General features: G+C 40.7%; 3 protein-coding genes across 6 annotated transcripts; 1 reads left to right on the plus strand and 2 right to left on the minus strand.

Annotated features, from left to right (window-relative positions):
• Positions 1-3,162: 3,162 nt before the first annotated feature.
• On the minus strand, positions 3,163-7,693 carry aldh8a1 (aldehyde dehydrogenase 8 family, member A1). Its single transcript, XM_005745632.1, has 7 exons — positions 7,547-7,693; positions 6,562-6,709; positions 6,213-6,368; positions 5,973-6,122; positions 5,044-5,300; positions 4,167-4,328; positions 3,163-4,075 (listed from the first exon to the last, which is right to left on the minus strand). Exons 1-7 carry the CDS (start codon positions 7,691-7,693, stop codon positions 3,623-3,625), a joined length of 1,473 nt encoding a protein of 490 aa, XP_005745689.1. The 3' UTR covers positions 3,163-3,622.
• Positions 7,694-12,722: 5,029 nt separating this feature from the next.
• On the minus strand, positions 12,723-37,438 carry hbs1l (HBS1-like translational GTPase). 4 transcript variants are annotated; one of them, XM_005745569.1, is made up of 18 exons: positions 37,140-37,425; positions 36,435-36,503; positions 36,076-36,207; positions 35,630-35,881; positions 24,066-24,174; positions 23,639-23,844; positions 22,638-22,803; positions 21,765-21,882; positions 19,458-19,604; positions 18,399-18,473; positions 18,173-18,290; positions 16,568-16,636; positions 16,367-16,471; positions 15,792-15,882; positions 15,450-15,558; positions 15,201-15,301; positions 13,319-13,463; positions 12,723-13,231 (listed from the first exon to the last, which is right to left on the minus strand). In XM_005745569.1, the coding sequence occupies exons 1-18, from the start codon at positions 37,180-37,182 to the stop codon at positions 13,220-13,222; spliced, it is 2,067 nt and encodes a 688-aa protein (XP_005745626.1). In that variant the 5' UTR covers positions 37,183-37,425; the 3' UTR covers positions 12,723-13,219. The 4 variants fall into 4 exon arrangements, with proteins under 4 accessions (XP_005745626.1, XP_005745628.1, XP_005745629.1 ...); XM_005745571.1 differs by lacking the exon at positions 37,140-37,425 and adding an exon at positions 36,962-37,072; XM_005745572.1 differs by lacking the exon at positions 37,140-37,425 and adding an exon at positions 36,873-36,891.
• Positions 37,439-46,597: 9,159 nt separating this feature from the next.
• Positions 46,598-53,680, plus strand: myb (v-myb avian myeloblastosis viral oncogene homolog). The gene is made up of 15 exons (XM_005745573.1): positions 46,598-46,689; positions 48,384-48,501; positions 48,614-48,685; positions 48,783-48,875; positions 49,572-49,792; positions 50,235-50,463; positions 50,550-50,603; positions 50,697-50,801; positions 51,210-51,464; positions 51,921-52,009; positions 52,116-52,230; positions 52,345-52,440; positions 52,763-52,861; positions 53,023-53,106; positions 53,191-53,680. Exons 1-15 carry the CDS (start codon positions 46,667-46,669, stop codon positions 53,302-53,304), a joined length of 1,767 nt encoding a protein of 588 aa, XP_005745630.1. The 5' UTR covers positions 46,598-46,666; the 3' UTR covers positions 53,305-53,680.
• Positions 53,681-69,333: the final 15,653 nt, after the last annotated feature.

Here is a 69,333-nt window from a genome sequence, read left to right on the forward strand (position 1 = left end):
ACCCTCCCTCCCACTGTCTCCACATACACATGAGGTTTGCTGGCTGAGTTTGCTTAACCTGCTTGAACTGCAGCATTTTCTCAGGACTCGGCTTCATCTCGGGGCTTTATCTACCACAAAACCCAAGCCGACCAGGCGATGGAAAATTCCCAAAACCCAAACGTGACAGAAGGCTTTTATCGACAGGGTGTGAAACATGGCAATCAAAGAAAAAAGGAAAACCAAAAGCTTTTAATCTGCAAAATCTGGGACATGCAATAATCCCAGGTCAGTCTCTCTTGCTATAGGTCTCTGATTTTTGTCATGCACACACATTCACATTCTGCTCTTCAAATGGGAACTTGAATTACTTTTGTGTGTGTGTCTGTGTTTTAATTACTAAGAGAGAAGCTAAGAGAAGTTTTCACAGATTTATTGTGCTGGGTTTGAGCCAGAATAGGTGAGAGAACTGCTGCTGGCTGTTACTGTTCTCAGCACATACATATGAGTGCGAAGCCCCTCTGCAGGAGGCCTCTCACATCCCTGCAGCCAGCATGAAAACAGATTGTTTATATATTCTGCTAAATATTGCAGAAAACTTGTGGATATAAAATGGAAGGACGCCACCGTCGTTCCTTCAAGTGCCCAGTAACTAAAGTGAAAGTTAAAGGCTCCCTATAAAAGTAAAAATGTATCGATAACATCTTAAACAATGATTTACTCATGAACCAAGCCCCTTTTTGCTATTTTTTCTCATGTAATATAATTATAATGTTTAAGTATCAATCAATCAACACAGACATTAACATTTCCTTTGTTTTGGTTTTTTTTTTTTTTTTTTTCAAATGGGCATTGGCAGCGTTCTCAAAGTCACGTACGGCGGGGCGAGTCCTTCTACAGCGGGGCCTTTCCTTCTCAATGAAACCTTCACAAAAGGCAAGATGAAAGATAAATCCAGCAAAAAGGGCGGAAACGGAGCAAAATGAAATAAATGCTGACTTACTGCGTTCCCATTCTGTTTCACACATCACGCCCGTTTGGTGGGAGTGTGTGCCAGTGGAAAGCAAGTAGCCTCTGACATCTTAGCCTTACTTTTGGAAGGCATCCACTTTGACACTATGTTCTAGGAAGGCATCAGAGTGTGTGTGTGCAGGCATACAGCGTGACACAGCACAATACCCGGTCCCTAGCCAAAACACAGAGGGTGGGACCCACACCCTGGCTCTGTGCTAAGTGTCACATAGAGCTCTCCAGGGGACGTGATTGTACACACTTGCTAAAAGGATAGGGCCCCCCGCCTCCCCTCCTCCAGCGTGCCCACTTTTCCTATACTGGCACCACTCCTGAATTGAAAGGAAATGCAACATCACACGTAATTATCTGCATATACGCTGCACCACTGATCAGATGATTAGCATGGAAAGATATTATTATATAATCCTAATTGTAGTGAAGGTCACATCACTCATGTTTAGTTACCTGCTATGTAAAGTTTCTGGTACCCAGAATTTACCTTTCTAAGTTTCTATTAGTATTATTTTATATATCAAAGAGAAAGCATGGATTAGATGTCATAGATGGAGCTTTGGTGGTTCTGTCTCTCCTCTTTTGCTCCTACCTGGCAGCTCCATAGTCAACATGCTTTGCCCAATACTATCCCTCCTCTGAAGATGTCAAAACCAACACTGTCTCTCTAACTTTGTGTCCAAAACTTCCCTTTGAATGGTTGAACACCAGGTATTTAAACTTATTCACCATCATTGCCTCTACTCTTTGCAGCCTCTCCTTTCCACCTACCTCACTCCCATTCACACACACATCTATTCTGCCTTGCCTCTACTTACTTTCAGACTCTTATTTCAGGATGTTTTACATTTTGGATGTACTGCTGTGGAACTTTAAAATTTAACCAGTGCTGATCATCTCTCTTTTGCTGATTTGATCACCCTCAGTTGTACTACAGTTGGGTCTATATAGTGAATTAATAGATGTAAGCACAATGACATGAGTGAACACGATAAACTATATTGCCAAAAGTATTCGCTTTGCTGCTTTCACACATACATGAACTTGGGTGACATCTCATTCCATAGGGTTTAATATAATGTTGGCCCACCTTTTGCAGCTTCAACTCTTCTGGGAAGACTTTCATGTCCTCTAATTAATGGCAGAGGTTGCGGTCAGGACTCATCCATGTCTTTATGGACCTTTATGGAAACCCATTACATGACGTGTTCTACACACTGTTCTTGAGCTAATCTTAAGGCCACAGTAAGTTTAGAGCTCTGCAGCAATTGACTCTGCAGAAAGTTTAGACCTCTGTGCACCACTGACCCCACTCTGTGATTTGTACTCTCCTGAAAGCAGCCACAAAAGTGTTTGGAACACCTGAATTTAATGATTTGCATGGGTGACTGAATACTTCTGGCAGTATATTGTATATTTTGATACCTTTCCAGAGGTATTTGTAGCTTTGGAGAACCACCTGTGCCAGCAGAAGCAACCGGGATCATTTCCATAAAAGCAAACCATGCAAAACAGAACGTTTGGGGTTTATCTGACAATCATTAGTGAGATGCTTGCAGTAGCCTCGCCCATATTCAACTGACGTCAGTGCCTCCAACTTTGGACCCAGCAGTTTCGTGGTGCACAGTAGATAAACTGAAATACATTTGCCATGTGACATGCAGCAGCCAGTTAAATATTTAGTGTAGTATAATATTTCACATTCTCTTCACTGTAAAAGAGTATCAGTATTCATCTTTGTCTCATAATCCTTTAAAAAATGTAAAAACACACACACACACACTACAGGTAGAGCACCAGAAAGCAATCGTCTCCACCAGCCCAGTTCTATCTTCAAACACGTTGTCCAATAACCACACAGGAGAGTCTATTCGTCATTTACTCACCTCTCCTACGTCAGCAGCTGAGAGATAAAAACACGTCTGTGTCAAACAGTTACTTATGAGTATGTTTGCAGACCTTGCGGTTTGAACGGTTTAGAAAAATAAAGACAAATGATGTCACAAATGTACAAGAGACAACAAGTTTGTTAGTAAAACTGTTTCTAACAGTTCGATCAGACCAGAAATGCAGCATTTTTTACAGACCGTGTTACAGATTTTATTAAGACAATGACATCATTGAAAGTAAAGATTAAAAACAAACTGAACTCCACAACCTGCCATCATAACACACTGTTCTGACGAGATTCAGCTACACGTATTCAGTCACTGGGTTTTTCAGCCTGAAGCGCATGGATATCTAAATGTGAATAACAAGATGACAGCATTTTTCCCCTTCTTTTTAAATATCTTTATGTCATCATGCAGGAAGCATGAAAAACTGTCTTTGGGGAAATGGCGGTTCCTATATTTACAAATTGTACTGTTAAGTTTTGGTTGGCTATAGCGCACACAGATACAGATTATTTCTGAAGCTCAAGAGCAGTTTTTGTTGTTTTCATTTGCAAATTTAGGCTTGTTGACAATTCATCCATAAATAGTGAACATAAACTGCAATTTCAGCAACTTTATTGGCAAATGGTGGCAAATTTATATTGGATTTGATTGTTTTCTTATATTTGTCGCTCCAGACATTTTTGACTTTTGTATTCTACAAATAAACAAACTTTCCTCTCTCAGTGCTTGATAGTGATACTCTTCACCTCTGTGAAAAAGTGATAGGAATCTTTTCCTCCCTCCCTTCCCACACCAGAGTTCTTCATTCCTCCAAATGGGAGGTTCAGATCTCTCACCAGCCAGCAGTTGGTCCACACCAGACCTGCTTGTAACTGCTGGGCCACCCTGTGAACCTTCCCCACATCCTTGGACCACACTGTGGCTGACAGACCGTAACGTACACCATTGCCCCTGGCAACAGCTTCATCCTCAGTATCAAAGGGGCTGATGCAGGTGACGGGACCAAAGATCTCCTCCTGCATGACACGGGAGCTATCAGATATGCCTGTGATGACCGTTGTCGGCATGAAGTATCCAGACTTGTTGCGCTGCGGGAGGTCCAGCTTGTCGAGCCCCTCACCGCAGTGAATTATGCCACCTTCTGATTTGGCCAGGGCTATATAGCTACGAACCTTTGGATTTGAAAGGAGACATTTCAAACTATAGCACATCAGAAATCGAAACAACAAGTGTTCAGTCACATTCTGCATTACATGTAAGCACCTTCTCCAGGTGTTCTTTACTGATGAGCGCTCCATTTTTGCTGCTGGGGTCAGAGGGGACACCAGTCTTCCACTTCTTAGCCGCAGCCACAAACCTTTCCAGGAACGCCGAGTAAATACTCCTCTCTACATAAATCCTGCTGGTACACAGGCAGACTTCACCCTAAGAGGAGAAGAAATTGAGAAGATAAAAATGGAGGACTTCAGAAAGTTGTTTTTTGACAACCCACCTTAAGACAAAAAGTTGGGCTGTGATTGCCCCCTTGTGGACAAACTATGTTATTACACCCTCAACACATACAGAAGCTCCTGTTACAGATAATCACCGTCATTTCATTTGCATTAAGAAGTTCAATGAAAGAAAATTTGAAAAAAAAAAATCCTGTTAAGTATGTATTAAAAATGGACCTTCTGGGCTTTGTTTTACAGTTTTTTTGCACACCGGCAATTTATACATATCAAATCAAACTCATCAAGTTAGGTTGTGACGGATTCTGCAGTCTAACGTATATTTAAAACACCCACCGTCACATTTCAGTACAAAAAAAAGATTAACTTTAACACTTCTAAACTGACAACAAACATTTCCAGCTATGATCTGGAGAGCATGAGATTAATAACCTTGTAATAAAGAAATGATTTCTTGAACTTTTCGTTCTGTAAAAATGTGCTTCACTGCTGCACATTCCCCAACAAATTTCCAGTTAAAATAACAATCTGTGGACACAGAAGCTCAAAAGACTCTCGGGCAGCTGTCCTGTCAATTGAGTTTATAATATATAAAAGCCAAAACTAAAAGTGATGGTACCCATAAATAAAATTAATAAAGCTAAACAGTCCTAAAGAAAAAAATATCCTCAGTCACATTTTGTCTTCACCTGATTGAGAAAGCTGGATCGGACGGTGGTCTCGATGCACTGGTCTAAGTCTGCGTCAGCAAAAATAATAGCTGGGTTTTTGCCTCCCAGCTCCAGTGAGAGCTTCTTACAGTAGGGGGCGCTCCGCTCGGTAATGCGCTGGGCAGTGGCTGTGGACCCAGTGAAGGAGATTAAAGGGACCTCAGGGTGACTAACAAGCGCGTCACCGGCTCTTGGACCACTGCCAAATACGACGTTGACGACACCGGGAGGAACACCTAAAGAGATGAAGACGATTGCAGACCACTAATTAATTTCGCACTACAGTGGTCCCTCGCTGTAACGCGGTTCACCTTTCGCAGCCTCGCTGTTTTTTGTGTATTTTTCCTTTTTTTTAAACAGCGCATTATGTTCTGCGTCCTGATTGGCTGAAGACAATTTCAATCAATCTCGTGCCGTGTGTCCTGCGCAGTACAGAATGCGTTCAGCTTGTCAAATTTACATAAATCTTCGTTCGCTAGCATGTATGCATAGTATGTTTGTAAGTTTTCTCCCCAACAAACACAAAAATGTCGACGAAACGTTTTGCGCGGTTTCATTCTATAATACTGGTTATATTTTTCTACGAAGGTCTGAACTTTGAGTGTTTAAACGAGAGCAAAGTGTGAAAATGTTCGTGCCTGTCTGAGAAAAGTGTATAAAGTGTGTAGTGAGGGGTTTTACAGCCTCAAAGCATCTATAATAATTGTAAAAAAATTAAGTTGGCTCCTTCGCGGATTTCACCTACTGCGGGTTATTTTTGGAACGTAACTCCCGCAAGTAACGAGGGACCACTGTACTCATATCTGTTCATTATTTGCAGATTTAAAAAAATACCTTAATGAGTTATGTTTTTTGCTTTGCTTTAACTCCATCTGCATGACATTGCACTGTGGGTCCTGTAGTCCTACCTGCTTGCTGCATCAACTTGCACAGCATCCAGGCGGTCACAGAGGTCATCTCGCTGGGTTTGGCCACCACTGTGTTGCCTGCAGCGATTGCAGGTGCAATCTTCCAGGTCAGAAGGTACAGGGGCAGATTCCAGGGACTGATCAAACCAGCTAAAAAACACACCAAAGGCCATTTAAGAGCACATACACAGGACAAATGGGTCATCTGAAGGTTTCACTGCAAGCAGCCTAAGTGCTCACCCACTCCCACGGGGCAGCGGACAGTGTAGTTCAGGCAGCCCATGTGGTCCATTGGGCTGCAGTCGGTGGTGTGGTGAAGCATGGATGTCGAAAAGAAGCGGAAGTTGTACGCTGCCCGGGGAATATCCACAGTCCGTGCAGCTGTTATCGTTTTACCTACAAAGATTCTGAAGTGAGCATCAAAGGGCAAATGAAGCAGTTGCCTACACATTTTTGAGACAGAGTACAAGATTAGACATTCATGAATCAGTATTTGATTAATAAAAAGGGATTTCTGAGCCACTCGTTTCTATTCCTGCATTAGTGACCTGATTTCTAAGGTGGCAACATATAAGACAGTCTAAGCAACCTTGGTCTTTGGACTCAGCTTGTGCAAACTCCTCAAGGTTGGCCTCAATCAGGTCAGCCAGTTTGTGGAGGATCTTCGCTCGCTGCTCTGGGCTGCATGCGGACCATTCGGGGAATGCTTCTTTAGCTGCTGCCACTGCTGCATCCACCTGCAGGCATGAGATGACATATAAGCAAACTGCACAATTAAGCACGATCACGTCCAAGAATAGAGCTTGATTCCACTTTGAGAGAATACGCAGGATTGTTTAAGTGACATTTTATTGATACACTCTTAAAATCTTAAAAAGCTGATCCTTTATATTAATTTCTAAGGAGTTCAGAGGACTTAAGAATATTGTTAACTACAATAATATGTACACGGATGCATTTCAACAAAACACTACATTTTTGAAGAAGGTCAAACATGAACAGCTGAAGTTAACTGATGTGTTTAATGATTACTTGATTGCTTGCTCTGCAAAGCTCAAAGGTGGCTTTTTCTGAAACCACATTTTATGCAACGCACTAACCTGAAACCTCAAACCTCATTCAGAAAGTTTGTTCTGTTCATCTCTTAAGTCCCTGACACGGAAGAAGTCCCTCGGATGAGTGACAAAAATTTCTCCCAGTGATAATGCAATGTCTAGATGAACACAATAGACTTTCTGGGACTTTCCTACCTGGATGATTAAGCATGCATCAAAACACATACACTAAAATGTACTAATATTGCTGAGTCAAAGGCCTTTAAATCTGACAACAGGATTTGTAATAACAAGCAATCCAACTCGATGCAAAAAATATTCTTGTGCAAATGTTGTGATATTGCAGCTTAGTACAGAAAAAAGAAATTGTATTTAAATAAGACAGCTCTGCAGAAAGCTGTCAGTCCAGCCTAATGCAAACACACAGCAGGACTTATACAAACATGTCTAAACATATGCAAGGATTCATTCAAATCTCAACCTCTTGGTTTTGCAGATGGTTTTAACTTGATCCCCCACCTCCTCCTTGCCACTGTCCGGCACTTTGCAGTAGACCTCGCCAGTTGACGGGTCGTAGGAGTCGATGTAACTCCGACAAGAGACGAACTTTCCTCCGATGTAGTTCTCCAGAACCAAAAGTGAGCGCTCTTCTGACGTTTTCGACATGCTTGTTAATTACAGGCGCCAAAGTAACACCAGTTCACTTCCCAGAGGAAACGATGACTGCACGTACTGCTAACCTGACAAACACTGGACCTCCAAAGGAGGGGCTTACTCTCTGATGATCCTATTGCCTAACTCTTTATCAGACCTTATTCACACAGATCTTTGAGCCTGAAAGAATAAACACTTTTTCTACACACAGTATCTTAAAGAGAACCTTAATTAATATCATGGCAAAATGTCTGCTCAACACAAAGTTCAGATAGTTAAGATAAATGTGGCTTTCCAGTGTTCATAGACAATATTCAAGCATCTGAGTGACTTTAGGTGTGTTTAGAAAAACTGCAGAGGTCTGAAAAGTTTGTTTATTCTCACAGGCTGCTTCATATATCATAAAACTGGGTGATCTACTCCTGCTGGTGGTTAAATGAATGAGGTGAAGCCGTTTTGTTTCAGAAAGACGGACACAAAATGTCAGGTATATGTCGCATGACACTATTTACTTGTCTATAAGTTTAAATGGACATTGCATGCATGGCCTCACAATCTTGGATGGGTCTTGGAGGTCTAGGGCAGCCGAGGGATGTCACTGTACCCCCTTAGTTGAATTCTACTGATATACTTCAAATTATAACTATAAATTACACTAATTCATACTTTTTAGTCATAAAAAAAACTTAAACATCCACACCCCTCATAAGTTTTTGCAGCGCTAGCTCAATTTGATCATTCAGTTCACAGTTTAGTGCATAGGGCTTCTGAGGCAATCATGTAACCGGTATGACTGAGGAGGAGACCAAGAGGATGGATCTATGCAGGTCAGGCTTTGGGAAATACCCTTCATGTCTCTTTGAAACTAAAAAGAGGTCATTCATCAGCTTGCGTAGCTCTAAAGCATGACCCTACTCGCAAATAGCAAAGCAAAAGGAAATGTGTTGGTTCACAGTCAGCCGCCAAGTCCAAACGGTGAGTTTAGTGATACCTGGAGAAGAGATGTCTCTGCTATTTTGCCTTACAGACGGACATTTTTGCACCTTTATAACTGGCTATATTTATGTGACTGTACAATGTGTACATGGTTGTAATCCAACACTGCTAATATCTGAACCTCAATGAAAAGATATAACTATGTGTTTTTTTAAACAAAAACAAAAAACATTAACATAATTTACAGCACCTAAAGTGCTTTCAACTGTATTTGTGTACACAACTCCTTGAGGAAGTGCTGATTCAAAGGTGACTGCCCACGAAGCCATCACATTACTCATCCACTTACAGAGAACGTGATTCACTATTATGATATGAGCCAAAAAACTCATACCAATAACCAAAGTTCTCATCGTTTTCCTACTCCTGGTTTTTTTTTTTTTGTTGGTTTTTTTTGCAGCACATATATTTTCCTGTAAGGTGAGTAGCGTGTCTGCGTAATGACCACTAACATCCTGTGGCAACTAAGCAACTTTCACGCTGAGTTGCTCGCTAGTGCAGGATTTCTTCCTGAGGCCTGTGAATGACTTAAAGATCACTTACTGACATGGACACCAGCTCCATGAAGTTAAATCCCAAAGCATACATATACAGTTTACACCTATGTAGTTCATTATAATATTTATGTACATTCATTTACAGTGGGGCAAAAAAGTATTTAGTCAGCCACCGATTGTGCAAGTTCCCCCACCTAAAATGATGACAGAGGTCAGTAATTTGCACCAGAGGTACACTTCAACTGTGAGAGACAGAATGTGGAAAAAAAATCCATGAATTCACATGGTAGGATTTGTAAAGAATTTATTCGTAAATCAGGGTGGAAAATAAGTATTTGGTCACCTCAAACAAGGAAAATCTCTGGCTCTCACAGACCTGTAACGTCTTCTGTAAGAAGCTTTTCTGTCCCCCACTCGTTACCTGTATGAATGGCACCTGTTTGAACTCATCATCTGTATAAAAGACACCTGTCCACAGCCTCAAACAGTCAGACTCCAAACTCCGCCATGGCCAAGACCAAAGAGCTTTCGAAGGACACCAGGAAAAGTATTGTAGACCTGCACCAGACTGGGAAGAGTGAATCTACAATAGGCAAGCAGCTTGGTGTGAAAAAATCAACTGTGGGAGCAATCATCAGAAAATGGAAGACATACAAGACCACTGATAATCTCCCTCGATCTGGGGCTCCACGCAAGATCTCATCCCGTGGGGTCAAAATGATCATGAGAACGGTGAGCAAAGATCCCAGAACCACACGGGGGGACCTGGTGAATGACCTGCAGAGAGCTGGGACCAAAGTAACAAAGGTCACCATCAGTAACACACTACAACGGCAGGGAATCAAATCCCGCAGTGCCAGACGTGTTCCGCTGCTGAAGCCAGTGCATGTCCAGGCCCGTCTGAAGTTTGCCAGAGAGCACATGGATGATACAGCAGAGGATTGGGAGAATGTCATGTGGTCAGATGAAACCAAAGTCGAACTTTTTGGTATAAACTCAACTCGTCGTGTTTGGAGGAGGAAGAATACTGAGATGCATCCCAAGAACACCGTACCTACTGTGAAGCATGGGGGTGGAAACATCATGCTATGGGGCTGTTTTTCTGCCAAGGGGACAGGACGACTGATCCGTGTTAAGGACAGAATGAATGGGGCCATGTATCGTGAGATTTTGAGCCAAAACCTCCTTCCATCAGTGAGAACTTTGAAGATGAAACGAGGCTGGGTCTTCCAACATGACAATGATCCAAAACACACCGCCCGGGCAACAAAGGAGTGGCTTCGTAAGAAGCATTTGAAAGTCCTGGAGTGGCCTAGCCAGTCTCCAGACCTCAACCCCATAGAAAATCTGTGGCGGGAGTTGAAAGTCCGTGTTGCTCGGCGACAGCCCCAAAACATCACTGCTCTCGAGAAGATCTGCATGGAGGAATGGGCCAAAATACCAGCTACTGTGTGTGCAAACCTGGTAAAGACCTATAGTAAACGTTTGACCTCTGTTATTGCCAACAAAGGTTATGTTACAAAGTATTGAGTTGTATTTTTGTTATTGACCAAATACTTATTTTCCACCCTGATTTACGAATAAATTCTTTACAAATCCTACCATGTGGATTCATGGATTTTTTTTTCACATTCTGTCTCTCACAGTTGAAGTGTACCTCTGGTGCAAATTACTGACCTCTGTCATCATTTTAAGTGGGGGAACTTGCACAATCGGTGGCTGACTAAATACTTTTTTTGCCCCACTGTATATTAATGTAAGTATCCAATCATCCAGTGGCATCACCTTGTACAGTTACTCATGTAGACATGATCAAAACAATCTGCTGAAGTTAACTGAGCATCAGGATGGGGAAGAAAAGGGATTTAAGTGACTTTAAATAGGGCATGATTGTTGGTGCCAGACATGCTGGTTTTGAGTATTCCAGAAACTGCTGATCTCCAGGGTTTACAAAGGATGGCCTGATGGAGAAAATATCCAAAGCAGCAGCTCTTTGGGTGAAAATGTCTTGTTGATGTTTATCACAATAACTCTACTTGTTACAATCAAAGTCTGCAGAAAAGAATCTCTGAACTTGCACACTGAACCTTGAAGCAGATGGGCTGCAGCAGCAGACCACACTGGGTTCTAATCCTGACAGCATTGTTTAAAACCCCACAGCCTATCCCAGAATTGTTGCTGATCGTGTCCATCTCTTTAGAATCACAACGTACACATCTTGTGCTGGCTGCTTCAAGCAAGATAACAACTAACAGGTTTTGCAATAGAGCGTCTTTGGGATGTGGAGGAATGGGATTTGCATTACAGATTTGCAACTGATAAATCTGCAACAACTGTGTGATGCTATCATGTCATTGCGGTCTATAAGCTGGCAACAATCACAAGAAAATGTAACAGAATGGACTAAAAGAAGATACTAAGAAGTTACATGGTCATGGCCCGCATGCATTTGTTAACAGTGACAAAAACTGCTGAACATATCGTTCAGCAGTTTTTGAATGAATCATTGTGTTTGTGTTTGGAGAATTCTTGTATACTCGCTCTACAGGACACGTTCGTCCTTTCATATTTCATCTCTTCAGCCGTTTTACCTCAGGGAACGTCACATTAGCACCTACGCAAAAAAACAACCACTATATTTCTGTTTTTTCCAAAGAGAAAAGCGAATGGAAACTCAACTCTCATTGAACTCTCACCCTAAATTGTGCGCAATTAGAGGTGACAATGAGTAGGTTGTTCGTCAACATGCGTCAGAGCTTAAAAAAAAAAGTGTGTGGGGGTCACAATTGTGAGCATTTTGTAAAATTATTTCACATTATTAAGCCAGCATTTACATTCTAGCTGTGAGACTGTCAGGACAAAAGCCAAGCTTTGTTCAACTTCACATGCAACACTTTTACTGAACCTTCCAGAAAGGTTTGTTTTTCTTGGCTTATGGGATTATAATAACGAAGAGTCACTAGATGAAAGGATTTTCTCAGATGCAGAAATCAAAACTCAAACCACAAGTTGCTGATGTCATGTTCATTTTTTCTTCTTTCTTTTTTTGCACAGAAATGATACAACTCTTTGAACCCCAAACTGCACTCAGATGAGCCTTTGTTTAAAAAAAGAAAAAGAAATAAAGAGGGAAATCAAACCAGGTCTTCAAACAACATCTTTCTGCTGATTTGCAGAAGAAAATCAGTAATAACTCTATTATTGTTTCACCATAAATGAGAAATGCCTTCTCCAAGTAGAAATGATAATTTTCACTCTTTTGTTCTTAAACTACTCCACCCTGGTTAGAGTAAACATTTGAATGCATTAAACTTCATCCCTTCGGTTATTGAAATTAAAATAAAAAAAAAATAGTTCTAGTTTTTAAAAAAAGATACTATTTTGCCCTTTAGAGTCCCACATAACGTAACATTAGTTACAATAGTTAATTTTAGTTTTGATTAGAAAAGCCTCATCAAGGAAAACGGGGCAGTGTAAACCCAGTGCTGACCCCTCATGCATAGAAGCAGAGAGGGGAAAAACATGGACTTGTTCTTTCACTCCTTAAATAAAAGTCAGTGTTATCCGATTTATTACAGCTCCTTCAAAAAGAACATAGTTAAACACATCACTGTGAGATGCTCTGCAGGGTAGGATCGGTCTTTCAGAGTCTAAAGAAAACATTGGTTTAATCAAGTGGAATCAATTTAAGAGCAACAGGCTTTACTGACAGATAAAGGTGGAGTGAGCAGGAGCTGGGTAGTGCGCCTGTATGACTGAGGAGGACGCTCAGCAATACTGAGTTGAGATGTGAGAGCTGGCGGATGCATTGGGAGTTTATTTTGTGACATCTTGCCACACACTTGGTATCTGTGCAGTTAGTGATGTTCAGGGCAGACAGGTGGAGCAGCTGCTACACTGATTGGATAAATGGATGGATGAATAAAACGCTCTGACTCCATGAGCGGCGTTTCTTTGATCTCTCTGAAATGCACTTTGTCTCTGGCTGCATGCAGTCTCCAGAGCAAAGTCAGGCTAGCTGGCTCTGTGTCGGCAGAAATGGTCTTCATTCTTTGATCTGCAGGAAAGAAAAATTAAATGGCGTAAGAGTACTTTATTAAACGGGGGAAGTGGGACTATTTTGCCACAGGATCCAACTGATTACCTCAGTGACAACCCCCGCGGCGATGGTGGAGCCAACATATCGCAGCATGAAGCGGCCCAGCTCCTTATAGTCTTTGTACAGCTCTAATGACACGGGCCTCTGGGTCTGGATCTCCACGATGGCATTCATGCCCTTACTCAAACACCTCAACAGAAGAGACACGCAAGAAGCAGCATGACATGAATTTGAATATTCTAACAAGAAGTTGACTTTATGGCGAAAAGGGGGTTAATATGATGCCATCTTGTGGTGGCATTTTCAGTGGAGAAATGTTTTGTCACTCATCTGACTGACTTCTTCAGTCTCGGCTGACTTCAGGTTTCCCAACATCATAAACAGCATATTTGCATAATGACTGAAAGTAGAACTACTGACTAATAATGACTAACAATGGGCCATGAGGTCAGTTTCATGATCATTAATATGCAAATTGTCATGACCACTGACCAATAGCCACCGGTATTAATCACAGAGAGTTGGGGAATGGCTGCGATCACAGCATTGTAAGATGGTGAAATATGTACCCTTAGGCCGCCTCCTCGATTCAGAGATGGCTCCTTTTCACGTAAATGGCCTCTTTGACTCCCTGCTCAAACCAGCGTTCCCCCCATGTGTACATGCTCATCATCATTGATATATATATATATACACACAGCAATCCTCCTGGCAGTTAACAGCGTACACTATATTCCTCAGTTTGCAGCTGGGAGCCTGATCCTTGTGGTGGGATTTGAAAGCCTTTCCCAGTTTTGTCAAATGTCCAGCTGGGATAACCACATTTACTCTGGGCTTTTTGATATGATGTTCGTCTGCTTCGCTTTGCACAGTGTCTCTGGGGATTGTGTTCGCTCTGTGTAGTAGCATCCTGATAACACCCAGTTTGTGCTCCAGTGGATGATGAGAATCAAACCTTAAATACTGATTTATATGTGATGGCTTGTGGTACAAGTCGACTTAATAAAGTTGGGGAAACCTGCAGTCAGCTGAGACAAAAGAAGTCACTTGGATGATTGGTGAAATGTTTCTCGCACTGAAAACTCAACGTCCAGATGTTAGGAAGCATAAACCATTTTGCATCAATTCCATCTGCTCTGGCATAAATGAAAATGACAACAGGTGCACTGGAGAGGCAACAGAGCTATGAGCATAGGTCCCACTACAGGATGCCCTCCATGGAGTCTGTGATAAAAAACTGCACATGAGTTTTTTTAGGACTCTGGCAGCGCTCCTCCTCCTATTCCCCCTTATACCAGACTTTCTGCTGGGTTAAGGCCTTTCAACGGCCTGTCCAGCCTTCTTTGTAAAACTGCCCGTTGCCTAGTATCTCCTCCACACTATTGAGACTGTGCCAACCTGGGCGAGCTAGCATGAGGCACAACTAAAAGAAAAAAGAAAAAATCAGTCATGAGGGGTCAGGCAAGAGCAATGATCTATGGCCACCACCTGCAAAACCTCCTTTCTGGGGGCAGTTTTGTCGTTTCCGCTCCAGTTGAACACTTCTCACTTTCATTTATGCCAAAGCAGCTAAAAATGATGCTTCGTGTTATGTTGTGATGATTTTTTTCTTTTTTTTTGAGCAGTGTATGTGCATCTACAGTAAATATCCAAACCACTGTTCGTGTAAAGTTTTGTTTAGGAAAAAGAAATGTCCTACTTAACTAACCACACTTCCCACACATTGACATTAACGCGCTGGAAGGCAGTACCTTGAACATTTTATTTTGAAGGCTATTCATTGTTTCCAAGTTCAGAGAAAAGCTTCAGCGCTACCATAAACAAAGCAAATAATAAAAAACACTCCTAACAACACAATAAACAGAAACAAAAATGCTGGCGTGCATAATTGGATAGAAAATGATGATAAATCCTTTTCCAAACTCACTTTGGTTTCTTCTTCAGGACCTCGCCGCTGCTCTTGTGTAGAACACTAATTAACTTCCTTATGGTGGCCGGTTCGCTGACTGTCTGGTAGTGCAACAGTACCTACACCAAGCGTGCACACATTTCTAAAGTTAAAGCACATACAACTGTGCAAAGAGTCGTTTCACATAACATAATTATGCAATTGTCATCACTAAAATCTTGGCAGAATTGTTTAGGTGTGTAAAAGCAGAGCTTTGTTGGCACTTACTGGAAAGCCTTGTGTGATGGGGATCTCGATATTGAAAATGAGGACTCGAGCTCTGAATCGAGTGCAAACTCGAATAGGTTCTTTGGGAACACAGAACACACAGCCCATACTGGAAGGAAGCAGCCAGAAAATATGTTTGAAAAATAAAGTACAATAAAAAATTTTAAAAAAACACCCTACAAGCAAAATAAACGAAGTCTGTATTTAATCAAAACACTGTAAACCAGACCTCAATACTTATATGTACTGCAAAATATAAATTATAAATTTCCGTTGTTAAGAAATATTTAAAAATACTCATTCAGTTTTATATTAACACATCCTTAGCAATTAATTCTTTACTTGATCTTAATGATGTCCATGCCAGTGAGTGTCAGGCTGACGTGGTCTCCTGCTGCAGCCCAGTCCAGAGCCTCATCGTGTAGAGTAATTCCTGCAGTGCAAAGAGCACAGTGTTGTTCCCCGACTTGCCTTAAGGTGGCAGTGTTTACCACTCATCCACACCAGCAGATGCACACAAAAAAGGTCCACATGTAAGCAGACATCAGGCTTACATTTGTTTTCTTTGTGATTTTGCATAATGTACGCGTGTTTTTCTACTTCTTATTAATATCAAACTATTGTTTTTGTGAGATGCTATCAATCTGTTTCCCTTCAGGTCTACAGAAATTCACTATATGGCTGCCAAAAATAAACTTTCCACCTGTGCAGTGGGTGTTGAGTGATGCTTTGTTGTATTAATGTCAAACCATGACTAACAGACTTTGAGATAAAAAATAATTGAGGTCTCATTTGATAGTTTTTAGTACAGATACTAAAAACCGAGCCATATAAGGTTTTTATTTTTCAGCCCACCCTGATGACATTTCATTTAACAAAGACCGGGAGGGGAGGAAAAAAAGCACATGAGTGCATACCTTTGACAGTGCAGGTTTCATTTGGAGGCATTGCCAGTATTTTGTCTCCAGTTTGAATATAACCAGCCTCGATCTTTCCTGTAACACAGAAGCCTGAACCCTGGTCTGGGAAGAGAAAATCCAACGTCAGCAAAATTGGAGAAATGAAAACAGACATTAAGAAAATAGACATCAAGGGCCCATTTCCATATTTAACGTTACCTTTAAAGACATCGGAGACGCACAATCTGAAAGGTTTGTCTACAGACCTCTGAGGGGCCTTGAAAGCATCTTCAGAGGGGAAAAAAACAACAAAGAGGAAGTAAACAATAAGTAGCGGTAAAATGCTGGTAAATAACATGAGCTGTCCAGTGACCATTGGCGGTGAATCATGTTCTCTGTAAGCAGACTGAGACTGGATGTTGAATGTTTTGAAATAGATGCCAGTTCTATGGAAGCTAAACTTCACATGTCAGGCGGTGTTGCGTGAATCATTTTCAAGTAAGTCACGTCTATTGCAGCAAGCTTACAGTCAGAATGCATGGATTCTGTAGCTTTCATTTCAAGAAAAAAGGTTGCACAAAAACACACTGCTGCAGCTGCATCGTGTAAAGCTGGTTAGATTATCCACATTCAGTGCTAAAATCATTAAACCTAACTCGATGCTGCGAAGCGTCTTAGGTTTTCCATCTGGTGTTTTAACACTCATGCCAACCCAAAGAAAGGAAGTTTGAGTCATTCAATAATTAAATATAATAAATGTAATCAAATATTTAGTCAATTTTATTGTTTAAAGAAAAAAGAAACTTTCAGCTCACACCAGCTGACCTTCCCGGGACTGAACCAGAGATCTTTCACTTGTAAGTTTAATGAACCACCACTACACTATAAACCTTTTATCTCCGGCTGCTGGCAGATTGCCACTCTTGCCTATAGTTTGCATGGAAGATGTCAACTTGCCTGCAACCATTCGCAAACCAAACACCAAGTGATATATAAGTTAAAAAAGTGATGAAAACCAGGAACAGAAAAGATTCACAGTCAAAGTAAAAGTTAGTGCAGCAGGAAGGCACAGCTTTTAATTCAAAGACAAACAGTCTCCACAGTCGGTGTAGGTGGGAGTACTTGCGGTCATGTCTGCGTCTTCCATGCAAATTATGGGCAAGCGTGGCAATCTCTTAGCAATCAAAGCATTCAAAGCAATTAGAAGGGGGTTTTAGTAAGGCACCTAGCAACTTCTAGCAACTATTGGCCAACTGGTTGGGTAAAACAGATTGTTCCCTGTGGCTCACAGGACCACTCTATAGACCTGTGTGACTGAGGCATATGGAAATAAACAACTTACAGTAAATACCTGCAGCTCTTTATGTGATTATAGGGTTTTCCTTGCATTAGTTAACAGCAAGATGAATTTCAAGCTGTCAAACTTGATGATCTACATATGACTAATTCTTCTTTCTGCATACCTTCAAGAACAGTGAGAGCAGAACTGCAAAGGGGTGAAATATAAGTGCTGCAAACACACAGGCACTCCAGAATTTAACAGATTTAAGAGAAACGGCAATATATTTAGATTTACATAAAGACAGCTACATCAAGAGTTTAGTCTACTGACTTATGTTCCAATTTATATAAAGCTTTTGAAATATTTAATCCTGCTCTATAACTATAGCTGGGCATAGGTAGTGCAGTCAACCTTCTTAGGAAACAAAACTCGTGACTCATCACGTCAGATCACACATTTAGAAAAGTAGAGAGTGAAAATGTAGCTTGAGTCAAAAGGCAATAAGCGCTTTCGGCAGCTCGAGACGTGCCACAGTGTATTACCAATCTGCTCCAGCAGGCTCGGCCCAGAGTACCAAGAGGTGAGCTGTGACACTGAGCTCCTGGTGGCAAGGTTTTCTCCTGACAGGCCGCTGGTGGGGATGTAGAAAACATCAGACTCCTGGAAAAGCAGATAAACACGGAATCAAAGAGAGAGAGCAAATATTTACTCACAGCCAAAATATTATACAGATGCAGAGCTATGTCCTCAGACTTCGTGCCGGCTCACCTTGAATCCTGCCTGCTTGAGAAAATGGCCAAGTTTCGAGATGATTTCTTGGAAGCGCTCCTGTTGCCAGTTTACCTGATGTGTAAACGAACATACAGGAAAAAGGAAAAACACAAAGAAACAGAGTTTCCCCTTCAGCACTGCTTTGATATGGAAATGTGTCACCAACATGCCAGTGATTATAGGAAACAAAAACAAAAACACAATCTCACACACATACACACAGTTTCTTAAGGCCTTATTCTCTCCTGTTAAGGTCTTCAACATTCAGAAGGTGTATATATATATAAAAATTTAACTTCTTTTAGACTGCAGTGCTGTCTATGCAGTCCTGCATATGGTGTCAACCAAGTACACCCGCAGTCTCACAGGGTAGATATACCACATGAAGCTGAAGCTGGGCAGTACTAGTACAACAGTGACAGGCTAAAATATCAACCCACTTTTCTAAAATTCCTTCAGATGCCAGATATTACATTTCTTTAAATATATTTGCATGTAATGCTTACCGAACATCACACCACCATATTTCAATCTACGAGGCCTGTTACCAGGCCTTTTCTTGATAGATTAGATTTTTTAGTTGCACTGAAATGTGCAGTGTCAACTTTCACAATGATCTTCAAAACTGCAGAATAATTATAGTCATGACACTGACTTCGAGTTTCCTGGTAACTACAGCAATGATGACCGTGCTTCTGCAGTTATTCTGACCAATCGACTCTTTGATTTGTCCATCTATACACAACAGGCCTGCTCTTTCCCTTATCGTTTCCTATAATATGAACTTCTCCACAATGTTGTTCTTGAACAGAAAAGGGAGATTCTGGGCACACCTTTTGCAACAAAGAAAAAAGATACCTTAGCAGGATTTGCTGGATTCACCCAACGGTGGACAAGCTGAAGATTCTTTTCAACGTTAATTTTTAAACATACCTGCAGGACTGTGTGCTTATTTGTTTAAAACAAACAGACTGCCACTCATATTGTTCAGCTGTAAAAAACAGTTGGTCTTAAAAATGCCTCCACAGTGCTTCGTTTTAGTGCAGAAGGTCTGACCTGGTCCATCTTGTTGACAGCTACAGCCAGCTGAGTGACACCCAGCGAACGCACCAGCAAGGCATGCTCTCTGGTCTGACCACCAGCCTCGAAGCCCGCCTCAAACTCTCCTCTGCTGGCATCCACCACGAGCACCGCCACATCAGCCTGGAGAGAGAGAGTAAGGCAAAGGGGTGTTGAGATTGGCATGCATACGTTTCTGCAGAGGCAGACTTAAAAATAAAAACCACACACTGTAAATTTTCCAAAACATATTCTGTTTGTAACTTTATAAACCACTGCTAATGTTTCCACATTTAGAAAGCATTTGCAATGCTATCAGATTTTAACATGAGCAGCACTGATGCTTTCAGAACAGGTCCTGCTTATATATTGTGCATAAACTACCCTCAAGTCTTAGGGGCTCTTTTTGTTGTTGCTTGTAGTAATTTATATTTGGAGTCATGGCTCTTCTCTGAGCCCTCCCTGCCCTTCCACATACACAAAAAACACACACGGAAAGTGAGAAGCAGGGAGCCAATACAGAACAGAGCACTGATGGGGGGTTTCGTACAATTATTTTTAGAATATTTGATTATCGCATGTAAAATTTTATCGTCACGCTATGAATATTTTCCAAGTTAGTGAAAGAATGAAATTTTCCGTTTTTTACTTTCTGTTGTTATTTTTTCTTTCAGCATTTTTTGAGTTTTTACAGCATCAAAACATAGGCCCAGGAAATTTCTCAGTGTTGGAAAACACATTTAACCTGTGAAAAACTGCAATTACATCAGCTTTCCACCCACTCCACGCATCACAATCTAAAGCCAAAATCTTGTTTTTGTTCACCACATTTTTTTTCCTGTAATCAGTTTTGAGCATGTATATCAAGGGATGTATCAAAGATTCAGTAGCAAAAGTGCACCGACTTAACCCTTGATGTTTATATGCACTTCCTGAGAAAATCACTTTAGAGAACTGCATGAATGCATGTTGTGTAAACCTTTTAATGTCACCACTGGGATAGGTGAGTGCTGAGTTACTTACACTGTGTGAAAATTTAGATTTTTGCCTGCTGGCTCATCTTCTAGCCGTGCCTCCTCCTGTGTCACCATTTCTTTGTTTTAACATTAAATGAAGCCATGTTCTACATTACAGTTTGGACAATTCATGTCGAGTGTAGGCCAGCGTTAAGATACTGCACTGAATACATGCATCACAGCAACTGGATGCTCTCCTCTATACTTTAGTAAACTAAGTAAAAATGGCACAGTATCTTATGCAAAAAGAAAAACAGTCAAAAGTTGAAGAGACAAGAAAGAAATTGCAAAGAGAGCATGCCCTGACAGCCAAATTTATAGCTAAAGCACATTAAATAAAAATAATTAAATCAGCTGACTGACGGGGGAAACCCTATTACTGACATTGGTCATAATGAATGCCCCAAGTGTTTCATGACAAAATATTTTATACTTTTATACTATATACAAGTATAAGCAGGTGGCATTACAGAAATTTCTATTCATTTTGACTTAGAAATTCATGTTCTACTGGAGAAAATACATTGAAAATATCCTCCTAAGTACATGACACACTGTCACCTTGATTTGCTTACAGCAGAAACTCCTTAGTCACTACATGAAGAGGTAAATGTGAGGACAGTCATATGGTAAAAGAGAAATTACACGAGCTCCCCAAAGCAGACACAGACAAGCACACCCATGCCTGCAAAAACACCTTGCGATACCAACACCCAAAACCACCGAAGTTATTTCAAGATGTCAGGGTGCGGAAGGAGGGAAAGCGGCCATTTTAATCGAGAAGTTTTCAAAGTCAGAAAAATGTTTTAGGATCGGTTAGAATTGTTTAAATGGTTGAGTCATATTTGCAGCTAACCAATGGATTGAGTAGAGTACAGCAGAAGATTCGATAAACAGCAATCTATTTTTCAGAAATAGGTTACTGAGCACATAGGTTACTGAAATAGGTATTTTTCAAACTGTATCCCCTTCATTATTATTACATTATATTTATTATTCATCTCATAAATTATAGATGCATTCAAGCCACTTTTCAGTTTCTGATTACTAACCTGTACATAGATGTAGCTTTCTAACTTCATTACTTACACTCATTCATATTCATCTGTAACCTCTTCTTATGAGGTCTGATTTTGTATTTTTGCAGCACTTAAATTTCATCAGGCACGTCCATTTCGATCATTCGTAAACTGTAAATGCGCAGCCCACCAACATCTAGCAACATCTCACTCACAGCCTTGATTTACATGGACTGATCAGGCTGTGTGAAGAGCTTTTCATGTTATACCTGTGCAGCTCCTGTGATCATGTTGGGGATGAAGTCTTTGTGTCCTGGTGCATCCATCAGTGTCACCACTTTAGAGTTTGTCTCAAACTTTGTCATGCCCACATCCATTGTAACACCTCTGAAGCACAAAAAGGGGGGAAAAGCCAACAATTCATTTTTTAACCATTTGATACACTTGAATATGAGAAAATTCTAGATGTTAATAGCGTGCTAAAGTGTCTGGAAGGCCTTATAAGGGAATCCAGATTTAAAGTCCTGGTCATTTCCTGTGTAACTGCACGTCTGGTGGGCGAGGCTCGTAAGTATTACGCATCTGCTTCAGAACTTAGTGATAAGTTGAATATGGATTCCCACCCATGTCACTTTCTGTTTCTGCCGTATTTCGCTTCCGTTTCACTCTGATAATAACAACAGAGTGCAAGCAGGGACAGATTTTTTAACACTATTTTTTTTCCCATGATAAATGCCTTTTGTACGAAATAAAAATTCCATGTCACGTAGGAAAAACAGCTTTCTTGTAACAAATTAACCCTTTTCATCCATCCAGAGCAAACCTGACCGACTGCATCGATAACTCAACAAGGCTTTTCTAATCTAAAGAAGCTTGAGCAAAAAAAGATTCCAAGTTGAATCTCACATCTTTTAGCATAACAGTAGTTACCTGTGAGCTAATAAATCTGATTTTACCCTCAACTTGGAATGCATATATAGGCAAACATTTTTTGGAGTAATAAATATAATGTTATGTAATAAAAATATGTCCTTAAAAACAATAAATGCACATTTTCTCTGCAAATATAAATTTGCTGATTATTATGTAATAACTGTGCACGCATCTTTCACTTTGTGCGCACTTTCATAGTCAATATATACCTGTCTCTCTCCTCGCCCGTTTCATCCAGAACCCAAGCATAGGCGAAGGAGGCTTTTCCTGCCTTTTTCGACTCCTGCTCGTACTTATGCATGGTGCGTTTGTTGACATTGCCGAGCAGATATAGCAGGTGGCCCATCAGTGTGCTCTTACCCGCATCCACGTGACCTGTAGAGAGAGGACTAGCACTGTAATCATAGCGCCGAGTTGAGGGAGAAAGTCATTCAAAAAGAAAATAGGCTCTAAGGGCGGGGAGTGTTAAAGGACTCTGACGAGGAATGGAGGGAGGGATAGACAGATAAGGAAAAGAGGAAGAATGTGCATAGAATGATAAGACAGGTGGGAGGACTGAAAATGATAAAACAGCAAAGGGAAGCCACAGATTGGAGAAGGAAATAAGTAGAATTGCACAAGTGGCAAGGGGGGTAGAAAGAAATGGGAAGAAGGATCGAAGGTTCTGGGCGGAGGAGGGGGGTATCGTGGTAAAACGAAAGGTTTCATAGGCTGTGGGAAACTAGAATCATCTGCACTTCTGAAACTACCAAGTCACTTTTTCTGCTGTAACTGAGAATGAGAAATAATGATTGAGCAACTGAGCTGGTCTGAAGCTCGACTCATTTACTACATTCAACGGTGACATAGGCACAGCCAACCAAACAAGGGCAGCAAGAAGAGATCTTCAATATGATTAACTGCCCAACTGTAAATCGAAATATCAAGGCACTGAACACAGGTTCTAGAATATGAGGGGAAAAACCAACTCTGCAAGAAGTGCCCGATTTAAAAAAACAAAAAAAAGGAACTCCCACTCAGCATACTTTTGGGTATACTCCCAAATTTCGAAGCACTGTGACTGCTGATCTTTCTCTTCTTTTAACGTATAACTTGGATTTGCATGCATTCAAAATACCCCAAAGCATTAAATGTTAAAGTACTATTTAACTGAGTGGTGCACAAAATAGTTCATAAAGGTGGAGCATTAATATTAGTATATTCAGCCTACCTATAACTACCAAATTTAACAGAGGCTTGCCCCCTTGTCTCTTCTCCAGCTCAGCTTTGATATTGATGGCCTGCCGTGCCTTCCCAGATGAACGGCTCAGGGTGGGACCGGTCACGGGCTCGTCCCCATTGGACCCTTTAGATGGAGTCTCAGGGCGTTTGGAGGCAGCTTCTGTAGCTGTGACGACAACACCGTTCTCCCCTGTACTGAGAAGAGAAATTGAAGTGTGAATACGCTTCTTTGCAACAACTGAAAATTATGTCTCGCAAGCTCTAATCTCCTTCTAACCAAACAGATCAGTCTTTAGCTTTTGCTTTAAATTAAACCACAATTTTGCTAAAGGCTTAAATCACAGTCAAATAACTTTTTTTTTTTACTGTTTTAAGAGAACAATCTGAACATGACAACAGGGGAAGGGTTAAGTTACCTTGGAACATCAAAACCCATAGTCTGCTTCTTTCCAGAGACGGTCATGCGGGCCACTTTTGGTAAAACTTCAGAGTCCAGTTTATTGTGAGAAGCATCTCTGCTTTTAGCTGAAAAAAATAAGAGACACAAAAAGGCAAACAAAGGCCTTCATGACTCACACTTTCTCCAAGGAGAAAAAGTTTTTCCGTTTGTTTTTTTTCCACTGTGGTCGCTTACATCTAGACTTTTCTGGGCATGCACTAAGATCAAGGTTAATATAGAAATATTAGCTAAACTAAAAGACATTAAGATTCAATCTTTCAACAATTATCAGAGTAAGTGAGTGGAGCAGCTTCAAACCTCAGATTCACAATGTGTCTAACCAGTCCAGAGAAATAATGTCAATATTTATTGTGTTATTAAGTAGATAATGTTTTGTCTGTGAAGGTTCTCAGTCATCCAGGTCATCGTAGTCAAAGGAGATTGCAAAGAAAAGCGTCTGGACTCCTTTAAGTTGCTTGAAGATAATGTTTTACAACACTAAAACAACCATGCACACATCAGTGATGTCCAACAGATTCAGGTAATGACTATTTTACTAGTTATGGTTGCACGTTGGCATATTCTTGAGAGCAGTAAGAGTGCAGATTGCAATAAGTTGCACTTTGAGCCTCATATCTATCTGATTGCTAGTTCATATTATGCAGCAGTGAGACTTGTTGAGGTCACTGCTTTGTCATCCCAGTCCCAAATGGCCACCGGTCCCAGTCATATCAACCCGTTTCTGATTCATTTAGACTGGGCTGCACAGCCAAGCCTACTGCACACACTGTGCGTCTGTGCGCGGCAGTGACATCCTGGTTCAGAAAGGGTTAATTTCAGAAGTGGCCGTTGCCTCCCGTCTCCACGTAAATAGATCAGTGTGACACAGCATTTCGCAGAATGAATCTTTTGAAAAGGTGTCACCTCAGCAAGTGCAGCACTGAAAGTGAATGCATCCATTATCACACACGCACACACGACTGATTAAAAAAATATGTCCATATATGCACAACAGAAAGCCTGAACTGCTACAAGGTGAAAAGGGCCTAAGATCTAATAAACTGCCACTTCTATTAGTCTTTATTTTATGTTCCTTTCCTTGTTGTATCAAAATAGGATAAACTCCCACACAACCCCCCACTGCATTCCTTCAGCATTTCTATAATGTGTTGGAGTGATAAAACAGTGGATATACCTTCATCTTCTAGCTTTTGTTTAGCATGAATTTTATGAAAACACTACAACTCTGTCAATCCTTGCATGTTTATACCTTTTGTTCATCATAAAAAATACCCTGAGGGAAAATGAGAGGAAAGAGGTGCGATTCAACAGAATATTAATGGACTTTCTCTAACCAAACACTCTCTGAATGACTTGCTCTGCATTAGAGAAAAAGTCCCTTTCACTCAGAAACATTGCGACACAAGTCAGCTCACCACACTCTAGTGAGGCTTTTTAAGTTAATGGCATTTGCATACTGTTGATTCCCACACACTTATCCATATCTACTTAAATGTGGAAAAAGGGGACAACCAAAGCAGAGCTTGCAACAACTGAGATAAAAACTGAAAAACTACACTTAAGAAATGACAGGTAAATCTAATCGACAAAAGAAAAAGGTTCAAAAAAGTACCACCGCTGCGATTAAATTACAGCAATTTTAAAAACACCACCATCATATGAAATCTACTGTTTCAGTTTCACCTGTCCTGCAGTAAGCAGCAACATGAGATGGAAAAAGTACTCTCTGGGGAATTTTGGTTCTTCGTGCAGCTGGGGGCTTTTCTGGTCCTTGTTCAGTGACACAGAGGTTTCTACCACCTGTGTCAACAGGACATCAGGCCACTTGAAAACTTGAAAATCACTTACAATTCTGTATCTAAAGGAGTTGGAGCCCTCTCTAAAATCCAGTCAATTGCAAATCACCCAAAAACCTACATATTAATTGAAATTAGTACAAAGATAAAACATTAAGGGTCAAATTGGGAAATGTTATTGCCTTTTAAAATATGAATGTTAGCAAAATAGTTGAGAAAGCAGTGCAAAATAAAACTATATATCATTTTCTTTGGTGTATAAAATCAAAAATATAGTGGAATCTCTATATGCAAGGCCGTAAACCTCATAGCTCTGATCTTTAAGCAATAAAGGGCGTGGCATTGTAGTGCAGGAGTGCTTTATAAATTGTACACCTACCCAATGTTATTGCTGTCTATATGCAGAATACCAAGTACTGAGGACAATGTAAAATCTACAAATACCAATACTGAGCTTCAGGCCCCGAGACAGGGTCCTTGACAGACAGCCACTGACAGTCTGTCTGTATATAAAAAAACAGGCCAGCAACCATGATGGTAGAGAGACGGGGTGGGTTTGTGCATTTGGATTAGCTGCACAGCTGTAAATGGTATATACAGATTCTGGACCAGGATCATTTTTCATTCAATCAATCGATTAATATAATTTGACAGTAGTTCAAATTATGGTCAACTGATTTCATTCTTATTCATGTTTCACATAAGAGTCACAACTGTTTTTGGAAACAAGGCTAACACAACCTCGTTAGAGCAAGTAAGAATGATACGACAACTGGGAAACTCTAATGAATCTACCAATACACACTGTGATTAAAAAAAACACATCATGCTCTAAAGTATGTGACAGGTTCTTTGCTTTTTTTTTTATGTTTTTTTTTATGTTTTTTCAAAAAGAAAAAAGAAAAACCAAACATTCTGCTGTACTCCTTCAAGTTCTTAAGCAAATGTCAACCCCCTTATTAACTGTGCATGTTGCTTTGTCAAAACACTGCAACACTTTTCCAAACAGGATGGTAACATGAGAAAAATGATTCGGCGCAATATAGCTCCGAGGCGCAGAGCAGGATCTTTTACCTTGTTTGGACTGGTAAGTAAACACATGGTATCCTTCTATCCAGGATTTCTCTATTATAGGGGACCCTTAGTGTGACTGAATGAGTAAGTGAGTCATCTTATTCATGACAGAATAAAGGGAGTGCACCCAGGATATGCAAATCAACCCTCCCTTGTCTGTCCAAACACAGAAACGCAGTGCGGACAAAAGAAAAGGTGAGGGGTGGGGCAAAGACTACACCAACCACTTGAGGCCGCTACAGCCTACGAGACATATAAGGTGTGTCGACTTTATATCAAAATATCTAAAGAGAGACAGGGGTGGGAGTGGGGAGGAATAGGGGAATATTTGAAGTGAGTCACCTAACATTTCTGAATGTGCGCCAGTTTCATCTCTAATTTGTATTGTTACAAAAAACGAAAAAAGGGAAATTAGTAATTAAGAATATATGTAAACCAGTTTAAATCTATTGTTAATTACACGATTTCAACCATAAAGGCTGGAATAAAAATCCATGGGGTTCTTCGGTTTAAATTTAGTCCATCTTCTACCCTAAACTTGTGGATCTATTCTCAATGAGACAATCTGGGAGTCAAACTTCATTCATGTTTGAAAAATAGATGGAAACATGAATGAAAAAGAGACTGCTGGTGGAGGCAAAAGCTATGAGTAGGATCTGACCCCTTTCACGATGAGTCATACAGACCCACAGTGTCAGTACCACAATTGAAGATTTCATAAAATATATATATATATATATATATCTGCTTCTGTGACTTCCACCTACTCAGCAGTTAACCTTTAGTCACAGAAGCTACTTGAAATTCTCACCTAATGTGTTTTTATAGTTCAAAACAGGTCTATAAAGAGACTGTCTCTGACCTACAGCACGACAACCTACAACTTTAATGTACACTGTGGTTTACACTGTTGTCTAAAAAAAGAGAAATAAATAACTATGTCAATCTATTTTAAGTGACATTATTGTTCAGTGCTTTCTTGTTTGAGGAATCTAGAAGTGAACTTTAATGACAGACATGACTGCACATCTGCCCCTTCTGCAGAAAGAACGCCAAAAGACCTGCATGGAAAAATAAACAAGTCTCTATGCCAACTTTAACAGCACCATGCATCAAGCAGGGTAATGATAGTAACGATAGTGAGGTTTTGAAATGACACACTGTACTGTGGCTGGACTCAAGTACTCACATTCTCAAGGGTTACTGTACATGAGCTTTTACCTTATTCCTGTTCAAACCTACATTTTGAGTCATAATTATATTCACACATTAAGATCTCTGTCATCTGTATGTTGCTCATGCATACAGGACCTTTTTCTGCACTTTTACATTATAGAGTAATTGCCACTGGATGATTTATTTTTCTGCTACACAGTGTTTCATATAAAATTAGATGGAGAAACATTTCAAATCTTAACTACTTTAAGAAACTGTGATTCTTTTTTTTATGCACATTTGTTAAGTTATCCCAAAACCACAACTTAACAACCCTCCCACCACCAAAAAAAGGTCAAAGGGTCATAAACTACATGTAATGCTTTAAGAATAAAACTACAGAAGTCTTAGTTTAGCAAATGTTGATAGTGATTGGGAGAGCCTAGAAATCTGAATTTACCATTTATAACAAGCTGCTTAAATATGGTTTTAACAACACTTTATTACAAGGTACACCTTGCTAACCCTGGTTTGGACCCACTTTTTTCTTCAGAAATGACTTAATTCTCAATGGCATAGATTCAACATGGTGCTGGAAACATTCCTCAGAGATGTTGGTCCATATTGAGGTGCTTGCGTGACACAGTTGCAGCAGATTTGTTGAATCCACATCCCAACATCCTTGATGAGAATGTCCCGATCCACCACATCCCAAAGGTGCTCTACTGGAGTGAGATCTGTTGACTGCGGAGGCCACTAGAGCTAAAATAAAACTGATGTTCAAGAAACCAGTCTGAGATTATTTCAAGTTGCTCATGCTCAGTTTGAAATTCAGCACATTGTCTTGACCATGTTTACATACCTAAATGCATTGAGTTGATGACATGTGTTTGGCTGATTAGATATTTGTATTAATAAGCAGTTAAACAGAAGTGTATGCTCTGAATAATATGCAAGGGCTTGCACACAACTTAAGGCTGAACAGTTTTGCCAACATGAAAAAACAAACCCCAACAACAACAACAGCAGGGGCGACTGTAATCTTTTCTGCCATAGAAAGAGCCTAACAGCTATATTATTAATACACACCTTCTTCTAGACATAAATTTTCCATATTTTATCCCAATTTTTGCAAATTTAGAGCATGTCTGAATGGAAAACAAGCATGCAGCTAAGCAGACTTTGGCATAAAAAGTAGCATTCTGCTAAAGCAAGGCGATTAGTGGGTTAAGGATTTATTATATGACACTCCCCATCTGCAAACAATAACTGCAATAACTAAATGAGATCAAAACTTGAAAAGAAGCACTTGGTCATGTAGTTTGACGGTAACTGCAGTTAGATGGGACTAAAAACTTCCCTGCTGCTGTTTGTTTCACTGAAAGGCATTTTATCCAGTTTTTCCCCCCAACACATAGCATGGATTTCTTGGGTGCGTTGCTTGGGAATGTTACCAATATATGTCTGGGCAAATGATATGTCCAGGCAGGTCGCCCAAGCATACTACAGTCTGTCCAATCCCATGTATTGCACTGAAGCCTGGCCATAGCGGGCAATGCTGTTGGATTTATACTGACATGTTAGTATTAGGGGCGGACGTTATAGTCTCAAAATTATATCACGATATTACAGAATTGTAGTGGCACAGCATAAGTCAACTGTAAGCAGAAAACTAGCCTATCAGGTTTTTCCCTGGACCATTTAAGTAGAAAATAACCACTTAACACTTTAACAATAACTCACACTGCAAGAGCTGCACAGCACTGTTACACAAACAAATTCAACCATATTTTCTACATGGGATGTTGTATCCCAGTTTGCGCTTTTAAACCAGTTGCCTAAAGCCCTGCTTTTCCACTGTGTAACCACATCAGTAATTTCCATCCACCGTTTGCTCTTACTGTCGTATGGAGCATAATTAGCGAGTGTTCAGGCAGTTTTTGGTGGAGTCATTTGCTGACATTTGGGACGATCATCCCTGCTAGCATCTCTTCCTTTGTAGAACTTTCTTGTACTTGACAGGTTGTTTCTGCCTCAAGTGGTGAAACACATTTATTTGTTGCTTCCACCTTTAGCTGGAATAGTTTTATTTCAGTTTTCTTTCTTTCTCAACAACCCTCTTCTTTGTTAGAGGGTTGTTGAAGCAGCTCCTTTTCAAATATTCAATCGAAAGCTCACATGGGGCTCTAAGAAATACCAGAGTTTGTCCCCTGGTTGGATGCAATAAGAAACATAAACGCCTGGCATTAAATTTAAAAATAAATTACTATTATACTTGTATTACAAAACAATACCACATGGCACAGCCCTAGTTAGTATGTCTGCATTGCTCTGCCATCATGAGTCAAACTGAGCTGTCAATGCCAGACTTGAAAAAATCAAATCGTGATCAAGATACATTTACTGAAATGCAGGAAGATAGAAAGACTAAAGACGCACCAGAGTCTACGCATGTATAATTTAAAAAACTATATGTTTACACTGGCAGAATTATAAATTAGCAAAATAAGGAAGTGAGATATAATTACAGCCTATTATATCGTGTTTTACAGAGCTATAATCTTACTAATCCACTTACTAGGTTTGCAACATACATTATTACCACACAGACCTATCACAGTTATTGAGGTCTGTGTCAAGTCTACTGTTACAATTCTGGGATGTGCACATCAGAAAATGATGTAGCCTAAGGCTTGGTGATATGGGCCTATGCATCGAGGAGTACTCTGTTACCTGGACAGCAACTCCACTGCTTGGGGGGGGGGGAAAAAAAAAAAAAAAAACACACAGGACCACAAGCAACTAGGTTGTTCGTTGCACGTGCCTGCATACACACAGGCCTCCACCTGACACAAATAAAATCTAATTATAAAATCTTACCACAGCATGGACCCTGACAAAACTTTAAAATAGAGTTATATTTACTGTCTCAGCTCATATTAGTAGCTGATATTTGGGACAGAAAAAGAGCTAGTGAGTGCCTCCAAAGATTTTCAGCTACTGGAAACTGCTAAACAGCTTTCAGGCAAAGTACGAGAACCACTCACCCAAACAATTTCATATTCAAAATCGCATTTTGTGACAATGATTGCATAGTAAATACTGAACAGAGATTCCTTGATTTGTAAGTCAAATATTCCTAACAAAGATTTCTTTATTTATAAGTAATATGTGGTCGTTTAAATGTGTAACATGTTTACTTAGTACAGTATATATATTTGCACGATTGGTATTAGGAAGTAGTAGGACTAGCATGTTAACTCCTGGGAAAGTGTAGCTGTTAACAAATTTGAGGAACTACTGTGCATGCCAGCTGCGTGGTTTTTTTTTTGGTTTTTTTTTAAAAAGACATTTAGGATTTGTCTTGCATTCAACCACAGCACCGAGGTCAAATGTTTTGAATGCAAAATTTTCCATTTTGCCCTTTAACAGAACACACACCACAAAAAAGACATAATACTGACGCATGTAAGTCCAAGTGCATCTGCTTATTTTTGACCACTTGTTAGAACAATAGTATTTTCCAGAGTTGGCACCACTTCAAAACCATAGTTTGTGCAACATGTATGCCTTGCAAGAAATGCAGAGCCTGTAAAGACACAAAGAGGATTTGATCTGTCACAGCCTTTGTGAAAGCTGTGAAAGTTGAGAGGCTTGATCAGATTTTCCTACGTAGGTGGTGTATAAGAGGCACAGCAGTCTATCGGCTGCTGTGCAGAGTCGACATGTGCTTGGCTTGACATTTTCTCCAAGAGTGCAGCTTCCTGCACAAACCCACACAGCGGCTCCCCTTGAGAAAAAAGGACAAATAGCTGCTGGACAAAACCACTTGCTAATAACAACTTGTTCATCTCTTGATTCCCTGAAAAAAAAAAAAAAAACACTATAAAAACACTCTGGACCTGCACATTTTCACACAAAACAGACCACAACACGTCCAGGGCATCTAATTATTTCCAAACACCATTTTCCAAGGACTGCAAGCTTTGTACACTGAAAAACCTGTTTCACCTCTAATGTTTATCTTGCTATTGTTAACACTAACTGTCCTTTATCATTTATCATCTCCCTCAGGCTCTCCTTTCTGGAAGACACCCCGGGGGTCCAGTTTACTCTCTGCACCTGCATGACATTTATTCCTCTTCTACCAACATGAATTCCCACTTAAAACAACAATGAATGAGTAAAAAACAAGAGTGTCAAAACCAGAAATGCCTCAAGACACTTTAGCATAACCGTTTAAAAATGGAAGTTTTACTGCAGATAAACAATGTTTTCTTTATAAAAATGTCTCTTTAAAAACAGGCAAATGCTCTGTTAACTGGTAAAGATACCACTATGACCAACTGTTTATTGTCCTATACTGGCAGTTTACTATACAATTATACATTAAAATAGAGCACTTTAAAATTCATTAGGTAGGATTAGTTCCTTACAACAAGCCAAAAAACGTGTTTAACACACGCACATTCGCAAAAACTGAAGGAGAAGACTAGACAGAGGTTCACTCAGAGCACATAAATTCAATCATCTTTATTTCGAAACAGACAAATTAACCTTTGGCAGTGTGCGAAGACACACCCAGTGTAAATTAAACCCATGTATACAAAACGAAATTAAAATCTTTTACTACAGTATGAACGCATTCACTTTGACTAATTCAGTAAAAGTATATAGTGCTTTCATGCAAAAAAAACCTGTTTTTCAATATTTAACAGTTAAAAGATTTTGCTTGTCTTTGTGTATTCGTTTGTGTGTCTGTACGCATATGCGTATGTGTTCCTCTTCCCTCATGGGAAAATCTCCAGGTGTCCTCTAAACCAAAAAGTCAAACCCATGATCTCAAACACAGGCAGCAGTAAACCAGTACAATGGTTAACTGATCCATATTCCAATAGCTGCAGCACACCTGCAAACAAAGTCAACCTCTTTTGTCTTTTGAGGGTTCATGCAGCTCAGAAAAAAGTCACATCTAGAGTATACATGAACTTTCTCTTTGCTGTGATCATAGAAAAATTAAAAAGCCATTGGCCTTCGAAGCATACAAAAATAAGACTACATTTAAAATGAAGGAGAGAAAGCTAACTACAGCAATAAGAAACAAAAGATCTTTCTAAAAGTTCCTAAAATACTTAAATTGTTCTTTGACGGTTTGCTTGGGTTAGCTAAGATTATTGTTAAGCTGCCAGAGTGAGTTCATTTCTCTTTGTTCTGTATGTGTTCACTTAAAAAAAATACATAAATGCTTGAATAATCTTCTTTCTATTATTTTTTTAACCAGTGATCAGAGTCAGCATGTCATTTTGTTGGACCCAAAAGTTCCTTTACTCCCCATGAATGAGTGCAACCCTGAGTGCTGCATCTCTGGGTTTAGTTCAGTGATAAGAGCAAAAGGGCCCAGATAGAAGTGGGGTTCTCATTCAAAGCAAGTCAAGTTAGCACCAAGGTAGATGCAACTGAATTAAGCGCTTTCCTTGTGGCTACCTGGTGAAAGCTTTCCGCTGATTAGCACGGACGATGTCATCAGGCGAAGGGGTGTCGAAGCGGAAAGGTACAATCGGCAAAAGTGTGGGAAGCTGCTGTTTGGATTTCTCCTGCGACTGAGAGAGGAAGGCCTTGTAATAACTTCCTCTCCTCTGACCTTTTATTTTTCCCTTCAGTACATTTTTCATCCTCTTTTGTCTTCTGCTAGTCTGAACAGACAGAGTAATCGCAAACACTGATGGTTTTGCAAAAACGGAAACATCCAACCCCAATGCAAAAGCAGCTGGAGACATGGGTGATGGGAGGTCACTTTCAAGCTGATGGAGACCTTCTCCATGTGACTGGGCCATCAGTGAAGTCAGATCAATAGTGTGACCTGGTTTAGGTTGTCTGAAGATTTGGTGGTATGGTCTGTGGTCGAGTTCACACTTGGCACCACCCTCTGTAGCACTCTCTTCTGACATGCCAGTCTTCTCTGGTTTTGCTGGTGAAAAGAGCGACGTGAGGGAGCACTGTGACCCATTTGAGGTGGTTGAGGTTTTGCTTTTGTGTTCAGACGCCATATGTGACAAAGAGAGCTGCTCAGAGAGACCAGGTGGTTGCTTCAGTGCATTTTCTGGAGATTCAGAGCTGAAAGGCTTGGGGGAAGTTGAGAAACTGTTGCTGTAATGCTGCGAGGCAAGCTGGGACAATGAGACAGTGCCAGCCAGACATGGGGGAGTGATGCTAGTTATTTTTGATGAGGAGAGAGCATTCGCTAGTCTTTCAGTGCTTTGTGATTGAGGGGAACTCTTTCTGTTTTGGTGCTGGGAAGCAAGTTCGCACAGGGATAGTGTTTGTGCTGGTGCAGCCATTCCCTGAAACATTGCAGATGGTATGCTGCTTTGAGGAGTAAGGAGAGAGTTACTGAAAGCTGGGCTTCGATTTGAGTGCTCCTGGATTAAATCGGCCAATGTTGGACTACCCTTTGAACCACCCAGCATGGCTTTGCCTCCAACCCCAACAGACTGCTGATTTTTCTGCACAACAGAGCTGAGACTCCCAAATCCAGGAGGAGCAGCCATAGAAGAGCCGGCAGCTGCTGTCCTGGGGTTGTTTAGCGATAGACTACTGAGTGACACTGAAAGGATGGAGGGAGGAGAGGCCGGTGATGCTGATAACGTCTTTAAAGATGCCAAAGCTCCCAGTGAAATACTACTCTGACTAGACATAATGGATGCTGTTGTTGTTGCATTTAGTCCTTTGTTGAATGAGGAAACGTCCAAGCCCTGCCTTGTGTCAGCTACTACTGACCCCTTATTCTTTTGCTCGTGCTCAGAGATGAGCTGTGCCAGACTACCACCACTGCTAACACCTGGGCTAATGTTTTTAAGGCTAAAATCCTGCTTTTCACAGCTGCCGGCATTTGGTTGAGATAAGAGGTCACATAAGCTGGATGCTTTTAGTTCGGGTACATGTGGATGTGCATGTTTGTGCCCATGTGTGTTGGCTTCATGTGCCTTGGACGTCATGTCTGTGTGAGAAGAAGACAAGCAGGCTCCTTACCTTACAAAAGCCAAGTGCAGTTGTCGAAGAGGAGGGGTGAGGGGGACCACAGAGCAGAAGTCAAATCAATCATATAGTAAAAAAAAGAGAAAAAAAAGACAGAAAGAAGGCACTTTGTTAAACATTTGTATCACTATACAAATTTGTGTAAAATCAACAAAGAACACTACTGGCTGTTAGGCTTCCATACACCCAATAATGACACATATTTATATAGAAGTACTAGCAGCAGTGACCTATGTTGACTGCGTTTGAGGAGGAAATGGGAAATACTTATCTTGGAACACCCACCTATACAGAAAAATTTTTTCATAGCTATGAAACTCCACAGAAAACCCAAATCTGTTATACAACCCTTTAAATGCCACAAATTAACGTCCTCCCGGTGTGTTACTACACTGAATCACTCAGGGGTAACCGTTTTTAATCAGTGAAACAATTTTATTTTGACCCACTCAAGGTGTACCTTTGTCAGCCACAGCCTCTTGTTTGGTTCTTTGTGGTTGCGGCGCTTTGTCCTGGTTAGCTCGCTCTACTGTACCAGTCTCTTCAGCTGTACTTCTGGTAACTGGAGCAGTTTTAGTGTCTTCAGACAGTACTGCGTCCAGTGCCCTCTGTGGGTCAAATCCACATTTTATGGCTGCCTGGGTCAGGACTGAGTCCGGCACTGCATCTCCCAGCACAGTCCGCATGTGGTCCAGACAGGAATACAGCTTGGCTAAAGAGTACAGCAAATGTTGGACACACACAATAGATTTGTGATCCATACAAAAAGCACAAATTTAAAAAAAGACATCAAAAGTTTAAAGGACAAAATGAACTGGTGCATGGAACCTTTAATTGTAAAAACACAAAAAACAAGTTGAGAAATGTTTATATTCTGAGCCGCAGTTGTGTGCTCAAAAATACTACCTTGATCAAGAGGGTTGAGATTCTGGTTGACAGTAGGGGACACAGGGACAGCCTCATCTTCAAATTCTTCCTCCTCTAAAGGCTCTTCCCTTGGTGCATGTCTTTCTTGACGCGAGTAGATGAACTGATTTGCTAGATAAGCCAAAACCATTTAATTTTAATAGTAGATTATACGTTATCATATATGATGTCTACTTAATGTTGCATATTTTCAAACTTAAACTGGAAATGCAAGCAACTATTGTTATCAATGAGTGTAATGAAAAAAAGTTATTTATTTGAAAATGCAGTGTATGCTTAACTTCAGACAGATTCAAATTAGTCTGCTCCATCTTCACTATGCATCAATGGTAACCAACCTGTTGCTGGTGAAATGCAACAGTAGTCATCCTCCACAGACTGTCCATACATGTCATCATCTTCAAAGTCTGAAAAAAAGAAGAAAAAAACAACACTTAGATGGATACCTTTGCTCATTTTGTTGTGCCTCACACAAACAGTCGTATACACAATTGCAGTAAAGTCCCTTTATGCCAGCTGTGACTTTGCTTTGTCAGCAACTTTATGAATGCCACTGCACACTAGAAACCTGGAGATTTTCCTCTAATCGCTTAACTCTAAGCTTTATTTACAGATATATTCCGCAAATTTACAACATTGGGAGATTTGAATGTAAAGAAGAGCAAGTAAGGAATCTGGTGTTATTGGCACAAACAAAACACTGGATAGTTAGCAAGCTAGGCAAGTAGCTAGCAATAACCTGAGTAAACATTAGTAAATGTAGCAGTTACACACACCTCACATCAGATTTTTTTACTATAACATTAATCCAAAATCTTGGGTTTGCGTGGGTATTAGTAATTACTGTCGTTATGGGACAATTTACCATACGCTAGGTGCCAAGTGACACGACAACAGTGGGATCTTGCCAGTTAAACGAGCTAGCATTAGCCGCTACAGCTACTGAGTAACTGTAAACTTTAGCTTAGCTGTAAACAGCTAACTGGTTTAGCTCTTAGACGCCTTGCCGCGGCATTTAAATGAGAACCGTTTTTGCCATCTACCTTCATCGTAGTTGTAACCTCGAACATTTCTATGACGAGACATGTTGATTATGCCTCCTCTCTCGGCGCCACTGTTATGTTATTCGGTTCACGGACATGTGTCCACTGCCCAGCGAAGCTCCTGCAGTTGCTGCTGTGTGAAGCTAGCCTACCTTAGCAGGCAGGTCACAATAGATTCGACAGTCACGCAAATACATAAATGTAACCCCAACACACAAAAAAATAAAAACAAACAAACGTATTTGTTGTAATTACGTCATTTCATCGACGCCGAGCTTCTGCATAATTAAAGTAAAATAAATAATAATAATAATAAAAAGTTTTTTTCTTCGCTGACGTAACTTCCGTTTGTAGTTGGCATAAGATCTCAACGGGTTTCAAAACGTTTACGCTGTCAGACCTATATTACACTGGATTTATTTACAGCTACAACTCTGTGCATCCGTCAGAGTAAAGTTCTGCAAGCCTAAAATAGTAATATAAGTTGCACCCCATATAAAAAAAAAGAAACATTGCACGACACTTCGAGTTTAACAGTAAATAATAAGAAATAACACAAACCACAACAGAGAAAGAAAATAAATTATGTCGCAAAGAAAGAGAAAACAACCCATCAAATGGAAAAGTTATAATAAAATTACTCTTTAAAACAAAGTGAATGGCTGGGAGAGGACTCTGTCTGACGGAGATAAGAGTATCACAGGAAAATAAGAGAGGTGTGAGGTGGTATGAAATACAGTCTGTAAAGTGTTAGATTTTCTCAGGTGTTAAGTGTCCATGGTGTGAAGAGGGTGGGGGATGCAGCATTTCCTTTAAGCCCTATAGTCTTTTTGCCACCAGGCATCAGGCACCTATAGCAATGGCTGAAAAAAAGAAAGAAGAAAAAAAATTTGCAGAGCTGGGCCTCACATGTGGTGATGCTCGCTGACCTGTGGTTTCTCAGGCTGTGCTTGAATTATATTTTTTATGTTTAACAGGAACAATACTTGTAAATATTTGCTGCACTGAAGCAGAGTGAAGTTTTCCATTTTGGTAGGACACTGTCATAGAAAGATAGAAGCAAATAGGTGAAGAAAATCAGACCAAAACAAAGAAGTGGGGGAGTGTCTATGTGACTCATATCAGTAATAACTGACCTGGCTAAGTTTTCCTGTAACAGCAAAAGCAAATGTTTTTATTTGTAGTTACACTACTGAGCTATCCCTGCCCCCAGGGATAGCTCAGTAGGTAGAGTGGTGGCCCCATGATTGGAAGGTCGGGGGTTTGATTCCCCTGAACAGCTACCCTGAAGTACCCCTGAGCAAGGTACCGTCCCTACACACTGTTCCCTGGGTGCCCAATGGCTGCCCACCGCTTCACTGAGTGAATGGGTTAAATGCAGAGAGGAATTTCCCCATGGGGATCAATAAAGTACACTTTCTTTCTTTCTTTCTACACGGCCTTAAAGATCTGTGGACCTTTAACTGTGAAAAAGGCCTGACAAAATGATAAATAATGTTCTGATTTGCAGTTTTTTAGTCTTTTTCATTTTAACTGTTTCCCGCTTGGATGTTTACGAGGGGGTAACCCTTTTTTCTCTTTCTAAACATAATTGTAACCTGTTTTCAGAGTATTATACCTGGGTGTGCATCACGAGCTAGTGAATGTGATCTCTGCTTTTACAGCTTACTAGGGCTACGTTTGAAAACAAAACAAAAAAAAAACAGGACCAATTCTAATTGTTGTCCAGCCACATCTTTAATGATTCATTGAGGTGTCAAAACTCATCATTAAGGCTACAGGAGGAGGTTTTCGAATGTCACCTTTATGAGAGGAAAGAGTTCGATCATTTGATCTTCAATTTCTGAGGCAACACTTAAAAGGCCAATATATAAAAATCTTAATTCCACAATTTTGCCATCTCATTGGCTTCAGTGCCGATATTTTCAAAGCTTCCCCCCGAATAGGTTGTGCACCGGATGGTGCTGGGACTTTTCCCCCCCGCAGCTCTGTGTTTACAGTGTATACATGAGGAGAAGGCTGATGACTGTCTCTGTAGTTTTGATGACTTACTGCAGAGATTTCCTCTTGTTCCCCACGGTGTTCCCAAACTCCACTTGTCAGAATTCTCAGCGAATCCCGTGCAGGCCTGCGTGGCTGACAGCTGAATCTGACCTTCCTCCACACCGATGAATCATGCCGTTCTTTTTTTACAGGGTTTTTTGACCCAGCTCAGGTGTTCAGATTTTCTAGTTTTAAGTCATACGAAGGAAACACCATAATGTTTCAAGCAAACAAACAAACAAACCAAAACTTAATGTAAAAGGGATAATGCACCATGCACTCTCTCAAGAAAAAGAAGAAAAAAAAACAAGTGAACTGAAAGAACTCGAGCCTGCTCACTTGAACTACTATGCGCATACAAATTTGAATCCCACCTTTGATTTTGGGGTGTGAATGACTATTTTGTCAAAGGTTATCGCCTATGGTTAGGGGCCAACCCATCTGAGCCCACACTACACCTCAAACAAACACTCAGTGACATCATATTTTCCTGCTATCTTTGTACCACAAGAAATCTATAGCCTGTCTACCACAAAGGGGGAGAAGCGAGAAGTGTATATGTGTGCCCTTTTTTTTTTTAGTAACATTTCATGTGCTTGTTTATCTGCGAACTGGTCTGCAACATGCCCCTTTTTTGGTGTCAGATATGCTTGCAGATGTATGCATGTTTTGGTTTTTTGATGTATCTTATTGCCTCAATGAAAAGGAGGATGATGAAAATGTCAGACAATAATCTGATAGCAGCGATGCAGGTGAAGTTTACAGCATGCATCTGCACGGTGAAATGAAATATGAGGTCTGGCGTGTCTCCCCCTTGCTAAAAATAGAACAGAATAAAGAACGGCTCCTGCTTAGGTAATTGTGAAGACTTTTTCACGATTGATGGCTCATATTGCAAATGGCAGTTTGACGAAGATCAGATTAACAGAGGTTGGTAAGAACAATGGGGGGGGGGACACACTCATATCGGGAGGGGGACGTCAGTGTAGAAGATGATCATTTGTTTTACGTAAAAGTTTGCCCGCGTGTGTGTGTGTGTATGTGCCTTTGCCTGCGCATGCATGTGTGACCCTGAGTGGGTGGAGGTTTCCCCTCACAAAAAGAAAAAATTCCACTTCCTGCGTTTTGAAGTTTTAGCTGCACATCTACATGTCAAAATAAACAACTGCATATGCATACATGTGCAATTGTTGTTCATTGCACAGTTTACAGGGTCACACAGGTGACAGAGGGAACTCTTCCTTTACATCAAAATGTTTCTAGGACATTGTACAAACTAAACACTTCAAACAGCACCTGATGCAAGATGGAAATGGAACATATTGCATAAGGGAGAAGACATGTATGCCAAAAAAAGAAAAAGAAGTCAATTGAAACTAGAGTAGTCGGTCTCTGCAGCATTTCTCTTGCATTGTCCTTGGCCAACATAACCTTTTGAGATTCAAAACAAAACGGAGACTTGTTAAAAAAAAAAGAAAAAAACGCCACAACTTCAACCAACCAGTCTTTGACACAGTGCTATGCCAAATACGTTGTTTGTGTGTGTGTGTGTGTGTGTGTGTTTTATTTGCTCCCTGCCACCTTGATGCAATCACATATAGAGATGAATCAAACATGCGTTCGTGTTGCAACAAGGAGGTGTGATCATTTCACACCTTCACACAGGATCTGAACACTTGTTTCCTTTCAAGGGCTTTTGAGCACTCGCCGGACAAATCTCTGTTGCCGCAGAGTTTACAGAAAGTCTGATCAATTAATCAGTGGCAGATGAGTGGGATTTCTGAGAGAATGGATTCTGCGCTGATTAAAAGGATTAAACAGATGGATGGACAGATTGCTGGAAGAATGATGGGATCAGAGGATAATTGCTTTGTTTGTTTTTAAACCTGTAAATTATATCATTTTTTTCATCAAATTAAAATAAGGATGTTTGCATTTGTCACACCACCTCGAAATGAATTACCAAACATTTCACGGGATCTGTATGATAGCTCCCGAGAAATGGAACACGGTGGTGTCTGTGGAGTCAAGTGAAAGCAGAGGGTTGCAAATATTGGTGACAACAACATGTACATTTGCAAACAGATTAGTCTGCTGTAATTGTAGAAGACAAAGCCTTTGTGCATGTGCGTGGGGAGGGGGTGAGGTCCCTTTAAAGGTTGGCAGTAGGTACCGGGGAACACTTTACATAATTTTCCAAGGGCCCCAGACATGATGGGAGCGCATTTTCACAGGAACTCACCCTCACCCTCGGGGAAAATGCAAAACATACACCCTTTGCAGTCAGGTGGGCAAGTAGTCCAAACAACTAAAGTACACACAGATGATACATAAAAGGTATTTAAAGTAGCAGGTTGAGAAATTAAAAGATAATCACATTCAAATCCATAAATGCTGAAGGAATGGAAATAGTGGTTTTGTTTTTTTGTTTTTTTAAGAAAACAACCGAAAAACATGTGTTTTGTTTAATTTTCATGTACTCGCTACATTCATTAAACATGTATCAGTAGCTAAAATATGAAATATCTAACAATCGATTAAAAATATAAAAATTCCCACTGGTTTTAGGCATGTGATATATTTTTTAAAATACACATTTATTCTCAGTTAACAATTAGTAAATATGTAGCTACATACCCACACATAATCACGTTAACCTTTCTGATGTTTCCAGTGCTCACTTAGATGCAAGCACATACGCCTTCCCGACACTGTGCACAGAATCTTGTAGGATGAGACCATGAGCCATCATTAAAATCATTCAAATGAACCACCCTGTGCACACACTGTTTTGCAAAGGGGGTAGCTATCACAATACCTCTCCTTAACCTGCCCAATAGCACCCATGCAAATCTCCCCAGCTAAAGAGTCAATGGGCTTTGGGCTTCCTCCTCAGCCTTCTACAAAGGAATTTTCATATACCCCTGCTCCTTTCTTTCAGTTTGGTTTCAGATGACTCAAGGTAGTTTTACATATTACCCTCAAAGAAAAAGATACATCTGGGGCCTGTGCAGAAAACACACACACACTTTTAATTTCCGTCTTTTCTTCCAAGTGATCCCAAACTCACATGAAGGCTGCTTGTTTACTGATGTCCCTGTTTTACTAACCTAGAGTGGCACTTGAATGTTTCTGTGTCCTACAGAATGTTATTTCTGCAGAAATATCCTCAAACCATCATTGCGCTTTAAAATGATCTGTTGATGCTCAGAGAAGGTTACACAACCATCTCTGGAGTTTAGACTTCTTCACTTCACAGTCAGGCAGACAGACAGAAAAAGAAAAAACGCCAGGCCATTATCACCCTTAACAGCAGTGATCAAGAAACAAAAGATCCCATCGCAAGCAAAGTGTGTCACAAGATCTGAAGACCTGTTTTGCATTAGTTAATGTTAATCCTTATTAATGGATCGTCAGGAGAACACTGCACAACAACAGACAGCAAGGAGACAGCCACCGCTTCTGCAGGTTGCAAGACAAGCCAGGGGATCACTGGAAAATGTTTATTTAAAAAAAAAAAAAAAAGCGGAGAAGTGTTGTGTTTGCACAGAGGACACTGCTGCTTCCATCTGTGAAACATGGAGTTTTTTTAATGTCAGGGAAAGCTGAATTTAGAACGACACCATTCTGGCTCATGTAGCATAAAATTAGCCCTCTGCACCTAGTTTCTCCCGGCAAAGAATGGTTAAATGTAAAAAGTTAAAAGTCAACTACACTTGTATTTTTGCGGTGGGATCTTGGATTGCAGTCTTACAGGATAACAGCTATTTAATTAAAGTTGAATTTGAATAGATCAAAAAGTCATGGCTGTACACAGTGCTAAGAAATAATACAGAGTGGACACTGAGCTTGCTAGGTCAGGTAGAGGACAAGCAGCAAAATGTGTTTTATACAATGGAATAAGAATATACTACAACACAGTAATTATGACCATTTTGCTCTGCTCAGCTTGATGTAATCAGCTGATTTAAAGCAGTCCTCATTTTACCCTTTCCAAAAAGATCTATGAAAAATGGGAATTAATGGGGAGCCCTTGCTTGTTAATAACAAAAGTTGGATCTAGAAAATGTGTTTTAGTGTTTTAGTTAAAAAAAAACCTTTGAGAATTCGTTTGGGGAGCAATTTAAAGATAGTTTTAAGTGATTATTTTATTCTTTATCAGATTTTGATCGTCAAGTCAACATGTGTAGCCCCATGCTAAGAAGACTACGTCCCTCTAAATATCCATGACTTTCAATGCAATGAATCAAATATATGAATTTTATACATAACACATTTTGTGGTACACACATTTGAAATTATCCACACTGCCTTTATTTTTGTCTCATGGTTGAAGTTAATCAGAGAAGACCAGAAGGGCTGTGTTCATGCAACTTGAGGCCCCTTTTACTTTCAGTGTGATGTTCAAATTCACAGGCCCACAATCAGGAGAGTCACAAACACTGTGGCAGCATGGTGTGTATAGCAAGGCATGAAAGCAGAAAGCAACTGCTCTCCAAAGAAACACAGCAGCTTTGCAAGATTACGTCCAGAAAGGGTTATATGTAGATAATCCTCAATAGATGGGATTGTTATTAAATGTACAGTAAAGCATTATGTTAAAGACAGGAAAGAGTTGATTTACAGTAAAAGCTTTATTTGTGAAAAACAATGTTAGTGGCATGCTTTGGGCCACTAACCAAACCATTTTTTCTTTTTTTGTGCACTGATACACCAATCAGCCAGTTTCAGATGACAATAATGGTGGCCACACCCACACCAAGCATAGGTTCACAAACTCACACATTCTTATGCATGCTCAGAAAAAACCCCATATTTGCAAGAATGAGCCTGAATAATCTGCATTTGCAAGGCACACCTACACATATCACTGGGGTAGGTCATTAGTGGGTCATTAGTGGGTCCTTTTAAGTTTTTGATCAACAGCAAAGGGGCTGCATCTACATCATCTACATCTCAAAGGGATTAAACGACTCTCCATCAGCAAAGCACAATAGGTCCTACCATTTAGTAGGTAAACAGTTTAAAATGCATTATAAGCACCCGAGAATACCCCCCCCCCCCCCCATTTCTTCACTGACACACAAATTTTCTTTAGTGCTATTATCAGTTAAAAATTACTAAATAGTAAGAGGTGAAATTGTACATGTTTTGTCTTATATGCTACTTTTCCCTCATTTGTCAAAGATCCGTTTCTCCCGAGGGAGACAATAAAGCCTAATGTAACATCTAAGACTAGTGCTGTTCATATATTTTCATATATATGTTGTTTTAACACACATAGCTGTCTGTTTCTCACTCCTTTTTGGTATTAGAGACCCTTCAGTTCCTCTTCAGCCTGAATGCAAACAAACACAGCTTCAAACTAATCCCAGACATTAGAGAGCTTAAGGATTCTTTAGGTTTTATCACTGGCTGTGTAAACACTGCGGGTGGTTCAGGTACTTGAGGCAAAACTGACAGGACTGTAACTTGTGTACTCAGGAGTTGCCTGCGACGTATGAGGACAACCAAAATGAAGATGAAAAAAATAGATTAAGCAATCTAGTAGGGCACACTTTGAAGTTGTAGTCTACCTCATTTAACTCATGTCCAAAGCTATAAACTGGAAAAATTGTACTTGCTTCACTTCACTGAGCCATGTAAGCACTTTTAGAGGCTGCATTAAGTGGCGAGTTTTTAGTCTACAGTAATGTGTTTGTGCATAAGCCTCCATCAGCCTGTTATTGTCATTACTTCTCTGGAACAATAGATTGGTATCGGGTGATGGTAATCACAAGTGATTAGGACAATACGGCTGCGTATGTAGGAACAATAAGAAGACACATTTAAACCAATAAAGCATTAACCCACCCACCCCCCATGAAATGAATGGTTGAGTAGAGACAGCTCTAGCAATTCAGAGCTTCACCAAAACAAACTACACACAATATGTGACAAATGAGTTGGTTAAATAAAGAATAATTCCGAAGCTTTGCGGTATTACTAAGAAATAAGCAATATTGTACAAGCCACGTGCATTAATAAGCGCAAACTCATCCAGTCTGTAGTTTCAACATTGATTATTTTCAGAAAATTCAAAGAGAAGAAATCAACCTAAAGAGGCAGTCATGTGTGGTTTAAAGGCGCCTATCCTCTGAGATAAGTGCAAATAAAGTACCACAAAAAAAGTTTAGTGCAATTGCAAGTTCTGTAACTTTTTTTCTTTTTATGGGCAAACAATAACACAAGGCCTGTTCTATGCTTTATCACCAAGAAACATCTGTGGCACCAAGAGGCACCCTACAAACAGGTAGGCAATCACCACTGGTCTCATTGTAACTTCACTTTCCTTGCATGCCATAAACCTATTTGTATTGTTTTCTTCAGACAGATGCATTTCCTTCTCCTTTTGAGTGACCTGGCTGGTGCGCTTAAGGACACGTTTGAGAAAATCAACCAGGAACTTGTATTACAAGACAGGACCAACTCTCTCACATGCACACACTATATTGGGCACTTATTAAGGAGTCCTGCTGCTTCCCCAGTGTGATCTATCTCTATAGAAGAAACGATCAAATCAATAACTACTAAGGTTCATGACAACTTTTTCTTTTGGCTTCGCTGCTGCATTGTACCCTGACCTGTTCAGAATTATATTAATAAAAGAGCTATTAAACTTCCTCTCCTGAGATATTGCATCATTAGGCAGGTTTCATGTGTAGAGGCTTACAAAAATAAGGTCAGAGATCACTTTTTTATCATACAAAGTAGATCCCATATCGCATTCACTTATTAACCCTATTCGAAGCACATTTCAAATAAGCATCTTCTGGCAGAACGATATGTCATACAAATCCTGTATATTTTCATTATTTTACTTTATACTCTCTCCACTGGGAAGCTGATATCTTTTGCTGTTGTCTTGTGGCTGTATTGTAATTTATTCTGACTTTCATATCCCCCTGAAAGGAAAGGAAACCTGTCACATACACCATTAATAGGGTCAGACCTAAATCCAATGTATTTAATTTGTCCTAATAAATAGAGTGAATGTAACCAGTTAGCTTAGCATGTATTTTATCTAATTTTATGTTTTAATGGTGTCTACTAAAGCCAGTTGTGGTTTTGATAGTAAGGGGTCTCTCACTGCAAAACTCAACATGCTTTCAGGATATATCTACGAGAAACATCACATTTTCTTATAGGCGGCATCTGCTTGTCCATTAAAACTCGGACTTGCTAAAAACTGTAGACAGAGAAATTGTCTTGAAGAAACGCCTGGGGGTCCACAGCCTCAGGCCACGACCGAGAGGCGCCAAATACAGACTGGAGGCGCGGCGTATTGGTGAAGGGCGAGCACAAGGGGCGGGAAGGGGCGGGTCCCTAGAAGCAGCGGTCTCGTTTTAAAAGTGAAGCTGAAAGTGAGGAGCGAGAGCAAGTCAGTGCTGTCTGTCGGCTAGGTGCTTACCGCGTTCACCAAACACCGTCAGCAGACTTTAAGCATGATTCGGCGGTCCAGAAGCAGGTAAGAGAAACACGAGCAACGACTTTGGCAGCTTTAAAGCTTTCATTTCTGTCTCTCAAAGACTCGCAGCTATTATTGTAGTTTTCTCGTGAGGCATTATTTCACTTGGATACGGCGTGAAGTAAGTGCGAAGAGTGCATCCTCTTGCCCTAGCTCGCGCGTGTGTGTTTATATTTATATATATATTGATATGTTGATATATGTTTTACTTCATATATACATCATATACATATATATATGTGTGTGGTCAGCCTGTACTATGCGCGAGCCCTTTACTTTTCTCCAGTTGGAGCTGTGGAGCGCTCGCGCCAATGACAGGTGGCTGGTCATCGCTCGGCTTTGACAGTGCTGTGCCGTGCACGCTTCGGCGTGTCTTAACTCGCGGATAGTAAAAACAGGTTGCAAAGCAGTTCATCTGCCACCGATTTCGGCTCTTTTCGATGAAAACTTGCACACGCTACACACACGACTGCTTTCCAGCATCTCCGACCGAGCGCGAGGAGCGATGGATATTATTTTGGAAACCTGCGCTCTAACATTGTACTCCACGCGCACTTCTTCCGCGGAGACCCAATGCTATTTTTCTCCCTTAAATTACACACATTAGGTCTTGTGCGCGAATCTCATGTTTGAGATGTCAGGGATCCTTTTTGAGGATCTTCTTTGCACATACACACAAAAAAGCCACCGTTTACCTCCGTTTACAGACGTGTTTTTATCTCGTTTTGTCCTCATCGTAATTAGAAGAAACTGCACCCGGAGTTAATTTGATTGGTTTAAAAGTAATTATCGCTTCTTTTCACGAAGAGCCGATCCAGCTGATTAATCGTTCTTCTTGAGAGCGCTGTAATCATCTTCTATTGTTTGCTTGCTTTTTTGTTTGTTTCACGCTAATTATCTCATTTGCGCTGAAACGCAGAGGCTGTTGGATAAATTTGAGAGAAGTTGTTTATTTGCTCGCCTCTGCGAGTAGTAGTCACGCATTTGGGCAAAAGGAAAATAAGGAAGATTATGGCGTGTAAATATCCTTCTGTACGCATGCACACACACGCACGCACACACATAGTGGGGTTCCTCTTCACCTGTTGTACTGTATGACAGCACAACTATCTACCTGTCCCGCATTCTGATTAGTTGACCACATGGTGTGTGTGTGTGTGTGCGCGCGCGCGCGCGCGAACGTGAACTCTGTGTGCACGTGTGCGTGTGTTTCCGTGTGTGCATGGCTGTGCTGTACAATGCCCTGTGCAAGTTTGAACACGCCAGGGTCACAAAATTATGATCGCATGTGCCAATCCAGGTATCTGTGGAAACTAAAAACACTGGAACCTGTTCGTCCTCCCCCCCCCCCCCCACCCCCCCCCTCTCTCTCACACACACACACACACACACACACACACACACACACACATGCACACCCCCTGTGGGTGTCTTGGCTAAAAGCCTGCAGCCAAACCTTCAAGAATGACTGGTTTTCTCTCTGTGTTGGAGTTAAGCGAGTGACTAAAAGAGAGGGCTGAGTTTTTTTTAATGCACCTCATAAAGAGATTAATAGGGAGTAGTTTAGAACAAGTAAAGTACTTATTGTCCTATTATTCTTCTGTCTATTATCCTACACTCTTCTTTTTCCACGCAGACTCCACCTCTTTTTAAAATGTTGCCCTCTGTGTGTGTGTGTGTGTGTGTGTCTGCAGTCTGTACAGCAGTGAGGATGACGAGGAGGAGACTGAGATGTATGAACATGATTATGATGGATCATTGCCCAAGCCTGGGAAACGCCAGCTCGGCAAGACACGCTGGACACGAGAAGAGGTATACAAACACACACACACACACACACACATACGTCAATACAGTTCAAATTCTGCTGTTCAATACTAAATATTAGTGACATATTTTAAAAAAATGTACTCTCTTTTTTCAGGATGAGAAGTTGAAAAAACTTGTTGAACATCATGGAGCAGAAGACTGGAAAGTAATTGCAAGCCTATTAACTGTAAGTAGCAGGCATGAGGCCCTGATTTGTCTGCGTGCAACTTCCCATTGTGTGGAGATGATAACAAACTGTATTTTGTTTTTCTCTCTCTACACAGAACCGTACAGATGTGCAGTGCCAACACAGGTGGCAGAAGGTTCTCAACCCAGAACTCATTAAAGGACCGTGGACCAAAGAGGAGGACCAGAGGGTAAGAGCACACTGTATTTTTGTGGGGTTTTGGGGGGGAGGGTGGCATGGAAAACTGTAAATATAAATGCAAGATTAACTTGCATGTAGAGTTTGTAGTGTGCTTTAGCCGTGTGTTATGTTATAACAGCCATTAGTGGTGACCTTACAGTGTAATTGTTAGAGTGGGCTTTATACTAACTGGATACCACTGAGATCAACAATTACTTTGTGTTCCTGTGTTTAAAGCAACTTCTCTGTAGCAACTCCTGAACTGTGGTTGCACACTTTTACTCACCCTTACACAACATATAACACGTTTAGGAGTTATATTTCCACCCAGATGCCACTGTAATGATTAGCAGAGTGGCTAATGTTCCAATGGAAACTCCCTCACTGCTCACCAGCAGGTGTTCTCAATCAGCTACACTAGCGAAAGATCAAGAAAGAGAGAGAAGGAGGAAGGAAAAGCAGTGCATTTAGTAAAACTTCTGAGATTTTTATGGATAATCATTTTTTTTATTTCTTCTCTCTCTCCTGTTTTCATATCTCTGTACCACTCTACTTCTCCCTCCCCTCCCTGTTATTACTCCTTCCTTCCTCTTTCCCCATGCTCCTCTACTACCATTCACTTCTTCCTTTTCAACACTCTCCCTCCTCCTCCTCCTCTCTTGCCTTTCCTCTTTCTCTCACCCCTCACAACCCTAAAAATCCCCAGGTGATCGAGCTGGTCCAGAAATACGGCGCCAAACGCTGGTCAGTGATCGCCAAGCACCTGAAGGGGCGAATTGGCAAGCAGTGCCGCGAGCGCTGGCACAACCACCTGAACCCAGAGGTTAAGAAGACTTCCTGGACGGAGGAGGAAGACAGAATAATCTACCAGGCGCATGAGAAGCTGGGCAATCGCTGGGCAGAAATCGCTAAGCTGCTCCCTGGCAGGTGAGGTGGAGAGAGGGAAGAAGAGGCAGAAAAGGAGAAGCTAGATGAATCACTGAAACCTTGTTGGTTAGCTGCGCAATGTTGCGGTTAAGAGGCTGAAATGGAGGGGAGGGCATGCCAATAAAAGTGAGCATGAGAGAAAATGGAGTTGTGGACATAGAACGCAAGCTGGGAAAGAAAGGTTAAAAGGCTAAGTTAGGACGTGGGGGGAAGGTGTAGAATGACAGAAGAGAAAACACAGATAAATATGTGGTTATTGTAATTGCTTTGCACTGATAACCTTATCAATTGCGCACATTTTTAAATATGCGTGTATGTGTGTGACTGAGACTTTTCCTATCTCCCTCAGCGTGTGCGTGCGCCTGCATTGATAAAGCTGCTGTGTGCAGCTAGAGGATGTCACATCCCCTTTAAGTTAACACATGTCCCTTATGACCCGCAGGACCGACAACGCTATAAAGAACCACTGGAACTCCACCATGAGGAGAAAGGTGGAACAGGAGGGCTACCTTCAGAACACAGCCAAGAACAGCAGCCCCTCGCTCCCCGCCAGCCGCACTTACGTGAAGACCAACAATCAGATCATGTGCTTTCCCCAACAGCCCGGTCACACGCAGCTGACTTCCAATTTGCCGCTCAGCTACGCCACCTACCTGTCTGACGCACGTAGAGTAAGTGGGCTTTAAACCAGAATTTAGGCAGATCTCCGCCCGCAAGATCTTGCATTTATTAACGTCTGCTTCTTTCTCTGTAACAGGTGCACTCCACCCTCTCATTCAATATGAACATACTCAACATTCCCCAAGTCCAGGTAAGAATCGCAAACCTGAGCGGCGATCGAAAGATGGGGTAGATGAGTTGTTTGGATTGAATTGGTGCTCACGCATTTCTTCTGCTCTTTCAGAGACACTATAACGAGGAGGACCCTGAGAAGGAGAAGAGGGTGAAAGAGATCGAAATGCTGCTCATGTCAACAGAAAATGAACTGAGGGGCCAGCCGTCACTACCGGTGAGTCACACTTGGATCTGTGTCTGGATTCAGGAGGGTGAAACATGTGACAGCACAATTTATGGGTTTTTTGGGTTTTTTGACCCTGGCTTTAAGGACAGTGGTTGGACTTGTGTTTTTTGTGTGTGCATGAGGAGGAGGAAACATCTGGGTGGTCTGTTTCTGCAAAAAGTGATGCAATAGGATCTTATCACCATTTCTTTTGGGTTTGCATGACCCCTTGTGCAATTCTCTACTCAACACTTCTTCTGTCGGCCTTTACATTAAAGTTCCCCTTCTCATTTGATCACGGCTGAGCGTTCCCTGCGCTTCTTATATCTGTGCTTCCTTTGCACTCGCTCCTCTGTGCTTTTGTGTTTTCAGGTGATTATTCTTTTCCAGTCTGTAACATTTTTTTCCTCTCTCCAGATTTGTTCGTTCTATCAAAACTGGACCAACCAGAGCTCCATGTCCAACAGCTCAGAAGGTGCTGCTCTGCCTTTACCTCATCACCAGGCAGCCAGCCAGGAACTGTCTCTTGACCAGAGCAGCTCAGCTGAGGACAGCGCCCCCACAACACCCGTCGAAGGCATTAACGGCAACAACAGCAACAACAACAGTCCCCACAACAGTCCTGCATTCTCAAATCCAATGCCAGGGATAATGGAATCCATGATTGACTCAGTAAGTATCTTCCTTACACTGTGTCGTGCTATATTATGTTTTTATTTTTGTCTGTCGTGATCAACTGGAACCAGCTGAAGAAGATGCCCTATAAATTAGAAACACAGATATAATAGCGGGCCTTGACACAGAATTTCCCACCCTTTTCCCAGAGCCTGTTAGCAGTGGGTTCTTGGAAAGTAGCACTCTTAAAGCAGACAGGGTCTTGCCCAATCGGTGCTCAACAACTGCTAAAGAATCATTGACTGGTTTCATGTCGAATGCCAACCCATGTGAAGTCACAAATCTACTCTGTTCACCCTCACAGGTCACATGACCCGTGCTTACACAGTCACCACACAAAACTAGTGTTTGTCCCATTGTTTAGCTTAGCTTAGCGTGCTACACGAGCTGCCTGGTTGTCAAAGCCTTGTCAGGGGTCTTTAATTTAATGTTTTCTTCCTTTTTATTTCACAGTTCCTCAACCAGCCAGTGAGCCCAGAACACTCAGACAATCTACCCTTTAACTCGCCTGTGCCTGCAAGCCTCCTAAATGATAATGAATTGTAAGAAGCTTTTGTTCTCATCACTTTTATTATGCAAACCTGTTATTGTTATATGAGCCTTTTTTAACAGCTGTTTTTTTGCGCTTTTTCTTTCCTCTCTCCTCAGGCTCATGACGCCCAATATGTGTGAGTCAATTCTGGAGTCAACCCCACGTACACCCACGCCTTTGAGATCAGCCTCGACCCATCAGGAGATCAAATATGGCCCCGTTAAACTAATGGTGAGAGACTTTAATGTGTGTATATATCCCTCGGTGCTTAATTTGACATGCAAACTGCTGCTTTGCACACTGCATTGTCCTCGGGACTCACTCGGAGGTTTGTGTTGTTTCCAGAACACCACTTTGGGGCAGCAGATGGTTGGGTCCATCAAGCAGGAGCCAGTGGAAGATGCCATTAAGCATCCTCCATTTAAGAAGATAAAGCAAGAGGTACTTTCCACCCTACATATGCATGTACAGATATGCAAAAAAAAAGCATGCGCATATGATGTGAGACTGACATAAGAAGTGTTATTTTGTATCTTAAGAAAATAGCGGACAGGGGTGAAATATCAAACTCAACCATTTGCATGTTGCGGTGACAAACGTGTTGTGTTTTTGTTTTTTAGTTACATTTTGCAACACGTTTGACGTCAGCTTAAAGAATAGCTTGAGGTTAATTTTTGCAAGCGAGCTTGTGTGACTTGGTTACAAAAAGAGGAAAATGTGGGGTTTTAAATGACCGTGTTGTGTTTTTTTCCGGGGGTCCTAGGTCGAGCTCCCATGCAAGAGGGGCCACTGCATGCAGTGGGCAGGGCAAGAACTTAACAGGCAGCTCTTCTCCCCCAGTCGCCCAGCTCAGGAAGTATCGGTAAGTTGACGTTTGACCTTAAGTCAGACCTCCTTATGTGTTTTTGTTTTGTTTATGAGAGTCCATCAATGAGTACGCACAGGATCAACCCTAAGATCCTTTTCAGTCATTGTACTGTAATTATTGTGTTGTTAACAAGTGTTGTTGCATTTTTCTTTCAGGACCTACTTACAAGCTCACTCTTGAACGAAGACGGACACAAAATCTACCAGCTCCCTCACAGAAGCCTGAATAACCCACTACAGGTGTGTGTGTAATTAAATCATAAATTTATAAAATAGCTTTGCATGTTAACATAAAAACTCATCATCTTCTTTTTTTTCTTACAGCAGCAACAGCTGGGTTCCTGGGATCTGTTGGCCTCCGGGAAAACAGAGGAGCACATACTGGCCTCGGAACACAAGTTCTTGAGTGCTTTCCCTTCAAGGACACTGATGATATAGACTGAGATAAATGCTGATCCAAACACATCAACTTTTCCTGCACTGGAGTTTAAAAAAAGAAAGAGAAAAAAAGCCCTTAGCTCAATCAGGCTAAGGTGTTTAGCCCCCCCAGCTGAAGCAGTAGAAAATGGTTGGAGCAATGGATGGATCAAGCAGATGTTTACTTGTTTACTTCTGGAACACAGGCGTTTACGGCATCACTGGGTTCAAAACTCAAAGAATTTTCGCTTTCACCTACACTTGTGGAACAGACGGGCGGATACATATTTGCGGTGGTACAGTCATTGGGAGAGGCTATATGCCACTGATTTTTTCACACTTACATTTGTTGGATTTGTACCAACCAAAGACTTTTTTTAAGGGGGGAGGGGGGGTGACTTTTTTAAAGTTTTTAAATTTTTAAAATTTTCTTTGGTTTTATTGTATTACAAACGGGGAAATGGTGACCATGTATGCCTTGGGCTGTATTATTAATTACACATGTTGATAGTAATATAAAGAACAAGCTCATTAATTTATTGATTTTTTTTTTACATTATGACTTTGTTGCTGTTGTTTTACAATTGGCCAATGGAGCAGTGTTGTATTTCAGAGTATTTAAGCCCTTTTAGCATTATCGTACATCCAAAGTCATAATGATTATTTTCTAACTGACCTCTGTTTTTATTTTTGTTTTTTTTGTTTTTTGTTTTTTGTTTTTGTTTTTAACCTTTTTTTGTCCTTTTTTTTTAATTATTAAGGGGTTTTTAATGGGTCTACTGAGAATTTCAAGTGTTTGGTCTTTGCCACCTCATGTAAACACTCCACTGCTGAACAAGGACTGCTCGGTCTGTTCTCGCACCACTATGCAACTACAATTTTTATACTTTTTTTATACAACAGAAAGGGGCCAGCCTTTTTAGTATTACCTGACAAACACATCGGCGCCTTTATTTCATAGGAATTGAGTTTTCATTTCAAGTTTTTTTGATTTATTTCTGGCCTTCACAGTATCCCCCCCAACCGGGAAAACATTCAATGAACAAGCAATTCTTAGAATTTAGATACATATATATATATATCTACAGAAAGAGAGAGAATTTATTTATACATTTGAAAATCCGAAATGCATTTATATTTGAAACCTGAGCTTCACCCAGTAAGAGTAAGACCAAGCTGCACTTGAATTTTATGTTCTCCTTAAAACTGTGAGAGTAGCAAACACTGATATTAATGCTACAGCCAAAATCCCATTTTTTTTAAAAAAGAGAAAGAAATAAACATTTCTTCTGGTGGATTTACACTGTTGTAAAAGTACACTCAACAAGCATTTTGTGTCCTTTAACGAAACTGCAGTAACTCGTGTCAAACACTTAGCACACTTTTTGTAAAAGCATTTATACATGCCAAGTTTTTATACTTCTACTTTTGACTGCCTACTCAATAAAGTGTGCTGTTTTTATAACAACCTTGTGTTCAGTGTTTAATCTCTGACGTTCAGCGTACGAAAGTTGATAGCAGTTCAAACGCAGCTACTCGTGGACAAAAATATATGGAAATAACATTTTCATATATTTAAGCTGTAAAGTGCGAAGTTCAGCCCAAGAAGCCTACGTTCTCAGTGTAAATAGCACTCCAAATAGCCCCACCATTATGTAGAGTAATTATTGCCTTTTAAACTGAATGAACTATTTACCCTCTCCAAAGTGTAATCTATCTCTGGTATTCAAATTCCTCTACGGATTATAGTATTCAAATAGCCCTCGCTTTTGCGCACACATAAACTGATACAAAGGTTTGTTGTCATAAAATTGTGTGGACCATATCATATCATAAAACCTTCTCCCATCTGCCGCTCACCAAGTGAGTATAGAGTTTATCAGCAAGCAAAGAAAATAAGCAAATGTTTCCAACCGTTCCCTCTTTTTCCATGGATAAGCAGGGACCACTCAGGTGCATGTCCCAGAAATACAAAGAAACATTTTGTCCTGGACTGCTTTCACTTTTTTCTTTTTTTTGCTTTGCATAAACATACTATCAACTCCTTTAAACACAGAAATATGCACTAACATGACTGTGGGCAATGTGAAAATTGTTATATTACTCGTCGCTGCTCGCCAAAAAACGCTCGTAAGTATGAGCTCCACATTCAGTCTCTTGAGGAGACTTTCTTTCCTGTGAGGCCTTAGCAAGCTAAGGGGCCCAGACTCAGACCAGGAGCTATATTTACACCCCCTCCCCATCCACACGTTCTCACATCCCCCACAACACCTTCAGCCACCTGCACCCCCCTCCCAACCTCACCCTGATCCACCACACTGCCCTTAAATATAGATTCCCATCTCTTAAGTGGTAGTCTCAGAGGGATTCATAAACAGAAATGGCAGTCATCAAGACGGACATATCTAACAGGAACTGTGATATTTAAGACCGGGGCAAACAGAAATAGTTTCTTTGTGGGTGTAAGCATGCTTAGTCCATCCACATGTTCACAATGTTGTGGTTTTTAGCTATTGTAACAACAATGGTTGAAAAAACCCCAGAAATGACAGCAAAGGCCTGATGAGGGCTGCTTGAATTTGAACGACGGGTTTGACAATCCCTGTCAGCAAATGTAGAGTGTGTGGTTTTATGTGTGTGTGTGTGTGTGTGTGTGGGTGGGTGGGTGGGGGTGTCTTGTGGAAAGAGGCTATAGCACGAAGCAGACTTTCACCCTGGGAATTTCACCATCTTCTACTAGACCCCCCTGCCAGAAAAAAAGCCCAAACCCCAAACCCCACAGGATTCACAGACACCTGCTTCCACTGAGTGAGAAGGCAGCTGCTTGTGTGTATACTGAATGGTAGTGGTTTACTGATAATACCCCCCCCCCCCCCCCCAATATATACTGGGATGAGAGATGCAAGACACAACGTATCTTTACTCTTTTGCAGTCCCCGCTTCACCATTCAACAGACCTCACTGACTAAACTAATAAGACAAACAAACCAGGCTTTTTCGTGCGTCTGCTTATTTCAATAAATGGAAAACTGAGTGTCCACTTGTGACTGTTATCAGAACAGCACTGTCTATCAGAAGAGGTTGTGGTAAGTCATCAAAATAATGGACTGTAGTGCGCTTTTGTTGATAGTGAATAATTATTTATTTTATTTTTTTCCAAGTTCATTTCAGTTCACGTCAGGGTTGCTGTCCCCTCACACAGATCAAACAGAGTTTTATGTAGTTTAAATCATGTAAAACAGAAGAGGAGCTTCAATTGTAAAAAATGCAAAAGTGGCTTGTAAATCATTGCATGTGCACCTACATTCATTTAAGCTCAAAGAGGCTCTTATTGGCTGTTTATGTGGGTCACAGGGGCAAAAGCTGCTGTCATAATGTTGCTCTTGTTTCTGCCTGGTTCTGTTTAGGTCAAGTAAAGCAACCTCTAGCTATACCCTTTTTCCATGATCTGTTTTTATTGGGTAATTATAAAGTCATATTTTAGAATTATAACTGCACTTTTAAGATTTTCACCTGCCACTGAGTCACACTGTTACATTTTTATAAGGTATTTAGCTCTAAAAGTCAAAGCAGAAGTTTACTTACACTGCTAGTGTTGTTTTTTTTTATTCCATCCTCCTTTCCCTTTTCAAATCAAACATGTCTGTCGCAAGCAGATTGGCTCATAAATTCGGTTTGAGTGTCACAATAGATTTATAGCAGGATGTTGCAGAAATGGCGGGCTCCTGAACGTGCGCGTGCATATGCACAAAAACACACACATGCCACTAGTTCACACGCTGGCCAGCGTGCTCTGGGTCTGCATAGATTACTCTAGCCTGATTTCCTCATTCTCTTGTTGCTGTTGTGGTTGGAGATATTCAGGCAAGAGCAGCCGCTCCCTGCTGGCAGTGGTCAGGTAGAAGGGCAGGGCTGTGCTGGCTGGGCCTGATAACTACCGTCCCCATCCATGGTACAGAGAAGAGGAGAAAAATGGGAGGGGGGGGCAAAAAACAACAGAGCTCCATGAAGTTGAAATTGGAGTTCCTACAATTACAGAAACCTGTATGTAAAATGTCACAATGCAGTTTGTGAAAAAGGCCTTTAAAGCAGGTTATTTAGTGGTTATTTGTGTGGAGGAGGTCAGCAGAGATCCGACAATTTACTAGCATGCATAAGGCATAAAAAAATATTAAAACAATCCATGTGTAGACACATAAATTAATTAATAACATCATTTTAATGGGACCATTTTGTCCCAAATAGGCACAGAATGTATATAAAATGTAGATGCAGTCTCTGGGTCTGAAAAATGAAGCTAGCGTGCCCTTGTTCCTACCACTGGTCAAAGGTGGGCGACTTTTCAGGTTGCTAAAAATGTCTGACGGGAAAATGACCCGACTTCTAACTTGATTTATGACCTCAGCAAACACTTTCTTAATGAGTGTGCAGTCTCAGTTGATAGTTTCATATTCTGTTTGATACAACATGACGTTCAATTTGGAAATTACTGTTCCATTTGTGACAACCTAAGCAACAATGGACACACCCATTCTAAATGAAACAGTTCACACTGGCCAAGTCATTTCACAAAACAAATTGACGGCATTCTTTTTCCATTATTTTTCACCTGCGAATAAACTGATCTGACCAATCAGATCACTGCATTTGGCAACAAGTGCGCTCGTTGTTCAAATAGAGCACCGGTAGTGAAAAGTCATGCATGTGCCCCACTGGCATGTACGAAAGTGGCCTTAACACAGCTTCAACTCCGGGGTCAAACCATGAAATTTGATATTTTTATTTTTCACAAAAAAATCTAACACTTTCTTTGTGTACTTTTGTTATTATAAGATTTCTCATCCAAAAATTTGGAATTTTGTGTCTTACTTTCACAATCCCCCTGGTGTTTATTCATTTCATTTACAATGAACATTAATTTGAAAATGATATGTTACATTTTCAAAAAGGAAACTGGACTCGTGCAACTTTAATCGGTCACCAAGGAGTACTGCCTGGATTAGCTAGGTCAAAGGTTAAGGAGAATACCTCAAAATACCTCCCTTTTCACATGTAACATGTAGCACCTAGGAGTTAAATCCGGATTGGTTTATTTACAACAGTTTTTTTCTGAGAAAATATTGGGTGACAGTGAATTCTTGGACACACAGATAGGCTTGTTCAACCCGTGTGTGACCTGGAACCACAGGCTCATTGTTGCTGGTGACACATTTAATGTTAGAATCACCAAGTCAGTTAAACAGCTGAACATCCCTTTTTCAAAAAGAAATTTGGTGCTGCTATATGACTACGAAAGCATGCGTGCTGATTTTTTACCTGTATTCCATACAGAATAGTTGTTCTTTTCAGTTATCTGTTTGCAGATAGAGGTAAAGGTGCAGGACCCCTGCCCAAAACAACCGCATTTGGCTGCCATGTGAGGACCATAACACACGGGCATGGATGCTCTATGATATGAGCGCGCTCACAATCACGAAACGCACATACATGCATATGTTCAGACGCAACCAGAACACACAGATTGAGCAGATAGTCGCTGCCACGTGGAAAGAGAGACTGAGGGTGAAGAGATAGTCGGGTACGAGAGTGAGCGAGGCAGAGAGAGAGAGATGGGGAGTGCTGCTGAGGTGATTAGACTCATCTGCAAGTCGCTGTCTTCCCAGATTTGGCTGCCATTCGTTAGGCCGTTTGTTTGTTTGTTGTTGTTTTTTTCAGGAGCAAAAAAATGTATAGACCAATGTGCCTGCTGCAGATAGCCAAAAACAATAACTGTGAACATTTGAAAAAGTGGGTCAGTACTGCTAAAGCAGTGCCAACGAGGTCAAAGAGCAAAAAACAGACGTTAGGCCATTAGATAAAAGACTGAAAGAGCCGAGTAAATAAATAAATAGAGGGCAACAGAGAGGTGGGCTGTTCATTTACGGAAATGATGAAACTGTAGCCTCATAAAGTTTAAATTCGAAATAGTACTTCACTTAAGGATTCACTGCACTATAAGATAATGAGCTTAATTTGTTTGATATATTTATCAAACAAAGCTATATTTAATAATATGTAGGGATGTAAGTGTAATTTTGCTATGAACAAATATGAAATTCTGAATAAACGTGAGAGAAAGAATGCCTCGTAAACAATAAATAACACTACAGTACAGCAGTGTCACATTTGCAAGCTGCAAACTGTAATTGGTGTTATTTTCCAATCATTCATATCAGGGAGTCACGCACAGCTACCGTTTATACTCTGCGCTCAGGTCTGTGCCACGCGCCTGTCTCTCTTTGTAATTTTCATAACAATCCGTCACACTGGAGACAAGCGTGATCCGAATCTTTGTATCAAACAGGGCCTTTATAGGTAACCACACACACATACACACGCAGACGCACAAACGCTGACATCCTCGCAGGCTTCTGGTGCTGGAGTGTGGTCAAATTTCTCAGCCTGACAGCAGGTTACCGACTTCCCAGCAACACCCCCCCTCCACCAAAAAAAAAAAACAAAAAAAACATGCCATACTCGCACACACGACAGACACTTCCTCTTAGAGCCCATTTTGTCTGCTTTCACACTGGCTCTGTCTAGGTTTTTTTTTTCATTACACACACAGACACATGTGAACACACACAAAGTAAGGCGTGACTGAAAAAAAATGATACGCTTTAGAAACTTGAAAGCAATTTTTTGACTCTATGAATCCAAGAATATGTAGAAACTGCTATGTTTACAATGGTTTGTGTGCGTCCCCGTGTGTGTGTGCGCGCGTGTGCTTGGAGTGGTCTGTTTGGGTTAGGGATTGAGAGTGTAGGGTCATGGTGCGGCTAACTTTTTGTCTTGACAACTTCTACTTAACTACAGTATCCCCACCCCACCTGCTTCCTCACACACACACAGGCGCACACACAAATTTGCTTGGCACAAAATGACATGTTTTCCCGCCCAGCCTTGGTCCAGCTTCCCCATTCACCTGGGTAAATAGAGCAGAAGGAAGGGCCTTTCAATAGGGCCCACCACACAGACCCACACACAAACACACGTGCGCACACCCGCTACATTCGCTACAGCCCCTCCCCTGCCATCACTTCCCAACACTGCAACTGGCCACGAACGCACATTTTAATTTATCCTTAATCCAACATGCGATAAAACACACACACTCGTCTCTCGTCTGTCCGCTCCATTGTTGTCTCTAAGCGATCCTGACAAGTCGATTCACAATGGCACGATCATGCCTGACTACCCTGATTTAGGACACTTGTCACAGGGGTGCCCCAACCATCAGTACAATCTGCCCTACATCCACCCTCCATTCCTCCAAAACACACTCACACAGCCCCTTCAGATACACACCCGTCCAGTGGGTGTGGTTCAAAGTAATGGGGTGAAAGTGGTGTGCGCGTGTGTGTTTCTGTGTGTCTATCTGCCTGCAAGTGTGATAATTGCACCAATGAGATAACAATCCTCAGACCTCAGGGTTGTTTGTGGTCTGCAGTCCAAAACACAGCCAGGCTGAAAAGGCAAATGCACAGACACACACACTCACACACACACACACACACACACACACACACACACACACACTGATAAGCACACACACACTTTCTCTTTGTATGTATAACACCTGTTATGAAACAAGCTGGTGGATAGAGTGGTGACTGTCACATTCTGACATCATCTTCAAAGTTAGACAGCTGAAGCAAGCAAATGCTCTGCTGTACACAGTAGGGTCTTTTTTTCCTCGCTTTGTAATCGTGTATGCATGTGTGTGTGTGTGTGTGTGTGTTAGAGAGACGAGCAGAGGACATATGGGCCAAAAATGCACGAAGAGGGAAACAAAACAAAGAAAAACAACGGCACAGCTGGCGATGAATGCATCGCACAGTTTTAGAGGACAGCGAGTAAGTGCAATGATTAATAACACAGTCAATAGGAATAATAACAGGAAACATGCATTAAAAAGCAACTTTTCAGCCTATCTGTTAATTACACACACTGGGGCATGTGTGTCTATCTATGAAATAACATACTTGTGGTGGCATACTTGTGTGGGGGATATTTTTTGCGACACTATGGGTCCCTTAATATTATTAGTATTACTTAAAGCCTGCAGCCTACCTGAGTATTGTCGCTGACCATGTCCACATCTTGGACCACAGTGTTCCCCATCTGCTAGCGGCTGCTTCCAGCAGGATAATGAACCACAAATTAAATCATCAAATCATCTCGAACATCTTGAAAATTATAATAAGTTCATTGTGCTCACATAGCCTCCATTGCCACCAGATCTAAATCCAATAGAGCACCTTTGGGATGTGGTGGATTAGGAGAATTAATGCAATTGTGAAGACAAAATGGATTCCATGCAACACTAGCACTAGCACTAGCAAACACTAGCAAAATGTGCCTAATAAAAGGGCTGGTGAGGTGTAAGTAGATGTGGTTTAAGGGCCCCTTTATACACACTGTGGCCTACCTGGCAAATGGCAACATATGACAAAAATGGTGTTTATGCCGTTGGTGCATTTCTGGATTTTTGTAACTTGGCGCGTTGTGTCATGCCCCCGTAGCTGGATTGAACACATGAGTGTAGGCGATCGAGTTCGCTTTTCCCACTGTTTTAACGATCTGCCAGTACAGAGGCTCCGAGATTCACGGATTATGCACAGGGAAATGTTGTAACAGTCGGAAATCCTATGACTACCACATGACTTCCTTGGATACTAATGACCTTCCTGATTTCAAAATCAAAATCCCATGATCCTTATGATCAATAACGGTCAGAAGCACTTTTTAGAAGAGCACCAGTTTTGTTTCAAAGTCCAATCTGTGGAGCAAGTAACACAAGTTTTAAGTCCTGACTTAAAGAATCAAAATCCTTTAATTTTTCACCTTTATTAAAACATACTAAAACACATTATTAAAACACCTAACATATTCTTTTTGACTTCCGAAAAAGTGAGGGAGCGTTATTTGTAACTTGCAGTTTTTGACTTCCGAAATAGTGAGTGAGCATTTTGTAACTTGCAGTTTTGGAATTCCGAAAAACTAAGGGAGCATTTTTGTAACTTGCAGTTTTGAATTCCGAAAAAGTGAGTGAGCATTTTTGTAACTTGTAATTTTTGTAATCACGAAGCTCATTTTTCCTCTAAGAAAGAAGCTCAATTTTCTTCCCTCTTTGCATCTACACTCAATTACTCATTAAAACTTTTTAAATGAGATGCTTCGCAAGGTCATTTTATTTACAGCGTGTTCCTTACTTAGCAGGACTTCTTCGGCACCTCACCTTCTTTGTACTGTCTGATGGTGGTAGGGGCATGGGGGCAAGGCTCAACTGAAGGAAGAAGAAAAATGTCACATTAAACACATTATACGGACAAGCTGGAGGAAACCTTACAATGTGTTACTTTTGTTTTTGGTAGTACAAACCACAGACTGGAAAATTGTCATGATGAAAGCTGATGTATTTTTTTTGTCATCACATGTCTTCCATGGAAGGTCACAGGAAGAGAACTAATGCTGACAAAGAATGTGCAAAACTGATTAAGTCTGCATCTGCAAGTGCTCATCCTTACTGTTATTAAATCCTAATAAGACTGACCTTTCCGCTTAAAATTTAGAATTAGCGCTGAAAATAGCTGTAAACGGCCAGTGGACAAAACCGTCATCTGTATCTGTCATCATAGTAAAGTTTCCTATAACAGGGAGAGTCCTCTAAAGATGAAAATTACAACATCTCAAGCATTGCTCCTTGTTGGTGTCATCCATACATCTTGTCTCCACTGGCTGCTGAGTGATGATGTTATCATAGGCGGGGGACTCTGAACAAACACTCTGGAGTATGTGGGCGTCTGTGATAAATGTACTCAGCAATGCAGACGGCAGGTTTTTAACACCTGTCCCCTTAAAGATAAGAGCAGCAGATACCAGGCTGGTGGAAAGGTGTGTTTCAGGGGGCTTATCTCAGCTGATGGATCTTGAAAGTTAATCAGCATGGATGCATGCTGCTCAGACTGATTTGTGTATACACATTGCTAAGCAGATTATGCAATTTAGGAAATTCAGTCGATTAGTCTATTTCTTTATGGGTTTCAAATTTTAAAATTGAAATTTGGGCAATTTTCCCCACTAGGATCATTTTCTCATGTACATCCACCTTGCTTTCAGAATTGCTACTAGATTGTTCCCCAGACCTCTGAGCACTCTGCTCTTCTCTTTTCACATAACTAAACTTTTGTGTAAAGTATTATTGCATGTGATGACACTATTTAGCTGGGAAAAAAATACACGATTACAAGACCTGAAAATCTGGTGTACGCAATGCGAGTTATCTATCTACCATCCAGAATGCCCACCTACAAAGAAAATCAAGGCTCACTTTCGATGCCATTTAATTTGAATGCACTCGTGACTAGCCACTCTATTCACACTCTGTTCGCTGCTAGCTAAACAGATTATGGCATCACATATAAACACCTTCAACCTTAGCACAGAGTCCTAATTGGAGCAGTTTCTCTATCTTCCAAGGTTGTCATGGCCCCAGAAAGCTTACCACCGTCACCCTGAAACTAAAGGCTGTCACATACATAGCTGAAGGACTAGCTAATTAACATTTGCCTTTGCTTAGGCACTGGGAATTTCTTGTCCTTCATATCCCAGACGGTAGTTTGGCTTCATCTAGAGTGAAAACACATCAAACTTTCTGAGATTTTCTACCCTTCATCCTGATGACAATGACGGGGGGGGCAAGATTGACAGTAAGGAGCTTTGATGGGGATTTTTCTGTTTTTATTAATGCAGGTGGTGCTGTATATAAATCAGAAGTGGCAAGAACTTTTCCAGAGACTTTCCTGAACTTGAACTTGAAATAAAGCAGGTAAAACTGTAGTCTTGAGAGCTTGAAAAGAAGGCACTTGACTTCTCAAGGTTTGAGAAGCGATTTTTCCACTCACCCAAGAGGCTTCAAACAACCGCAACACATGGGGGAGCATTTTTGTAACTTGGAATTTGCCCACCTCAACAGGACAAGACTCAGCTGTATCCCTGGGAGAAAGGATACCCTTTTAAGAATGCCAAAGTGTTTAAATTTTGAACCAAGAAGACAAATGGTTTGAGAGATGAGTAAAGGAGGTCATTTCTTTGCTGAGAATGACGATCGTTGAACAGAAGTAGTGGTTTACGACACCGGCTATCAGCCATCTACAATGTAGTACTGAGATCCCTTCCAGGCATTTTAACCCCCATTCACACCTTGCTTCAGGGGATCTCAACATGTCATGTGATGGTGGGGTGAGCCAGCTCCTCCCAGAGGTGGTAATGCCCACACCAGAGATGGTAATGCCCACACCTTTTTCACATCCTGGCTCATTTGATGACTCACATGCTTATTAGTGTATCATTTCCAAAGGGGAAAAACATCTACTAAGGTTTTATTACCTAGGACTCTCCACCAGTTCTGTAATGTCCACTTGATGTTAAAATTCCCACCTTTACAATATTGAAAAAGTGTTTTTAGCCTGGTGCAAAAGCAGTTTTAAACTCTTTTTTTGTCTTCCTTTTCAGTGGGACACTATACAAAGAGATCAATTATTGTGTTGTAATTCAATAACTCATCCATGTAGATACTGCAAGTTGGACTTCCTGAAAGAAATGCTGACACAGACTTGCTGTATATTAGATTTAACATCTATGAAATTTTGTGACCACTGGAGGTAGGTGGATTGATCCAAATATTGATAGTACTGGTATTGGGTCGATACTAGCACTATAATATTGATATTTTCAGTCTATCTTCCGTCCTCTAAGTTCAGCCCACTGGATTGTGTTTTTGGAAATGAAACAATATAACTCACACATGCGCTATGAAAGTTGTCTGAACCTTTTTGTGCTGACCGTCGCATGCTTCCAGGTCCAAACTGGATCCTGCCATGTGATTCCATTTGTCCTTAACCATTGGGAACTCTCGCGTTAACTTTTATTGAGTGGAAAAACGTTAGCGTTCATCCTCCAGCTTCACTGTGCTAACCATAGCTGCGTAGCTAGCCACCACGTAGCACATCATTCTATACCAACTTAGTTTCCTGTCTTCATTTATGTCGGAAGTGATAGCAGAGCTGTATGTTTAAATTTTAGCAGAGCTGTACATTTACATTTACATTCTTTCAGAAATCCCTCAGTTAGAACATGGTATATTATGTTTAGGTGGAAACTAGTGAGCTAACTTCCTGCTAACATCTAACTCCATCAAATATCATAAATTCTGTTTTCATGGATGCCTGGATGTTAAAATTAATTGTTACACCTGGTAAAGCAGCAACACTGATAATTTTATTAAAGATGAAAGAATTTAGACAGTTTTTAACTCTGAGTGATGCCGGAGTGTTTGTTTGACTTTAGGACCTGAAGCTTAGTTTGGACCCTGAAACGGTTAATGACCTCAGACTTAAAGACCGAATAGCGCATTTAAACAACAGAAGCTGATCTAAAGAACTTTAGAGGAAGGCACATTTACATTACACGTCCCCAGAAAACCAAGTTTCAAAATACAAGAAAACCTGAAAGGTGTGCTTTGTTGTAATTATTGTGGAAAGTAAAAATCACAGCGATTTAGTGGTCATTAAAATGTGTTCAGCTCATAAAAGATCACGCACAATGCTCTCCCCTACATAAGCTTGCCTTAATGAGTTAAAAGCCTTGGTATTGTTACCGGCAACGCTGGCCTTCTATTTGCTTGGTATGGGATACTAAAATTTGCAGTATTGCACAGTACTAGTTTCCACCACTGGTGGAAAAAAACCACTAAATAGAGTTAAGTTGAAAAAGTTAGTATCCAAGCATTTCATATCCAAACACGTTACGTAGCTCAAAATTGCAACTTACTTCAGAGAAACTCTTTTTTTTTTTTTTTTTAACTTTTTCTTTCTTTACATTTTTCCGTGGCACAAATGAACTTCCATACAGATCCATTCGAGGCTCTGAACTAAATCTTTTCAGTGATTGTACTGTTGGCGCTAACTAACAGCCAGGAAGTTTGTGCTTCAGATTTGGTGAGTGAAATTTGATTAATTTATCACTATGCCACTTAACGCTAATTGGCATATACTTGTGCGTTGCATGTATGTACACATGCATTATGTATCCAGCTTGCTAAGCATGTTCTCAAGTGTTAGCTCATAAATTAACACTCCAGCCAGAGCAGAGCCACAAAGCTAACACTGATATTTCAAAGTGCTGAGTTCAAAACCAGAAGGTGACATCACTGTGGCTGTGACATTCCGGTTTTTGCTGTTTTTGCTCCACTCAGAGAGAGGGTTTAAGTTTAAACAGAGAGTAAAATGGGCTAATATGCAATGCCTTAAAATAGGGCTGTTCGATATAACGATATATATCGGATGACGATATAAAAACGTCTATCGTTTCATTTTACGCTATCGTTTGTTTCGTGGTGTCGCAAAATAAACAGTTTACGGCAATATTTTTTCATCATTTTGATGGTCACTGTAGTGGCTATATTAATTTCTTAAAGTTCTCTCTTTCTCTTATATTTTATATAACCACACTATGGACGGACAAGCGCCTGGTTTTATGCTTTGTGGTTAGCAACAACATCGGTAACAGTATCGCGTGTCCGCTTGTTTATGTTCCACATAAACCTTTCACAATAAAGCTCAAGATCCTGCTGAGGCTTTTCAAAATAAACTGAATCACGTGAAATAGCAGATTATTTACGGATGAGAATTAAAAAAGGTGCTTAAAAATAAACCTTAGACTCAAACGTTAGAACAGGCTTTTCCCCGCAGCACGCCGTGTAATAAATACTCACAAAGAAAACGGCGGCCTTTACAACTTATGTCTAAAAATGTATAGTTTCATGCATCTGTTAAAACACTCGACTCCAGCTACATGACGCGCAGCTGGAAACACTTCACGCAAGTCGAGCTGCCCGAGATTCACAGAATATACAGAAAATGTTACATTTTTGTGATTTATATCGTAATCAGGACGATAGAATTCTTATATACAGCCCTACCTTAAAAGATGCAAAGTTTTACAGAATGAGGTAATTTGACTTGTTTTTGCTTCTTATAAAAGCAAACAGTGAGTGAGTGGGTTACAGTGAGTAATGTGTCGAGTTTTGTATTTAATACTGCAGTTACCAGTATCCACCAGAGGAAAAAATAGCATAACTTATTACAGATAAAAAGATGAAAAACTACAGTAATCACATTACATATTTAGTAGCACTTTAATGTAGCATGTTACTGTATTAAATTCAGTAGTTACAGTACTGTTACTGTTATGTACCGATCTTACGTGTGTTACAAAGGTTTTTCCATTATCTCGATGCCATCTGGATAGAAAGAAAAAATAAACAAAACTTTTTTTTCTTCCTGCGCTCTACTATTAGCTGATATTAGTTTGTGTGCTAGCGAGAGAAAATAGTGGTACAGCTTTTGTTGAGTGGAGATATGGCCATTACTTTAAATTTTGTTGCACAAAAAGGACAAGAGTGTGATGTCCAACTGCATCCAGGATAGAAAACACTCTCTCCAAGCATCTTTCGCAGACAGCATGCTAGCGCAAAACTAGTCAAGAAGAAACTGAGTGAATGTCGACCCCAGGCAAGCACCCAGAGCCTGAACTTCATCAGGTAACGAAAACAGTTATGAGCAGTGAGGCTCGCAGCAGTGTAGCCTCTATTACTACCTGTTCGTGTTTCCACAGTTGAATTTTCATCTTCAGTTTGTATTGTGGTTGTTGTGCCCCTATGTAAAAACTCAAAGAAATATTTTACGTGTATCCTCTGTAGAATAGTGTTGGTGTGTGGAACTTAGCTTAATTTTAATGAGTAACATAAAAGTAATGTAATGAGTAGTGTAACGAATTACTTTTAAGAACACTAGCACGCGATGTCCAAAACATTACTTTGTTTGAGTAACCACCCCAACACTGGCTTATAATGCAACATGGCAACATGAACATTAAATAGAATTTGTGGTTTGACACCGAGCGGCTCATTATCCTGCTCTCTCCCTCCACATTTCCTGTTACCATCAAATAAAGGTGACACCCCCCAGTATAAAGTAGTGCTGTAAGTAGTGCTTTGGTATTAATCCAAAACCCAATAATTAGAAATAAATACAGGGGGCGGTATTGCTGAAATTAGTACCAATACTTTTAACTTACAATGGCAGCATATGAAGGGGACAGCAGTGTGTTTTTAACTGTCTCTGCAGCACTTTGGGTCACCTTCTCTTCTTTAAATGCGCTATAGGCTATAAGTAATATAGGTGTGACAGTCAACACACAAAAAGTTGGAGGATAGAAATAGAATGTGGATCCTTTTGGGCTATTATTGATCCAAAACCAATACCAGCATTGGTATCGATACGATTGTTATTTGGATTGTTTTTAATATAGTCACTGATGAACCAGCATCTAAGTATATGTAATGTGTTTTTGATCCGAGACATGTACCACGATAAAGGTCGATGGGACTGTAAGTCACTATAGAGTTTAAGGTTATTACAGGTTAACTCATTTCCTTTCTCATTTTATTGAGCTCCAAAGCTAGCTGTATGCACACTCCGCTTTAATAACACTTGCTGTGTGCAAGTGGTGAAGGCAGAGGGTTTAAAATGTAGCTGCAGTGCTTCTATTGCTTCTTCTTTCTTTCTTTCTTTTTTTTTTTTACGTCACAAACTACTCCGTTACAATGTGAGCCTGACACCCAGGGCACACCTTTAAATATAACAATATAAAATATTTACCTTACCCAGCAGGTGTTTAAGTTGTAGAAGTCACACAAAAAAAGAAAAAGAAAGAAAACACAAGAGTGCATTACTTTCAAACCTTTTTATTTGTTGAGTTACACCATCTGACAACAGCTCGAGTAAAACCCAGGGACATTATACACACCTTGAAAATTTGCTTCACTCACACACACACACTCACAGGCAAAACCACAGGCTTCACAGTGTAGTTATCTGGATGCAACACTGGGGTAGTGTGACCAAACAACCAAGCAGAGGCGCCTTAGCTCATCAGCAGAAAAGG

The sequence above is a fragment of the Pundamilia nyererei genome, unplaced genomic scaffold, assembly GCF_000239375.1.
Source record: "Pundamilia nyererei isolate P.nyererei 1_Seehausen unplaced genomic scaffold, PunNye1.0 scaffold00161, whole genome shotgun sequence".
Lineage (NCBI taxonomy): Eukaryota > Metazoa > Chordata > Actinopteri > Cichliformes > Cichlidae > Pundamilia > Pundamilia nyererei.

Coding starts and splice junctions, on each gene's coding strand:
- aldh8a1 (XM_005745632.1), bottom strand. CDS start 7,693: ATGTCGAAAACGTCAGAAGAGCGCTCACTTTTGGTTCTGGAGAACTAC. Junction 6,710..7,546: donor CGGACAGTGGCAAGGAGGAG/GTGGGGGATCAA, acceptor TCATGCCTGCAG/GTGGATGCAGCAGTGGCAGC. Junction 4,076..4,166: donor GTAAAGAACACCTGGAGAAG/GTGCTTACATGT, acceptor TCAAATCCAAAG/GTTCGTAGCTATATAGCCCT.
- hbs1l (XM_005745569.1), bottom strand. CDS start 37,182: ATGTCTCGTCATAGAAATGTTCGAGGTTACAACTACGATGAAG. Junction 22,804..23,638: donor GTTAAATTTGGTAGTTATAG/GTAGGCTGAATA, acceptor CTCTCTCTACAG/GTCACGTGGATGCGGGTAAG. Junction 15,883..16,366: donor TGAAACCTGCACTGTCAAAG/GTATGCACTCAT, acceptor TTTGCACTGCAG/GAATTACTCTACACGATGAG.
- myb (XM_005745573.1), top strand. CDS start 46,667: ATGATTCGGCGGTCCAGAAGCAG. Junction 52,231..52,344: donor ATGGCCCCGTTAAACTAATG/GTGAGAGACTTT, acceptor TGTTGTTTCCAG/AACACCACTTTGGGGCAGCA. Junction 52,862..53,022: donor GCCCAGCTCAGGAAGTATCG/GTAAGTTGACGT, acceptor TTTTTCTTTCAG/GACCTACTTACAAGCTCACT.